At 32.6% G+C, this 59,173-nt stretch overlaps 8 protein-coding genes and 2 pseudogenes across 25 annotated transcripts in view; 7 read left to right on the forward strand and 3 right to left on the reverse strand.

Annotated features, from left to right (window-relative positions):
• Positions 1 to 251: 251 nt before the first annotated feature.
• On the forward strand, positions 252 to 12,216 carry LOC108479142 (uncharacterized). 16 transcript variants are annotated; one of them, XM_053023065.1, is made up of 19 exons: positions 572 to 834; positions 1,044 to 1,144; positions 2,064 to 3,760; positions 3,871 to 4,233; positions 4,448 to 4,606; positions 5,008 to 5,396; positions 5,584 to 5,911; positions 5,993 to 6,065; positions 6,229 to 6,281; positions 6,359 to 6,466; positions 6,551 to 7,182; positions 7,288 to 8,328; positions 8,543 to 8,648; positions 8,982 to 9,156; positions 9,608 to 9,675; positions 9,795 to 9,910; positions 10,001 to 10,873; positions 11,693 to 11,786; positions 11,903 to 12,216. In XM_053023065.1, exons 3-19 carry the CDS (start codon positions 2,074 to 2,076, stop codon positions 11,905 to 11,907), a joined length of 6,270 nt encoding a protein of 2,089 aa, XP_052879025.1. In that variant the 5' UTR covers positions 572 to 834; positions 1,044 to 1,144; positions 2,064 to 2,073; the 3' UTR covers positions 11,908 to 12,216. The 16 variants fall into 16 exon arrangements, with proteins under 16 accessions (XP_052879020.1, XP_052879019.1, XP_052879022.1 ...); XM_053023060.1 differs by adding an exon at positions 252 to 557 and having other exon boundaries at positions 772 to 834; positions 1,036 to 1,144; positions 5,584 to 6,065; positions 6,551 to 8,328; XM_053023059.1 differs by adding an exon at positions 252 to 557 and having other exon boundaries at positions 772 to 834; positions 5,584 to 6,065; positions 6,551 to 8,328.
• A 353-nt stretch (positions 12,217 to 12,569) lies between these two features.
• Positions 12,570 to 17,664, reverse strand: LOC108479143 (O-fucosyltransferase 29). Of its 2 annotated transcripts, XM_017781564.2 has the most exons (10): positions 17,649 to 17,664; positions 16,926 to 17,436; positions 16,737 to 16,827; positions 15,845 to 15,921; positions 15,474 to 15,562; positions 15,200 to 15,389; positions 14,724 to 14,905; positions 14,133 to 14,235; positions 13,661 to 13,989; positions 12,570 to 13,197 (listed from the first exon to the last, which is right to left on the reverse strand). In XM_017781564.2, exons 2-10 carry the CDS (start codon positions 17,175 to 17,177, stop codon positions 12,882 to 12,884), a joined length of 1,629 nt encoding a protein of 542 aa, XP_017637053.1. In that variant the 5' UTR covers positions 17,178 to 17,436; positions 17,649 to 17,664; the 3' UTR covers positions 12,570 to 12,881. The 2 variants fall into 2 exon arrangements, with proteins under 2 accessions (XP_017637053.1, XP_052879026.1); XM_053023066.1 differs by lacking the exons at positions 15,200 to 15,389; positions 15,474 to 15,562; positions 17,649 to 17,664 and having other exon boundaries at positions 16,926 to 17,632.
• Positions 17,665 to 17,926: 262 nt separating this feature from the next.
• LOC108477862 (metalloendoproteinase 1-MMP-like) lies at positions 17,927 to 19,411 on the forward strand (annotated as a pseudogene).
• A 2,416-nt stretch (positions 19,412 to 21,827) lies between these two features.
• LOC108478706 (metalloendoproteinase 1-MMP-like) lies at positions 21,828 to 23,630 on the forward strand. The gene has a single exon (XM_017781181.2). It carries the CDS (start codon positions 22,188 to 22,190, stop codon positions 23,268 to 23,270), a length of 1,083 nt encoding a protein of 360 aa, XP_017636670.1. The 5' UTR covers positions 21,828 to 22,187; the 3' UTR covers positions 23,271 to 23,630.
• A 4,787-nt stretch (positions 23,631 to 28,417) lies between these two features.
• Positions 28,418 to 35,270, forward strand: LOC108477863 (metalloendoproteinase 4-MMP-like; annotated as a pseudogene).
• Positions 35,271 to 35,491: 221 nt separating this feature from the next.
• On the forward strand, positions 35,492 to 37,901 carry LOC108465776 (WAT1-related protein At5g47470-like). The gene is made up of 7 exons (XM_017766157.2): positions 35,492 to 36,039; positions 36,118 to 36,183; positions 36,291 to 36,407; positions 36,498 to 36,729; positions 36,809 to 36,970; positions 37,178 to 37,329; positions 37,426 to 37,901. Exons 1-7 carry the CDS (start codon positions 35,840 to 35,842, stop codon positions 37,550 to 37,552), a joined length of 1,056 nt encoding a protein of 351 aa, XP_017621646.1. The 5' UTR covers positions 35,492 to 35,839; the 3' UTR covers positions 37,553 to 37,901.
• Positions 37,902 to 43,753: 5,852 nt separating this feature from the next.
• Positions 43,754 to 45,400, forward strand: LOC108477864 (zinc finger protein ZAT9-like). The gene has a single exon (XM_017780344.2). It carries the CDS (start codon positions 43,919 to 43,921, stop codon positions 44,840 to 44,842), a length of 924 nt encoding a protein of 307 aa, XP_017635833.2. The 5' UTR covers positions 43,754 to 43,918; the 3' UTR covers positions 44,843 to 45,400.
• Positions 45,401 to 49,976: 4,576 nt separating this feature from the next.
• On the forward strand, positions 49,977 to 53,130 carry LOC108479938 (peroxisome biogenesis protein 19-2-like). Of its 2 annotated transcripts, XR_001870529.2 has the most exons (6): positions 50,004 to 50,386; positions 50,480 to 50,528; positions 50,708 to 50,993; positions 51,925 to 52,241; positions 52,697 to 52,805; positions 52,904 to 53,130. XR_001870529.2 is itself a non-coding variant. In XM_017782802.2 (5 exons), exons 1-5 carry the CDS (start codon positions 50,347 to 50,349, stop codon positions 52,740 to 52,742), a joined length of 738 nt encoding a protein of 245 aa, XP_017638291.1. In that variant the 5' UTR covers positions 49,977 to 50,346; the 3' UTR covers positions 52,743 to 53,130. The 2 variants fall into 2 exon arrangements, 1 of the variants encoding a protein (XP_017638291.1); XM_017782802.2 differs by having other exon boundaries at positions 49,977 to 50,386; positions 52,697 to 53,130.
• LOC108479937 (probable pectinesterase 68) lies at positions 53,052 to 55,741 on the reverse strand. Its single transcript, XM_017782801.2, has 5 exons — positions 55,307 to 55,741; positions 54,977 to 55,166; positions 54,458 to 54,664; positions 53,684 to 53,922; positions 53,052 to 53,371 (listed from the first exon to the last, which is right to left on the reverse strand). Exons 1-5 carry the CDS (start codon positions 55,597 to 55,599, stop codon positions 53,215 to 53,217), a joined length of 1,086 nt encoding a protein of 361 aa, XP_017638290.1. The 5' UTR covers positions 55,600 to 55,741; the 3' UTR covers positions 53,052 to 53,214.
• A 2,990-nt stretch (positions 55,742 to 58,731) lies between these two features.
• LOC108477300 (putative glucuronosyltransferase PGSIP8) overlaps positions 58,732 to 59,173 on the reverse strand; it is a 3,235-nt gene continuing 2,793 nt past the window's right edge. Inside the window, exon 4 of the mRNA XM_017779801.2 lies at positions 58,732 to 59,173. This exon is cut by the window's right edge and continues 306 nt beyond it. Within this exon, the coding sequence (XP_017635290.1) occupies positions 58,791 to 59,173 (383 nt within the window). The 3' untranslated portion in view covers positions 58,732 to 58,790.

A 59,173-nucleotide genomic window follows, 5' to 3' on the forward strand; every position in this document is an offset into this window, starting at 1 on the left:
TTTTTTTGTTTTTGTTCTATTTTCTTAATTAATTAAAGCCCGATATTAAAAAAAGTTTTATATGATATTTTTGAAAAATAAATATTTAATATTTAATATTTAATATTTATATAAATATTTATTCTTAAATCATTAAAAAATTAAAATTAATTATAAATTGTATAAAACAAAATTCAATTAGAATAATAGCAAATTTATAACTTGAATTCAAAAACCGTCTAAACTCCGCAATTAAACAATTTCTCTATTTTATCCAAACAATATCATGAACTTGTTTTCAGTTTCTCTATTTTTTTTTTCCTCCGCCCTAAAAATTAAACGTACACAAAATCATCTTAAGAAAAGAATATGTACAAAATTATTACAAGTTCCCGGGCGTGTTCACATTCAGAGGTTACTTTGGATTTTCCAAACCATTAACCAGACGAAGGAAGGAAAAGTTTAACATCCAGTCATATTTTACGTCACACTTTCCATCGTCACCGTCTATTTTCATTCTCATCGCGTAAATCGAACAGCAACGAACTCAGCTGTGGCAAAAGAAACGAATCACAACGGTATAATTAACATTATTATTATAACTTTATCGGACGAATGATAATAAACCATGTGTCATATTCGTAACATTGACTGCCATTTGATGTTCGCCATTTTTAGAGTTCACTGAACCCAATTTTTTTTTTCATTTTTCAAAAGCATCACTAGTTTCGCTCAATCGTTTCTCTATCATTTTCTCATAGCGGAAAAATCTCTCCTCTCTTTCTCTTTCAGTGACTATTTTGTTTTGCTTCGATTCACCGGAACCCTAACTCAGCCGGCTGGAGAATTCAACCGGTAAGGCGCGGTTACTAGTTAATTCTTCTATTCATTTACTCCTCCATTAGTTTAGGTTTTTATTCTAACAAAATTTTCTCTTGTTCATTTTCTTTTATCTTCTATTCTTTGTTTTCTGTTTGTATTAGTTTGATTCCTTGTTTTTTGCTGCCCTTTTTTGCTGATATGGTGTGGTTAAAGTGGTATTGTTTTGAATTGGAGCTTTGTAGTGCAGTAGATGACCGTACGATTAGGGAGGAGTTGAGATCAAGCGGCCAGGGATTTTGCCACCGAATGGAGGGAGGTAGCGTCTCTAGACTTACTTGCTCTGGTAACTGTTCACATTCCTACTTGGTTTTTTTGTAAGCAAATTCTATTTTAGGGTTTTCGTTTTTCTAGTGTAATTAAAGAGCTTGGAAACAGTTATCTATCTTCTTGAAGTGGTGAGGTATAGTGTTATTCAAAGGTTATAATTATTTTTTTTTTGTGGTTTTGTGCGTAAATATATTGGAGCCGAGTTCTTTTATTAAGTTTTAAGTTTGACCGTAGCTCAGTCAATTATTTTGCTAGTTTCTATTCTTTTAGTAATAATTTGCTAATAGTTAATGTGATTGCGCTGGAGGTTTTGTTTAATTCAAATTGTAGTTGACTAGTTAATGGTTTGAATTAGAACTTTGTTTGAAATTAGTTCATGGTATACTTGTATTGATATCTAAGTCAACCTACTGATAGTTCAGGATGAAAAATACATGTTTATTTTACTTATTAAGGATTATTAACTTGTACACTTCAGTAGGTTTGAAAACTCCACAGATGGCTTTCACTTGCTATGTTTCAGTTTAACTAAATTTGTTAACCTGATAATGTAGTGTTTATTTCCTTATGTTGGATATATGACAAGTATGTACAGGAAGTGTAAATTGGTGAAAAGAACTCATAACCACCATTTATGCATTTTGGATTTCGAGTGGCATATTTACTCTAGTTGTCTTCTTTGATGAGGTTGGCCTATGCAATGTGAACAGTTTAACTTCTTTTCCCTGCTTTACTCTTATTTGTACTGTAAATTAGCAATCAACTCTGCTGGAGGTATTTAGATGGGTAATGTGGATTGTTCTGTTTGGAGAAATGCTGTAAAGTTTAAGCTTTCCATGCAATTCATACTGTGGCAGGATACTCTTTAAACTCAGAGATCTGATCTCTTTATCTGATTCATCAGTTTGTTTTCTTCTAAACCTTTTCTGTTGTAGGGATACACTCATGGATTATGATGACAATGATTCCCAAAGCCAGAATCTTCATTTAGCTGGTGAAGGAAACAATAAATTTCCTCCTGTTTTACGGTCATATGATCTCCCAAGATTTGATTTTGATGACAATCTTCGTGGGCATCTAAGATTTGATAGTTTAGTTGAAACTGAAGTTTTTCTCGGCATTGAAAGTAGTGAAGATAATCAGTGGATTGAAGAATTTTCACGGGGGAGTACAGGGATTGCATTTAGTTCTAGTGCAGCAGAACCCTGTTTGATTTCTAGGCGCACCAATGTCTGGTCTGAGGCGGCATCCTTAGAATCAGTTGAAATGCTATTAAAATCTGTAGGGCAGGACGAAACTACTCTTGATCAGACTATTAGTAAGGATTCAGATGCCTGTGATGAGCTGGGTTGCATGATAAAGCCGATGGACCCTAGTTTGAAACACAGAGATAGTAGCCTTTCTAAAGTTGGGGATGACATACAACCTGCCCTGCATACAGGTGAGATTCCAGGGAAATGTGTAGATAATCAGTTGGTTGAAGATTCTTCTCAAACCCATGAGGGTGGTCCATCTGTTCATGGGGCATTAGAAGATCCAAATAGCAAAAATACTGACATACCTGCAACTGAGAGAGATGAGTCTAAAGATGGTAAACATTTTGTTGTTAATGAAAATCTAGTGGAAGCTTCTGCTGATCAGTCTTTGGATGACAGTGTACAGGAAGATAAATTTGCTTCTGGGTCAGAAGTTAATACCGTAATCCCTTCTGTGCAAAGCACATGTATGACTAGTGTTTTGGTAGATGATGAAGATTCCACACATTTGAAAAATGATATCATTGATAAAAATGTGGACAATTTAGAGAGGGAAAATGTTGGTTTAAGTCCAGAACTTCACATCGGTGGTAAGAACTTGGTTGATGATACAGTTGCATGTGTTACCTCGCATGTGCAGAAACATTCAGCCTCGGAGATGCAATCTAGGGAAGAAGAACATGCTGCTGGAAACAGCACTGCTAACATGAGTGAGCCTTCTGGTAGAATATTGGAAGGGAATTCTGACCTCCATATGGTGGAAGAATGCAGCAAGCGTGCGGGTGTAGAAATTCTTCTGCAGACCAGCAAGTCTGAAGACATTGTCTTGTCAGAAGGAAAGCTACATGACACATTATCAATGCCCATTGGTAGTGATATTACCCTCAAGGAGCATGAAAATGAGGTTAGTGATACTGGTACTAAAATTTGTACGAGTCTAGAGTCAAAGGTGAATTCAACGATGAAGCTAGCATCTGATGCTATTGAGAAGAAGGATTTGTTAGAAATTGATTACCACCCAGATAAAAAAATCTCGAGCAGCAAGTCTGAGAAATCTTTGTTGTTAGCAGAAGATGGTAAAGGTTCTAAGGATGAAGGTGAAGATTCTCATGATACTTTGGTTGCTGGACCCACGAAAGTATGTGAAAAGTACATCGTCACTGAACATATTGATGATCATAAATGTGATAGAAGTGTTTCAGTTGCTTCAAAGCAGAACACCAATTTGCCTTCTGATTGTAGTAGTGCAGATTGCTTTGATGATAGATCCCCACTTGTAACAAAGGGAGTTGATTCCTCATCATTCGGTGCAGGTGGCAGGGTAAATGAGTTAGCTTCAAACCTAAAACCTGATGTTCCTGTCAGCAGTATGTTGGGTATGTATATACTGAAGCATTAAGTGTAATAATTGAGCTTTTGCTTTCCTCCTTTATGCCTTCATTCACGCATCCTGTATCATATGCTAACTTAGTGTTCCTTGGTACAGTGGATTGTGTTCTTTTGCCTTCTGATAAGGGTATGCCAGCCAATACTGTTTTGGATAAGAAAGAGGTTCAGGTACCATCTTCAGAAGCAAGTTTCTCAGTCGTAAAGACTTCTGAAATGACAACCGAAAAAGGTGCTTCTTGTGAGACTGGTGAACAGTTCTCATGCAAGATAGTTGATCAGTCATTGTTAATGAAGAATACCACTACACTTGAAGGCGAAAATGGAGACCAAACACTTTGTGGAGTCACATTGGAGGTTGGAAAGGATATGCACTCATCATCTATTGTCTCTGATTCAACAGTGAGGAAGACTGATGGTGACAAAGCTCTAGTTATCTCTGAGGTTTCTACAGATTCTGCAGGTGACCTATAATTCATAGTATATCTTGGTTTACAGTTAGCTAGTTATTATCTCAACTTAAATTTGAATATAATAAAATTCTTATTAGTTATTTCTTATACATCAATCCTTTAGGGTGCGTTTGGTACTTCTATTTGGTAGTCTTCCATAGCCAGTGCATTCATTTAAATGCCTGTTTCACTGTTTTCCTTATCTTGTTATTATGGCGCTGTCAGGTGATGCTTCAACTCAGCTGAACAAGACCTTGATGAATTCAGTGCCTTCAACTTCAATGGAAACCTCCCATAATACTGACCAAAATCACCATAAAGATAATAATTCCAGATTGGTTTCTGAAGAGATCAGTGGTCGTGTTGCTGTGCATCAGGTTGATGGTGAGTTTCTTTATCAGTTTTTTCTTGAAGTGATTAAAATTTAATATTTTATGCCTTTCATGGTGGAACCCATCCTTTACTGTTGTCCCCAGTCATTTTCCCTTAGATTGTTCATTTTTTGTGTTGGTAAAAAGTTTGTTTTCTTCTTTCTTTGCTATCCCTCCCACCTCTCCTTTGGGCTCTCGAGATGGATCTTTCTTTGTTTTTAACTTCTTTATTTTGTCATGTTGAATGGTAACTCAAATTTTTATTGTTTTTAGAGATGTAAAAGTCCATGAATAAATTGCATGCTTAGCCTCTTTCATGCGACTGTTTTCATTTGAGACCATTTCATTAGTCTTTTCTGTTTTCCTCCCACAATTTTCATGTTATCATTCTCATGGGTTATTTTGATTTTGCAGTTGATCCTGCAAAGGCTACTTCCTTTGCTTCTGTGCCTTCATCTGAATCTCAAACTAAGTTTCACATGATGGAAAGTGGAAGTAGCAGTGCTGATCTTGACAATCCTTCCTGTGGCTCTCCAATTGTCATTAGAACTTCCGAGCAGTCACAAGGTAAAATTGAAAATGGTGTGAAAAGATCCAAAGATCAGAGTGCTGTAGCATCTGGTGTCACTAATGAGGAAGCGAACAAAGAGAAGTCAATTTCTCAGGATACAGAAGGAAATGATGCAACTCCAGGAGACAAAAGTTTCACCTTTGAGGTACCTCCATTTTTAGGTGTGTCTGAACAAGAATCTGGAAAGAATTGGCAACCTTTTTCGACCACGCAACACGACAAAATATCCCCGGTAAAGTTTCATTTTCCAAAGTGATGCATATGGTTTTGTTAAAAAGTCCATTTTGTGCTCTACTATTGTCCTGCTTCTTGTCTTCTAGCTGAAGAATTTTAAGAAGTATGATTCTACTTTTTGTTTTTCATTCCGGTTATGCTCTATCCCTCATGCACTTGCTCTCTCACTCTTTGTCTCATACAAGAAGGCCATGGAAGGAACTCCATCAACCTCTGGCTTAAGCAAAGCGGGGGCCAAGGCTGCTCGAGAGACAAGTTGTGCAAATCTTCAGGCACCTAAAAGGGAGGATGTGCGTGGTGGCTTCAAAGGGACTTCTGAGCGTAAAACAAGACGAACAGGTGGTAAGAGTGCAAGTAAGGAAGCTGCTAAAAAGGGAAATGCTGCAAAAGAGAGAACCCCTGCAAGGGAATCAGAAAGAAGTGATAGAACAAGTAATCTGTCACTCAGTTCTGCTGGAACTGGTCAACTTGTGCAATCCAATGAGATGCAGCACTATGGACATATAGAAGGCGGTAATATGAAACCATTTGGTGTTCTTTCTACTTCAGTATCTAGTCTGCCAGACTTGAACACATCAGCTTCTTCATCTGCAGTTTTTCAACAGCCTTTTACAGATTTGCAGCAAGTTCAGTTGCGCGCTCAGATTTTTGTATATGGAGCTTTGATGTAAGACTTGTAACTTTCATTTTGTCTTGGCATGTATTAAAATTTTTGTGCATGTGCTTTGGTATTCTTGTCAACTCCAGTTGTTTCTGGTATTGCATTTTCATTTAGTACGTTTGATCATCTGAGCACATCTATCTAAATGTTTTGAATAATGTTGCTGCAGACAAGGAACAGTACCTGATGAGGCATATATGATATCAGCATTTGGAGGACCTGGTTAGGTTTCTTATCTCTAAATATGTTATCTTTGGGACTTTTATACAGATATGTTCACTATTTTGGGCTGTCTGCAGATGGTGGAAGAACCATTTGGGAGAATGCTTGGCGAGCAGGTACTGAGAGGGTACATGGTAAAAAATCACTTCTTGTTAGCCCTGAAACTCCGTTGCAGTCTCATATAGGTATCTTTGCTCGTCTTAAGTTGTTGAAATAGTTTCTTCTGATTCTGTTATCTATTAATTTTGTGCCTTGGTTGAGATGCTCAGGTGCTAAAACTTCTGATCAATCGATCAAACAAAATACACTTCAGAGTAAGGCTACATCCTCACCTGCTAGTCGTTCTACCAGCAAGGGTACTCCAACAACATCAATTGTAAACCCAATTATACCCCTTTCATCACCACTATGGAGTATTCGTACACCTTCTGGTGACGCCCTTCAACCTACTGGCTTTCCAAGAGGTGCAGTTATGGATTATCAGCTAGCAATTTCTCCATTACATCCTTCAGCTACAAGGAATTTAATCGGACACAATTCTTCTTGGATGTCCCAATCCCCTTTTCGTGGCCCCTGGACTCCACAGACTTCTGCATTTGATGGCAATGCTGGTTTTCCTGTGCGTCCAATCACAGAAGCAGTTAATTCAAATCCTGGAATAGCATCTGTGCCTCATTCTTCTAGCATGAAACAGGTTTCTGCAGTTCCTGTGGTCCAGAGTGGAAGTCCTGCCAATATTTTTGCAGGGACTCCACTGCTTGACACAAAAAAGGCAACATTAAAACCTGGTCACCATTCTGCTGATCCAAAGCCTAGAAAACGGAAAAAGTCTACAGTTCCTGAGGAGTCTGGGCAGAGTATACCTCATTTTCAATCAGAGTCCCCATTGGCTACTGTTGTGGTTAGTCAGACCTCTACACCTGCTGTAATTACCATTCCTGCTACCAATATATCCAAGTCCACTGATAAATTCATTACATCTGTCTCTGGTAATTATCTCAAAAAGGGTGACCAAGAATCAGATCAGAGGGCTAGTCTCTCTGAAGAAACTCTTAGTAAACACAAAAATGCTCAGAAGCATGCAGAGGATGCTGCTGCTCTTGCTGCTGCTGCTGTTAATCACAGTGAAGAAATATGGAGGCAGTTGGACAAGCACAAAAATTCAGGGTTGGCACCAGATGTTGAAACTAAATTGACTTCCGCAGCTGTTGCAATAGCAGCAGCTGCTGCTGTTGCAAAGGCTGCGGCTGCGGCTGCCAATGTTTCCTCAAATGCTGCCTTACAAGCAAAATTGATGGCTGATGAAGCATTGGTTTCAAGTGGCTACAGAAATTCCACTCCCAATAATGCAATATCTGATAGTGGGAAGAGGTTGAGCGAGGCTACTCCTGCATCCATCTTAAAGGGTGAGGATGCTGCTGCTAGTTCAAATTCTGTCATTGTTGTTGCCAGAGAAGTTGCTAGAAGGAGGGTAGAAGCAGCTTCAGCTGCCGCAAAGCAAGCTGAAAACATGGATGCCATTGTTAAAGCTGCTGAGCTGGCAGCTGAAGCTGTGTCACAGGCTGGAAAGATTGTTGCTATGAGTGAACCTTTCTCATTGGCTGAATTGGTAGAAGCAGGTCCAGAAGCATATTGGAAAGTACCCCAAGCATCCCCTGAGCCAGATGGTGCTATTAGAGAGCAGATAAACATAGGTGGTAGCATGGAAGCTCCTGGTTCATCTGTTGGGCATCTAAAAGAGGTTCCTGGGGACAAGAGGGAAAAGCAGGATAACCACAGAAAGTCACCTACTCATAGAGAGATGACCAGAGAGTCTATGGAAGATCGTTCTAGATTGACAGATGGCGGTTTGGCTCCTGTTGCAACAAGTGAAAAAGATAAAAAAGGACAAAAGAGGCGCAAAGCTTCAGATTTTGCCAAAACTAAAGGAGTTGCTTCTGAATCTGAGATTGGTTTTGAATCACCTTTGATGATCACTCAGACTGACCATGAAAAAGCAGGGGAAACTTCAAAAGATAATAATATAAGGGAAGGCTCGCATGTTGAGGTCTGTGACTTTTATTGAAATATTACTTGAGATTTTGATCTTTAGTTGAAATACACTTATATTTGATGGAAATTTGACAATGTAGTACTGAGTTTGAAAAAAATTGCATTCATTTGTCCTAGTTACCAGATGGAAATGTTGAAGTTTTATATACACATATTATTGATCTTATATTATATTTGATTTGTTTACAATTTTACTATCTCATGCCCAGGTATTGAGAGATGGAGGTGGGTCAAGAGTAGCATGGTTCCTGGCAGATATACTGAACTTGAATGATGGCAAAGCTTATGTGTGTTACAATGAACTTCGACAAGAGGGTGAGCTACCACAACAACTGTAACTTATGTTTTAGCTGAATCAACTGAGTTATGTTAACTATGAAAGCAGATCTGTTAGAATTCTTGTCCTTAATTTTTATGTAATTCCTTGTTGATGTGTGTGCAATTTTACTCTCTTTGGGGATCTCTAGGCTGAATCACAAATTTGCTTGTATGAATTAAATGCACCAGAGTGAGGGTATATTTCTTATGGACTTCTCTGCATAGAAACTTTCAAGTTTCTTATGGAAAAACAGTTTAGATGTCTTGCAATATGCGCAAACATCAATAATGGTTATCTTAACAAACCTTTTTTGACTGCTTGTCTTACAGATGGTGATAGGCTAAAGGAATGGGTGGAAGTTGAAGGTGATAGGGCACCTAGGATACGCTGTGCTCGTCCTAGTACAGCTATGTCATTTGAAGGAACAAGGAAGAGACGCAGGGCAGCCATGGGGGATTATAATTGGTCTGTTGGAGATAGGGTTGATGCATGGATGCAAAATAGGTATGCATGCAATGTTTTTTATATCTTCTTTTACCTATTTCTTGCAGTCCATTGGACAGAAATGGTACTGTTGAAGATTATGGGGACATTATAAAATATATATGAGGAAGTAGAATTTTGGATAATTTGTCTATATTTTCTAGCCAACCTTTAGGATATCCATTAATACCTTTTTGTGCAACCCTACGATTTGTCATTTTGTAATCTGACAAGATATTCACCTTTTGATGTTTAAACAAACTGATTTATGCTAGAATGCATTTTTATGCCCTGTTTTTCTGGATGGCTTTGGACTACCTTTGTGAATCAAATGCTATTTATTTCCCATCAATCATGTATTTCCTTGTGCTAGAGGGAAGGAGAGTTTCAATTCTATCAAGTTGTTTCAATTTTAATTATCAAGGAATGAACTGATGTTTGAAATTATTATGTTCATTTATTTGGCTTTCAGCTGGTGGGAGGGAGTTGTCATTGAGAAGAGCAAGAAAGATGAAACTTCATTTACTGTCCATTTTCCTGGTATGCATGACCAAGTAGAACAGTTATTAACGATCTGGATTGTAATCTGCTCAGTAGAAAAGTCTATACAGCCTCTGCTCTGAGAATAGTAAAACTTTATTTTATTGTTTTTATTGCAGCTCAAGGAGAAACATCTGGTGTCAAAGCATGGCTTCTTCGTCCTTCTCTGATGTGGAAGAAAGGTAGTTGGGTTGAATGGTCCAGCTTTGTTGATAATAATGAGTCTTCCCGTGAGGTGTGATATGCTAGCTTATACTTGTGATTGATGCTTCTCTCATGATACTTTGATTGCTTCTTGGTGCTAAGTCATTGATCTATTTTTCAGGGTGATACCCCACAGGAAAAGCGACAAAGGTTAGGCAGTCCTGCGGTTGAAGCCAAAGGGAAAGATAAGTTTTCAAAAAATGTTGACATTAAGGAATCTGGGAAACCTGATGACACGAAATTGCTGGATTTATCTGCAAACAAAGAAATATTTAATATTGGTAAAAGTACCAGAGATGAGAGTAAACCTGACTCACTGAAAATGATACGTACTGGTTTAAAGAAGAAAGGATCAGGAGTGGTTTTTGGTGTTCCTAAGCCTGGAAAGAAGCAAAAGTTTATGGAAGTAAGTAAACATTATGTTGCAGATCAGAGTAGCAAGACTCATGAAACTAGTGATTCAGCCAAGTTTACAAAATATTTAATGCCTCAAGGATCTGAACCTCGTGGAACGAAAAATAAAATTGAACCAAAACGAATGGCTGTATCCAAGCCCAAGATTCTCAAGTCCGGAAAATTGCCTAGTGTTTCTAGTAGAAGTATTCCTCAGAAGAACTACTTATCAAACACTATGGTTTCTGAACCTGAGAGTGTTGTGGCCTCAGATGTGTCAAAATTGGAGGATTCTGTAAGCCATGCTGAGAATGTATCAGGAAAGCCAACCTTGATGGAGTTCAGATCATTTTCATCTTCTGATGGAGCAGCAGAGGGCCCGGTCTTATTTTCTTCTGTGGCTGTCTCATCAGATGCACCCCTCAAGAAAACTTCAGCTTCAAATGCTAAATCTGAAAGGATTAATAAAGGGAAATTCGCGCCATCTGGTGGGAAATTGGAAAAAATCGAGGAAAAAGTTTTCAATGATGATACAACAAAAACAAGTTCTGAAGGTGTTGAACCTCGTAGATCTAATCGCAGGATTCAGCCAACATCAAGAGTAAGTTAATAGATATGATCATTCATTTCATAAGTTTCATTATACTGCAGAATCAAAATTTCTAGATCTAAATCTATTTCATATGCTAAGTATACTGCTCTTTTCTTTTTTGGGAAAATGAATTGAAATTTTTTTTTCTTGTACATCATGTACCCCTGTGAGCTTTGAGTTGTGCTTTGAAAAATTCCTTGCTTGTAAACGGTTGACAATTTATGTGTAAGATTTGATTCCGGGTTTCAGACTCTTTAGGGAACAAGTTGAGAAGTAGAGGTTTGCTTGGAATATAGGAACAACATTTCCCGTAGGAAAATGAATTTGACAGTGTGTTTTGCAAATTTGTTGAATTCTTATCCTATCTACTGGTATTGGGGTGAAGAGATTTCAAGCAGCATCTTTTCCATATTTCTATTTTTCTATCATAATCTAGGAAATCAACATTGAGATATGACATTAACATATTTGGTTAGACAGATATGTGTCTAAAATATAAAATTGTTACTGGGTATCACATAGAATGTTTTGTTGAATGAAAATGGGAATTTATAGAGTTTTACTTCTGCTGTTTTTACTTCTTTAAGAAGAATAGTTGTGCTTGGTGCCAGCTACATATTAAACTAGGATATGTTTCTTCCCTGTATGATGTCACTTAACCCTAAGAATTCTTTGCCCGTCTTCTGCTCACTTGTCTGAGTTCAGTGATGTCGATAATATATATGTTATCAGGAAGAAGGGAAATCTATTATAATCACTAACCACATTTATTTTCCTGCATTTACAATTTGTACTGATATGGTTACGGATCTTGTTTGTTGCCCACAGCTTTTGGAAGGGCTACAAAGCTCGTTGGCCATCTCAAAAATTCCTTCTGTTTCACTCGACAAAAGTCACAAAAGTCAAAGTAGAAGTATGAGAGGTGGAACTTAAATTTCAAATCGCTCTATTCTCAAATCAACATTGCTGTCCTTTTAGCCTTCTTTGTTATTAAACGTACAATGATTCATGCAATTGTAACTGTCTGGAAAATAACAGGTTGAGAGGTGCCCTCCTGCAACTAGGGGAATCCAGTCTTAAAAGAAATTCAGCGAATATCGGATGACCAACATACACCAGTGTAGCTTTGTGTAAATTATCAGATGATAGAGGAGAAAGCTAGGAACGAAAATTTGCTTCTTTGTATTTTTGATGTAGCGGTAGATATATACATATATATGTTTAGTGTTCTTTAGTTTTATTTAGAATTATTATAATCTGATCTGTCTAGGCCATGCTCTTTTGTATATGGAACGTCTTTAAGTAGTTGGGTTTGATAATTGAAGTGCAGCATCGGAAGTGATATCAACCCATGTATTTTGTTGCATCTAACTGCTCATTGCTTATTCAGCCTTCTTTGCTCTCTTCGTGGACCTAGATTACTTGGGGTTTCTTCTAGTCTTCTGTTGACCCAAAAGGAATCAAATAAAGATCAGGCTTCAAACCTTTTTTTTTTTTTCAATTTATCATGATAGTTTACATGTGTAAGATTTATTTATTACTCGAGAAAGTCGTATTTGTCCTCATGGGTAAGCGTTGCAGACATTCAAACCCGAGGAATGGTTTCTTCCAAATCGTTTGTAGGAAATATATATCTTAGCACTGCTGTGACAAATCTATTGGAAATGAACTTGAGTATTGAACGCTTGATTTGAATACCGTCTAATTATAAAAAGAAAAAGAACTAAATATAATTCGAATACTGTCTAATTATAAAAAGAAAAAGAACTAAATATAGTCCAAACCAAAGAATCTCTAGTATCGCACATACCTATCTACCTAGCAAATATATTATGAATAGTCGCAATTTCTTAAAATTACCTTTGCCTGTACAAAGATTCAATTCCTTTTTCTCGTGTCTACTCGGTAAAAGAGAGAAGAAACAAGAGAAACCTTCCCTGACCGGGTTTTGGCTCAAATCAACTGGCATGTTCTGTCAGATTTTGTGCCTGCTTAACAAAAGATGGCAGAGATGCAATCAGATTAGAAACACTTGTTCATCCCCCTTGGCTCCTAAAACTGGCTCTTCTTCCTTGCTTCTGTTCTTCAATCCTTGATTTCCTCTTACTTGTTCCGACTCAGGATCTCCGTTCTTTTTGCAAATACATGAATATGGATATTCATGAAATTCACCACGTCCTGGTCTCATCTCATCTGGCTCTCCCATGTATCCTCTTTGAACTGCCTTCACCTTTCGGGCAAAGGTGTCCCAATCCATCTTATCCCTTTCCATAAACAAAGAGCTTAATCTCTTGGCATTTGGTCTTATAGTCCTTTTGTGCCCCATGTATCTCCTTTGAATCCAAACAAGCAATCATGAAGAATTAAAGAAAGTTCAAAGAGAATCAATCCCATGCTAAATACGCAATAAAACAATGGACGATGTAAAATGCAGAGAAATAAACAGATACACGCCTATGGAGCTCAGGGTAAGCAGCTTGGTACCAAATATTCAACTAATGTTAATAAAAGCTGATGCAATACATATTCTCAGCATGGGCCCACCAAAGGGGTAAATCTAACATTACAAGCCCCACATTGTATTACAGGTATGCAAATCAATGCAGGACCATGTTAAGAGCATTATTTTGCTTATAGTTGATGTCTTTAGAACCTGGTCGAAATTTCACATCTTTAAATTACTTCAACAGATAAAATACTAGATAAACATAAAAGTTAGCACCTATACACCACACTTGGGACTCTACCAGAAGAAAAAAAACAAAGCATGATGCAAGAAATAACAAGATTTCTCACCTTCTACCTGCTAGAATTCTTGCCATATTTCCATTATTATTGGTGACAAAAACATCACTTTCATCACAAACAATGTAGTCTATGGCAGCAAGGCGAGAAGAGAATGGAAGAAAAGGTTTCAGCTCTTCATTGGCAAGCCTTTCTTTTGTGTAGAAGTTTGGAAATAGATCTCTTAGTGGTCGCAGAGTCTCTTCTCCACCATATATTTCTCCAGATGCAACATAAATGTATGTGTCATTTGCAAAACCAAGTGCCCGCAGCATCAATCCTACTTCATGAGGAGTGAGTGGACATTTACCTCGACTCCTCTCTCCATCAGCATCTAAATCCTGCACAAATGTGAAGATGAGTGCAATTTTACTAAAATGCAGGATGAAGTAAAAAAAAAAAAAGGTTGGTACTGCTGAAAAGAATTATTATGGTGTATAGTAAAGAAAGAACTGGTGAGAAGCCATAAAAAATGGAATCTCACAGGTAATGTTTCCCATCGTTTTCGTATTTCTGCAAGTTCATATCTCTCCTTGTCCCCTCCACCAAAGTAACAACCAGAAAATGCTAGCATATCAGGTTCAAATCTGTAATGAAATAAGGTTTGAGTAATATCAGGAAAACAGGTATTAGAATTTTAAATTATTCTTAAGGATGTTTCTCAATGCAAATGAGCCAATGTGCTGTTATTGAATACACATGCACTCAGATGCAGCAGTGCTGATGCAGAAAGTAGTCATTGGATATGATGCCATGCATAACAGCAAAATGTATACATATAAACGAACTGAAGTTAAGATGCCTTTCCAAAATTCCAAGGATTGGGCACTTAAGGGAAAGGCATTCTACAATGTCACTAGCTTATCTGGCTTAAAAAATTTCAAATCAGATCACCACCTGAAAGTGAAGGGACTGAAAATAAGTCTAGTCATACCAATTCCTAAGTATGCCATTTTATATGCAAATGCATCCCCAAGGATTACTGACAAACCTTATTTCAGGATGCAGATCTAATATATTACTGCTTTAAAAACCCTTGACATGCACATCTAACCATCTGGGATAAGGAACAAACCTCAAATGGACTGCTATAAAACGTATTGCCATTTCACGCATTCTCAATACAAGTTTCTGTCCAAGTTCTTGAATAGGTTTTGTAAATCTTAAAGCATGAAAATTAGCCCGGCAACGCAATTTTTGTAGCTCTTCATCAATGTTGTTGGCCAGTCTGTAATCAAACTTTGTTAGTTGAAGGACCTACAAAATTTTCAGAGAGTTAATTGCTGCACTTTCACACAAAAACCATAATATCCTAGAAAATGTATAATACAAATATTCTAACAACATATGATTCAATTACCAAGATATAAAGAACATAAAAGTTAAGGAAATTGTTAAAACTCTGCCTTTGAACAGCACAACCAGGAGAGAGAGAAGGGAAGGAGGGGGGGGAGAGGGAATGAAGAAAGATCAGAAAGTTCAATTCTGAAAATTATATCTACAATCAACCTAAATAGCATTAGTGAAAAGAGTATTTGAAAGAGATCTTACACGTCTTCGTTTAAGTATTGGCAGAACTTGGTCTAGATAATATTCTGGAGGGGATTTCCTTGGGACACGCATACTGTAAGGATTTTTCTCCATTGATCGCATGAATTTATCAGGAACTTTTTTTACAATGGTAACATCTTTTACTAGGTAAGAAATGAACCAGTTGACATCAAAAATGTTGACAAAGTCACTGCATGTCAGGGGAAAAAACCTTAACAATTGAACAGAGGAATAGGATATTAATTTGAACTTCTAATAGGCTGATTCAACTTACCTATTATCCTTCCAATACGAATTATGATCTAACTCAGGTACCACTAAGGTTGCATTTAGAACCCATGCGACAACTACAGCATCAGATATCTGTGCAGCATTATCAAATTATGAATTCTAAACAAATAGTACTATCCAAGGTCAGTGAGGATAATAAATTCAGTATGATGCCTAAATCTCAGAGGCACACCAAAACTCAATTTATTCAAATCAACTCAAATCGTATTGGTTTGAATAATACATAATGCAGGAGTAACAATACTAAGTAGACACACATAAATAAGTTAGATATGCCATTGAAGGAGTTAAAAATATCTTCCATTAGGATATTTACCGAAAAATAAAGCATAATGTGTAAAAATTTCCACTTACTCCTGTTCTTTGTTGATTCAGTCCACCACTTGCAGCAATAAGCAAATAACCATTTGATGATCGCTCACGTACAGCATCTAGATATCAAATATCAATGTAAATGATGAATCAGTGAACTTAAGAGACTGGTTTGGTAAATTTTAAATGAAAACAGTGTCAAATAGATTCTTTCTAAGAGGTAAAAACAGATGATACTAGACATCAGGTATTAGAACCATTTTACTAGAAAATTATGCTACAAAGAAAAGAAGTATCACAAAGTTGCCCAACAAGAATTAATTCCATCTAATGCCCCTTCAGGGAGAAATCATCAAGAATTAGTTTTATTCTTCAAAGTTAAACACCAACATTATCAGCTAACACATCATAAACATAGGCAAATTCAAAGCTCATAATCTATTTAAGCAAAAGAAGCAGTCAAGGTAGATTGCATTGTTGTTTAGGTGCCTAGACTTGAAAAATGCAAAACTATCGTCCTCGTGTTTCTATTAATAGTCGAAAATGTTGGAATTAGATATGTCCTTGATACAACATACAATTAATTGATTGCTTAGCTCTTTCTTACCTCAGGACCAAACAATTTACTGACTGCCATCAAAAAAACTTAAAACTACTGTCTCTCAATCACAAACTTAGAGAGATGCACATAATTTTGAATTTCCAAAACAAAAACCAAGAACTTTGCATTACAAGTAATTAAGATAAACATCCAAAGCAACAATCTTAGCATCAGTTAACATGTTGAAAAACAAGCGCATAATTTCAGATAAAACACATTTAAGGAAAGTAATCATTCCTGTTATGATTGAAATTTGCTTCTTAAATCTTAATCCAGTCCAGCTTTTATTTAGAGAAACCAAAGTTTCCAAAAATAAAATGAAAATTAACGTACGAGGAAATTTACGACTTCTTTTGCTGCATCCATAGAAACTTTGTCCATTTTCAGATTTCCATATATCAATCGGTCCTTTATTACTTCCATCCTGCAGCATTTGCATCAAATTAGCATAAAATATAAATAACAATTATAATAAATAAATACATAAATGAAAGCGAAATTATTCTTTATTTTTCACTGTACCAATTTGAAATAGAGTTTTTGTTTCACAAGTCGCCGGGAATACCAGTCGAGATCAGAGACCACATGTCCGGTGAAGAGCGAAACAATGCCTAAGGAGAAAAGCATCAAGCCAAAGACGAGCGACCATGAGATTGGCTTACTCTGCTGCGCCGCAGAGGATCTCCACCTCCAACATACATGCTTGTTGCTTAGAACGGAGCCGTTCAGGTTTACCGATACCACGCTAAACATCCACGCCTTCGCTCCACCCATAACGAACACTACTACGACGGCAACAACGACTCCGCCCTCAACTTCATCACTTATTTCCACCGCAAATCCCTCCTCCCGCTCTCCCCAACAACCACAATCATCAAAGAGTAAAGGAGAATGAGAGGGTATGTCTGTAAATAATGCCAATGCGGAGGTTTAAACGAAGAATAAGTAGGGTTTTGCTTCCTTTCTTTCGATCGACGCTCTCAAAATTCTTTCTCCAAACGGGGCAGATTTGTAAGTCGCAAGTTACTGTGAACTAATAGGACAATAAATTTTGACCAAAAAAATTAATAATAATAATAAGAAGAAAAATAAATGAAGTAGAAGTAAAGAAAGAATAAGAAAACTGAAGATTTTGTCTTAAAATATAATACAGTTTTAATTAATGTTTACTGAAATGCAGATTTGAAGAACAATTAAAGATATGAAGAATTTAATTTGAATTTTCATAAGTGGGAAAAAGGAAACCTTATTTAATTATTGATTTAGCAAAGAGCTATTATGTGGACAAGAAATTTATCTGAATTTAAATTAAAAATGTAGGAAATTTTTTATAATTGGTTCAAATTTATAAAGTGAATAAATTTGAAAAGATGGCAATAAACGAAGACGACAAAATACAAACAAAGGACACTTCTCTATGAGTTATGTAATAAAAAGTGGGTTTTTTTTTTATTTTAATCATAAACATGGATTAAAATGACATTTTCAAAAAAAAAAAAAGTCTATGGCCTTCTTTGGTAATATCCCACCTTTTTTACTAGCGATAATATCCCACTTAAGAAATAGATTTGCGTGCCAAAACCTACTGGCCTCTTTGGTAATCATGAAATTGAAACCATCTATCAACTAATATTGTTGTTTCCCGCTGTCTTGGTTCTCTAGAAAAGGTAAACCATGCTCTGCCTTCAAAGTATCTCCAGGAAGGGGCAAGGCAGAATCTATTTAGCTTTCTCACCCCTTTTTCTTGTTCCTCAATTTTATCTCTGCCTATGATTGCTTCAAATTTCAGCTCTAGTCCCCAAAATAACTAACAACAGAAACAATTATGTTTCCGTTGTTTGGTAATTGCTTCTTCCTCTTCTTCTTTCTTTTTTTCTTCTGTTTTCTCCCACGTCTTTGTTTTCCCACTGAAATCACATCGGGACAAGCAACTATCATAACTACCGATGATCACAACGCTACGTGGCATAATTTTACCCGCTTTAAAGATGCCGAGAAGGGTAGCCACATTAGTGGCATATCGGAACTCAAGAAATATTTTCAACGATTTGGCTACTTATCGATTCCTGACAATCAAAACGACAACTTCACTGACGTTTTTGATGCTCAATTCGAATCCGCCGTGGTTTTGTACCAACAAAAGTTTGGGTTATCGATAACCGAAAAGCTCGATTCCAAAACGATATCGACAATCATGTCCCCGAGGTGCGGCGTTTCCGACACCAGTCCGACAATCCATGCGACAAAACATTTTGCCTATTTTTATGGAAGGCCGAGGTGGGATCATGGGTCGTCGATGACTTTGACGTACGCTTTTTCGTCTACGGATATGATCGATTACATAAGGTTACCAAAAATCAAAACAATGTTTAAGCGCTCGTTCTCAAAGTGGGCTTCGGTGATTCCGGTAAACTTCACGGAGATAGACAATTACCCATCGGCGAATATTAGAATCGGGTTTTTCAAGGGCAATCACGGTGACAGTCAACCATTCGACGGGGTTTTAGGAGTGTTAGCTCATGCTTTTTCACCAGAGAATGGAAGGTTCCACTTGACAAAGATGAAACGTGGGCCGTTGATTTCGAGAAAGTGAAATCAAAGGCGGCTGTCGACTTAGAATCAGTGGTGACACATGAGATTGGCCATATACTTGGGTTGGCCCACAGTTCGGTCAAAGAAGCTGTGATGTATCCAAGCTTGAAGCCACGTAGTAAAAAAGTGAATCTTAAACTTGATGATGTAGAAGGTGTTCAAGCATTGTACGGATCAAATCCTAACTTCAAATCCAGTTCTTTGTTGAATTCTGAAAATTCTTACAACAAAGCAATTAGACTGAATCCTAGATCACGTAGTTGGACATTTTATTCAGTAATGGTAGTTATTTTACTGCTTTTGATGATAACATAAGAGCCTTCTTTTTTGAGCTCCTTTAAAAAATTCTTTATAGTATTATTTATGTGTGAAGAAAAAGTTGTTCACACCAAAAGAAAGAAAAAGAATTGGAACAATTCTTTCATTTGTATTAGGAGAATGACATTTCAAGAATCTTACTTGAAATCATGGCATAAAACGCAATACTATGGGGTGACATGGAGGGGTCAAAAATGAAAATGCTTCGGCCACTTAATATGGCTCTCCTCAAAAACCCAATAAAACTTAAAAGAATTATGATTTGGTTGAATATTGTAACCTCCTCAAAGAAACTACTAAGTGGGGACATCTTGCCAAATGGATAACTTTGATTCATCATCCCATTTTTAGTTTTTATAAATTCTAAAATTCCCATTCGTCGTGACATCATCAACGCCTGCTTCTAAACTAGTTTATCTTCCAACCCAATGCAAACAACCCCATTAATTGAACATCAATTAGAAAACGAAAATAAGTTAATTAAAAATTTTAAAAGTGCCCCTCAAATTTTTTTTTTAAGTATAAATGAATTAGCAGTTGAAATTTATATTTAAATTTCCAATTATTATTAATTTTAAATAATATAATTACTTATTTAGTTCTTCAATTTTATAAAAATTATTTTAATAATTCATTTAAATTTTTACCTCTTGGATTGTTTGTATCTTAATGTTTCTATCCCTTTTTAAGTAATTTAACAAATAATACAAATTTAAAGACTAAAAAATAAATAATTAAAATTATTTTTAATAAAATTAGAAAAACCAAATAAATTATTATATCATTTTAAATTCAATTCATGGATAATTTCTATCCGTTATAAAAAAATGGAAACCAACCCTTCAACATAGATAAAATTCCTTAGGCATTTGTTAGGTGGTAGCTTGTAGGTGGTCCAAACATTGACCTAAATTTTATATAGTTCTAATAAAATAAAATAAAAAACTATTAATCAGTTGAAATCAAGGTTGTATGTAACTTAATATGTATGTATATTTTGATTTAATGTTTATTTTTATTTATAATCTCTTAATTTTTAAATCGAAAAAATAAATATGTATTCAATTTTAAATCTTATTGTGATAACAATAATTATATATATATATATATCATCTGATTTTTTTACAGAGGCCAAAAGAGTAACAATTAATTGGAGATATTTTTTATGTTTACCTTTGTTCTACCATGGAATCAACCAAAACAGCTTTTCTTCCAAAGAAACAGGTTCGAAAGGAAATGCAAGAGGTCCTTTTTTTTTTTTCTTTTGGGTCTAATCTTGCTTTCAAATCCCTGTACTCTTCAAATTATTAAAATTTACTTCTTCCATTTGCTAATTAAAATTTAAAATTTAATTGATAATATTTTTAGCAATTTTATTAAATATGAATATTTTTATCAATTAAATTTTAATTTTTAAATAAAAATTTCAATATTAAAATATCACGTATTCAAATTTAATAAAAGTTTGGTAAGAATATTATCATTTGAAATTTAATTTTCAAATAGGACAAGTAAAGGGAATAAATTTCCAAAAATAAAAGCAATGGACTAAAATTAAAAAGTTCATTAAGTACAAAGATTGGAGACATAATTAAACACTAAAAATAGTATTTTATAATGAATTAGTGCACCCATTTATATTGATAAACTTCATTGCATTTCTGAAAGCGAAACGATGGAAGACTTTGACCTTAAATGCCGTTTTATATAAAACTATAATAATTAACCAATCATCTAACTTGAAAATTTTGTTCATTTTAACATCTACATTTGAATTCTTTCATTATTTGCAAACTACGACCAGTTTGTAAAATATTAATAATAAGGCTGTTTTCTGAAATTGAAATGATAATGTAGGAAGGTGGGGATAGTGATGCAATTGGGTGATTGCAACAGAATTGTTGAAAGGGAATAGCTATGGTTGGGTTGCCAACAGTAGAGGAGACTTGAATTGATGGTTATATTTATTCTTTTATTAAAACATAGAAAACTTTCAATTTTCTCGTTTTCGTTGTTAGACGGTAAAATATCAAATTTGGTAATTAAAGCTAACCCCAAAAGTTCTTCCCCAACACATCCTTAACATATCTTTAAATCATAAAAACCCTAACCTAAATTCAATTGCTTCCTTACAATTTCTACTTTTTAGATATATGCTTTTTCAATGAAAAAAAAGACATACAAAATTGTATTTAAGTTTTCGATTAATATCCATATAGTATATTTCTTATAAAAAATAAATGAATAATAAGAAAACTTGTAAATTTAATTTAACCGATTTGTGTAATCACTCGAGTTTGATGAGTGATGGGCTGAAATTCCTATCCTCCTGCTTCAGAAATTTCTATGTTGATGCTTAGCATCTCCAACTCTTGAATTTTCATGTTTTTAAGGCAAAACTGCCTAACCTTGTGTAATCGATGGAACACGAAAACACGCAATCGAAGAACTTGAGTCACCAAGAATTGTCTTGTAATAAAAGTTTGAACTTGGAACAATAGAAAACCTTATTGGAAAGTGATTTGAAAAAGAACTAATGCTGAAATCAGCCATTTGGTCAACAAACAACAAGAATAAAAATTTCAATCAAACTAATTTAAGAATTTTAAGCACATCCCCCTCTTCAATAACACCCAAAAAAACGTGTATTCATATCAGATACCGAAAAATATTAATTAAAAAATTTAATTAGAAACCGAAGCAGTGGTTAATCCACCATTCTCTGCCTTCAAAAGTCAGTATCTCCAGGAAGGGGGCACGGCAGAATCTATTTAGCTTTCTCACTCCTTTTTCTTGTTCCTTACTCTTATCTCTGCCTATGGTTGCTTCAAATTTCAGCTCTAATCCCAAAAATAACTAACAACAGAAACAACTATGCTACCGTTGTTTGGTTATTGTTCCTTTCTCTCCTTCGTTCTTCTTTTCCTCTTTTTTTTCCCACGTTTTTGTTTTCCCGCTAGAATCGCACCAGGACAAGTAACTGTTGTAACTATCGATGATCAAAACGCTACCTGGTATAATTTTACTCGCTTTAAAGACGCTGAGAAAGGTTGCCACATCAGCGGCATGTCGGAACTCAAGAAATATTTCCAGCGGTTCGGCTACTTATCGATTCCCAACCATCAAAACAGCAACTTCACTGACGTTTTCGATGCTCAATTTGAATCCGCTGTGATTTTGTACCAACAAAAGTTTGGGTTACCGGTAACCGGAAAGCTCGATTCTGAAACAATATCGACAATCATGTCCCCAAGGTGTGGTGTTTCCGACACTGAATCGACAATCCATGCGACGAAACATTTTGCCTATTTTTACGGAAGGCCGAGGTGGGACCGTGGGTCGTCCATGACTTTAACGTATGCTTTTTCGCCTACAGACATGATCAAGTACATAAGCTTACCGGAAATCAAAACAGTATTTAAGCGCTCGTTCTCGAGGTGGGCTTCGGTGATTCCGGTAAACTTCACAGAGATAGATGATTACCCATCAGCGAATATCAAAATCGGGTTTTTCAAGGGTGACCATGGTGACGGTCAACCGTTTGATGGGGTTTTAGGAGTGTTAGCTCACGCTTTTTCACCAGAGAACGGGAGGTTCCACTTGGACGAAGATGAAACATGGGCCGTTGATTTCGAGAAAGTGAAATCAAAGACGGCTATTGACTTGGAATCAGTGGCTACACATGAGATTGGCCATATACTAGGGTTGGCCCATAGTTCAATCAAGGAAGCCGTGATGTATCCGAGCTTGAAGCCACGTAGTAAAAAAGTGAATCTTAAACTCGATGATGTAGAAGGTGTTCAAGTATTGTACGGATCAAACCCTAACTTTCAATACAGTTCTTTATTGGCGTACGAAAATTCTTACAACAAAGCAATTAACCTCAATCAAAGATATTGTAGTTGGACATCTTCAATAGTAGTGGTAGTTTTTTTTTCTCTTTTCATGATTACATAAGAGCCTTCTTTTTTGAGCTCTTTTATTTATGTGTGAAGAAAAAATTGCTCACACCCAGAAAAAAAAAAAAAACTGAAACAATCTTTGATTTGTATAAGGATGTAATATATTTGTGAATAATTTTTTTTGGTTATATTTAGTGGTGTTATATATGTATATATTATTATAGTTTGATTTTTCTTCTTAAAAAATGTGTACCAACTTTTTGAAGCAGGAGATGATAAGAAAGACAAAACTCCTGACCATTCATTTTGGACTTGAAAGGTTAGGATGGAATCCGAAAAGAAAAACAAATATATATTTATGTATAATATTTATATATTAAGAATAAATATGGAAATAGGATTATTTGGTGGATAACTGACTATTTTATTTTATTTTGGAAGGATTAATTGACGAGGAAATTAAAAATATATATTAACTTTTTTCATATATTAGAAAAGCAAAACTAGTTTTTTCTCCACTTATATAGTCCAGCGAGGAATCTTCAAGTTTACTTTGGTTGGACATTTTGAACGCTTAAGCCCCGACAAACATTTGAACTTTAGGTTTTTTCTTTTACCGAGAAAAAAGAAGGTTTCGACAGTTTGACTCATGTACAAAGATGAAAGCCCGCGTAAAGTTGGGAGTTAGCAAACAAATTATTTCTTTTTTTTATTAACACCTTTACTTTTTAATAGTATAAATAACCTTAGGTCCCTGCTAGTCTTTAAATTAGACAAATTGGCCTCTCTTGAAGAAATGAGTAATTTAGTCCATGTTACATTTGGGCTTTAATTGTTGTAATCTAATTTGGTATTATTTAATTTTTTTATTTTTATAATATTATTAATTAGTCTAAATAATTAACGTGATTAAAATTTTTATGTTATTTTTATCAAAAATAACATTTTCAGCACAAAATAAATACATGTTAATATTGATGTTTAAAACTATCCGAGCTACGCGTGACAGTTTGGAGGTGCATTTGATGCTCGTTCAAACAAGCCCCCACTATTACTGGGGTCCTCCAAATGGATAAGTAGCTTGATCTTCACCACATTGTAGATGACTTAACTATTGTTAACTAACTCAACTGTAGTATTTTGAAAATTTCTTTCTACCTTTTGTTGAAGAGACCCATAAACTTTGTACTAGGTTTAATTGTGTTTCTTTTTATTTTGCTCACTGATTGGGTCAATGGTGTTGTGCATAGATTGGTCCCATTGTTCATGGATGAGAATGTTGATCTTTCATTTGGTTTGATGATCAAGTTATTATCCACCAATCTGTGTTAAATGATGTAGTAATTTGCTTTATTAATATTTTACCATTACAAATTTTACTTCTAAAAAAACACATGTAAATATAATTAATAAAAGAAATTAACATAATTTAATCCGGTTATTTTAAACGGCTTTAAAAAATCTAAACCATAATTCGATTATAGTACTTAAAATAATATTTAAAGAAAAAAAAGAGGAAAATAAGAATTTAAATTATGACTTGGACCATTTGGTTAAAGTTTTACCGGGCAAGCTGTGTGGCTTTTATAAGCAAGGTTAAGATAGAGGCTGTAGGATATTAGGCTAATCTCATTGTTTTGATCATCGTTGTTTTGATTAAAAGTTTATCTGTAGTTAATATAAAAATAGTGATACAGGTAAAATAAGAACTTTAGTATGAGATAAAAAGAAAGTTAAATATACTGAACTGAAAATCCAAAAAGGCCCTAAGTCTTCTCTCGGGCATGGTAAAAAAATAGTTTTCTATCGGGCTTTTTGTATACGTAGGCTTTTGAATTGCCAAGAATGATGTCATATATATTATGTTTTTTATTTATCTTTATAGTTATAGATTTAATTTATGTATTATAATTAATCAAATTTAATATCTGTATTTTTTAAATTAATTAATTTTAGTTTTTAAACTTTTAAAATTTGAATTTTAAGTCTTGATCCAAATATAACAATTACTTTGCTATTAATCTTGTATTGTGTGCAAAACTTGTTGATTTAATTTATATTCTCTAATTAAATCATTCTTAATGTCTATACTTTTCAATTTCAAATTTTTAGTCTTAATGCAAAATGACAACAATCAAATCTATTAATAGATTTTTGTGATTAATATCTGAAAATAACAAGCCGACATGATATTACATATATGATAATTTATTTTTCATATCAAATTCTAGAAATTGTAAAATTTAACCAGATGATTATAATTAAAACTTTGAAATTGAAAAGGTACAAATTAAAAATAACTAAATTAAAATATAGAGATTAAATATACAACTTACATATAGTACATGGATTACAATAAAATTTAACCCATATACTACTATATACTTATATTGAATTTTTTACTTTAATAATTATTATTGGAGAGAAAAGGTAAAGTCATGATGTGGAGATATGAAATATCTGATTGTTTTTTTTTTCAAAAGGGGTCAATTTTTGGGGGTAAATACGTTAAAATAGAGACTTTAAAGAAAGACATTTCAAGAATCTTACTTGAAATTAGAGTGTAAAAAATGGTGAAGTTGACAGTGAAAAAGCAATAGTATGGGGTGACATGGGGAGTGAAAAAATGAAAATGCTTCAGCCACTTAACATTGCTCTCCTCAAAAACCCAAAAAAACTTAAAAAGTCTTCTGCTTGAATAATTAATGAAATTAAAATTAATCATGATTTGGTTGAATATTGTAACCTCCTCAAAGAAACAACTAAGTGGAGACACCTTGCCAAATGGATAACTTTGATTCATCATCCAATTTTAGCTTTTATAAATTCTCAAATTCCCATTCATCATGACATCATCAACGCCTGCTTCTGGAGTAGTTTATCTTCTTCCATCTCGACATATTTTCTTAATGCTTTTCTTTTAAAAAATAACTCCATTAATTGATGTTAAAAATTAAAAGTACCCTGATTTTTTAAAGTATAAAATGAATTAGCAGTTGATTGAATCATAAAAGAGTATCAAATAATTTATGTTTAAAATTCTAATTAATATTAATTTTAAATAATATAATTATTTATCTGGCCATTCAATTTTATAAAAATTATTTTAATTCTTTATTTAATTTTTTCTCTCAGGTTTTTTATTAAATCATTCAAAATATATGAAAAATTTTAACATTTTTAATTTTGTTGATGTAGTATACAAGTGAATTATCACATTAATAATTATTAAAATATAAAAATTCAAAAAGGTATAAATTTTATTTAAAATTTAAAATATATATTTAAAAGGTATAAAATAATTAATTGCTAAAGTGTCATACATATGGACTTTCACACAGATATCACGTTAGTAAAATTAATGTATTAATTTTTCTATCTCTTTTAGAATAATTTAACAAATAATACAAATTAAAGAATTCAAATAGACGAAAAATTAAATAAATAATAAAAGTACATTTTTATAAAATTAGAAAGTAAAATAAATTATTATACCGTTTTAAATTCGGTTCATGAATAATTTCTATCCCGTTATTAAAAAATTAATGGAAACCAACCCTTCAACATAGATAAAATTCCCCAAGGCATCCGTTAGGCGGTAGATTGTAGGTAGATTGTAGGTGTTCCAAACGTTGACCTAAAATTTATGGGTATAATGATTTTTTAGTTTTCTAATTTAAAAATAATAATTTTAACTTTTATTTATTTTTAATTCTTAAATTTGTATTTTTAAAAAGAATTATAAAAATAATGAAGAAAGTTAATGTTTTAAATTTTCTGAAAAATTATTTAAATCTTGATGTGTCAATTACATGATAATCTATGTATATGTCATGTTTTGTTAATTTTTTCATCTATGTTAGGATAATTTGATAGAAAATACAAGTTTAAAAATTAAAAGATACAAAAATAATTAAATGGATGATTAAAATAATTTTTTAATATATCTAAAATTGATATAGTTAAGGCATGGTGGTATGTACCTTAAGATATATGTATATTTTGACTTAATGTTTATTTTTATCTATAATCTCAAGCTGAAATAATTTTAAATCAGATTTTTTGACAAAGGCCAAAAGAGGAACAAATAATTGGAGATATTTTTTATGTTTACTTTGGTTCTACCATGGATGGAATCAACCAAAACAGCTTTTCTTCCAAAGAAACGGGTTCGAAAGGGAAATGCAAGAGGTCTTTTTATTTTGTCTAATCTTGCTTTCAAATCCCTGTACTCTTCAATTTAATAAAATTTAGTTCTTAATTTTTTGTTCTAGAAATTTAGTCCTTTCATTTGTCTAATTAAAGATTAAAAATCTAATTAACCAATCATCTAACTTGAAAATTTTGTTCCTTTATTTGAATTTTAACATCTACATTTGAATTCTTTCATTATTTGCAAACTACGACCAGTTTGTAAAATATTAATAATAAGGTTGTTTTCTGAAATTGAAATGATAATGTAGGAAGGTGGGGACAGTGATGCAATTGGGTGATTACAACAGAATTATTGAAAGGGAATAGCTATGGTTGGGTTGCCAATAGTAGAGGAGACTTGAATTGATGGTTACATTTATTCTTTTATTAAAAGATAGAAAACTTTCAATTTTCTCGTTTTCGTTGTTAGACGGTAAAATACCAAATTTGGTAATTAAAGCTAACCCCAAAAGTTCTTCCTCAACACATTCTTAATATATCTTTAAATCATAAAAACCCTAACCTAAATTCAATTGCTTCCTTACAATTTCTACTTTTTAGATATATGCTTTTTCAATGAAAAAAGAGATTAAATTTGATTAAACCACAAGTGAATTGACAAAAACACATTTGTATACAAGTTTTCGATTAATATTCATATCGTTTATTTTTTTAGAAAAAAATAAATGAGTAATACGAAAATTTGAAATTTAATTTAATCGATTTGTGTTGATGCTTAGGATCTCCAACTCTTGAATTTTCATGTTTTCAAGGGAAAACTGCCTAACCTTGTGTAATGGATGGAACACGAAAACAACTATGTTTCTTTGGTTAATGTTCCTTTCTCTCCTTGGTTCTTCTTTACTTGATGTTGTTTTCCCACGTTTACGATTTCCCGTTAGAATTAAACCAAGATAAGTACTTATCATAACTATCGACGATGACAATGTTACGTGGCATAATTTTACTTGCTTTAAAGATGTCGAGAAGTGTAGCCACATTAGGGGCATGTTGGAACTCAAGAAATATTTTCAACAGTTCGACTACTTATCAATTCCCAACGATCAAAACAACAACTTAATGACATTTTCGATGCCCAGTTCGAATCCTTCGTGATTTTGTACCAATAAAACGCTCGGGTTATCGGTAATTGGAAAGCTCGATTCCAAAACGACATCGACAATCATGTCCCTGAGTTGCAGTGTTTCCAACACCGATCTAACAATCCATGTGAAGAAATATTTTACCTATTTTTATGCAAGGCCGAGGTGGGATTGTGGATCGCCAATGGACTTTAACATACACTTTTTCACCTATGGACATGGTCAATTATATAAATTTACCGAAAATCAAAACAGTGTTTAAGCACTTGTTTTCAATGTGGGCTTTAATTATTCCGGTGAACTCCACGGAGATAGACAATTACCCAATAGCGATTATTAGAATCAGGGTTTTCAAGGTTGATCACGGCAATGATCAACCATTTGAAGGGGTTTTAGGAGTGTTAGCTCATCCTTTTTAACCAGAGAATGGAAGGTTCCACATGTACGAAGATGAAATGTGAGCCATTGATTTTGAGAAAGTGAAATCAAAGGTGGCTGTTGACTTGGAATTAAAGGTGCTCTTGGGCAAGCTCATGCAAAGTATTTAAATCAATTTTTTCAGGTCTGAGCCCGACTCGAAAAATAAAATTATTTTTTTACCAAAACCCGACCTAATTTAAGAAAAGTAAACTTGGGCCCGACCTGACTTGTCAATATTAGATTTATTAGATTGCTGTTTATTTAAAATTATTTTTTTAAAAATACATTAAATGCACTAAAAACGATAAAATACAAGTTTCTAACACATTAAATTATTTATATTTTAAAAATACCATAAATATAATAAATGTTTTATTATATTAAAAACACAAAAAAATATGATAAATAATTTATTGTATTAAATATAAATTTTAAAATTTTATTGGGTCAGGATATTTAGTTGGATAAGTTTTTGTTTAGGTTTTGAGTAATGTGTTTAATTGTTATTTAGTTAATGATTTAATATAAATATATAATTTATATAGTATTATTTTATAGCATAATATTCAGGCTATAGACCAAGCCGAGCTCAAAAAATATTCCTCATATTTGTTTTTACCTAAGTCCATTTTTCAAGCATTGTATTTTGTTCAAATTCTACCATTTTTTAAACAGGTCTAGCGACACGTGAGATTGGTCATATACTCGAGTTGACCCATAGTTTGATCAATGGAATCGTAATGTATTTAAGTTTGAAGCCACGAAATAAAAAAGTGAAAAGTATTCAAGTATTGTATGGATAAACCCTAACTTTAAATATGATTCTTTGTTGGAGTCTTGAAAATTCTTACCACAAAGTAATTTTATAGTGGGAGATTTTAATTGGTAGTCTTTTTCTTCTTTTGATGATTACATAAGAGCCTTCTTTTTTGAGCTCTTTTAGAACTTTTTTTTATAGTATTGTTTATGTATGAATTAAAAATTGCTCACACCAAAAGAAAAAAGAAAAGAAAAAGATATGAAACGATTCTTTGATTTGTAAAAGGATGTAATGTATTTGTGAATAATTTTTTTTGGTTATATTCAGTGGTGTATATGTATATATTATTGTAGTTTGATTTTTCTTCTTTAAAAGGTGTACTGACTTTTTGAAGCAGGAAATGATAGAAAGACAAAACTCTTGACCATACCTACACTTATCTTTTTAACCATAATGCCTGAGCACAACATCGAGGAGTCGCCGGGCACTTTCTCAGGGTGCACTCTGTTACACCTATACCGGCCCCTAGTACTATTTTATCTATTTTCTATTGTGAGTGTACGGGCCCAAATTTGCCCGGGCCCGATATAACAAAATCAAAACAGTCCAAATTCATAAAAAATTCGTTTAAAGTCTATTCACAAGGCCCAAATACTCTATGGTCCAATGCACTACCCAAGTTTAGAAACCCAACTAAGCCCACTACCCAAACCAACCTTATAGCCCATTCCTAACATTTTTAGAAAACAAAGAAAAACCTAGCCCCATGTGCGCCGTACCCCTCTGCTGGCCACGCCTGCAACACGCCAACGTCCCATCGCTTCACTGTCACCTGCAAACAGACCAAAGAAGAGCAGAGACAAACACAACACGCAAATACGCAAAAACAGTAAATGAATCAGTGTAATCGGCTATAAAGCCGAAAAGAACCGATTGTATGGGGTTTTTTTTTTTTAATACAAAAAGATTGTATTATAGACAGATATTTGGAGAGAAATCAAAAGGCAGAAAATTAGTTTAAAAGGTTGCTCTTATTTTCTTATTTTCTTTTTTTATATTTTTCGTTTTTGATATTTGTTTTTGTTTTATTTATTTTATAAATCTTTTTACAAAAGGCTTAAAAAATAAAACGTAAAAAAGGGGTTTAGAGAACAAATCTCGATGTTTTGACGTCGAGAACGGCTGAGGAGGCCACTGCCTAGGATCGGTGGTCGGAAATCGAGGGGTTTCTTGAGTTTATTTGGCGTCTTGCTCATTTTTTGGGATATTTGAGTTCGGATCTAGGCTTAGGGGGTTTCAAAAGGATGGGGTGAAGGTTTTGGTTTTTATCCGATCACCGCAGACGGCGGTGCCGTCGCCGGTAATCGGTGGTCGGTGCGGTGGTTGATGCCCAGACCCCCCAACCAGAGTTCAGAGGGAGGGAGAGTTGAGAGGAGCTCTCAAAATTTTTTTCTTTGAAGTGGTGTAAAATGAAATTTAAAAAAAAAAAATTAGCTTTTATAAACGTTCAAAAACGACACCGTTTTAGGCCTTAGCTTTAGGCACCAAAAAGACGCCGTTTAATGCCCTGACCCGGACGCGCGACCCGACCCGGGAGGATCCGCTTGTTTCTGCTAATTGGGCTATTTGCGCGCGAAGCCCCTCCCCTTTTGTGACGTAGTGCAATCTAGCCCTTGCTTGTTTTTTTTTTATTTTTCTTAAATCTTCCCGCATAATTTTTTGTTCGTTTCAATCTGGTCCTCTGACCATCTGAAGATTGGACATTGGAATGGTGTCGTTTTGTGGACACGGGAATATTTCTCGTTTGGTCCTTCGCCCATTCGCAACCTTTCGTTTTGATCCCTCTTTGCTTATTTTATTTGTAGTTTTCATTTTTAATTTCATTTAGGTCTTAATTTAGTCCTAAATTTATTTGATTCAAATTTATTCTCGCAAATTTGTCATTTATTCGTTATTAACCCTTTTTCTCATATATTAAAAGGTTTGATTATTATTTATTTTATTTTTCACATATTATACATATTTAAACTATTATTCATTTTAAAATTTACATATATTATTCATTACTATACATATTATCATTTCAAGTTTTTATATACCTTTTATTTTAAATCATTTTATACATAATATGTACTTTAAAATTTCGTATGTGTTATTTAGTTATACTATTTTATACATTAATCATTTTAAATTCCTTTTATTGTTATTCATTTTAAACTTTCTATATATTACTTTAAAATATTTTATATACTCCTTATCTTATATATATATATATACACATTTATGTATATGTATTGCTTTGGATCATATTTATATATTTTATGTATATTATTTACGTTAAATTTCTCTTTTACACATTATTTGTTTTAAACTCTTACATATGTTTTTAAAGTGTCTTATTCTAGTATTACCTTGTGTATTTTTTAATTTATTATGTATATTACGTATTTGAAATTGCTTTGCATATTATTTTATTCGAATTGTTTTATGTTCATGTCAAAACCTTTTTATTCTAAATCATTTCCTACATTATTTATTTTAAATTTTATATATTATTTATTTTAACTTTTTATATCTTTATTTTGATTGGTTTCATCTATCATTTATTTTAAACCTTGTTATATTATTTATTTTTCTTTGATTATTCATGTTGATATTCAAATGTTGTATGTTATATGTGTTTGTTGTTGTCATTTTATTCCATATATTACCATTTCATATAGTCCATTAGTCTTTTGTGTTGCCATCTAATTTCATTCATCTATGTTTTGATAACTTGTTATAGTTTTATTTTGATTCGTCTCTTTAAGTAGTTACATTTTAGTTCCCATTATTTTGATTATTATTGTTTGGATGTGAGCCCATTGCCATTGTGTGTACGTTAACTCGTTTTTTTTATACTATTTAACTCGTTTTTTTTTTATACTATTTCCATTCATAAATAGAGTTCATTATCCATGTATATTTTTCCATGTTTATTCGCCTTTCATTCGCAATTATCGCATTATAGTTTTCAATTTATTGATCCGAAATTCATGATTCTATTTCATTCCGAGTCAAATTAATGTATTTTGGGTCAACTTTATAAAACAAAGGCGAAGTTTGGTGTTTAGCGATTCGATAGATCGTGCCCTAATGTGTTGGGTTTCGATCTTTCGTTTGTTTAAATAATCGAATTTCTCTTTAAAATTTCGTCCGCATTTTCTAAACCTTAAAACAAAAGCGATGTTTATTATTTAGAAATTCGAGGAATCTGCCCTAACTTACGGGGTTTCAGTTTTCTCGTTGGTTCTAAATAGCCAAATATCCTTTTGAGTTTTAAAACACACGGAATTCCAATTAAAATTAAAGACAAACTTGCGCTTGGGAGTTCATGGTATCGTGTCCTAACTTACGGGATGTGATACTCCGATATCTCGAGACAAGGAAGTCTTTAGCAATCATTTTGAGCTAATTTAAGCGTTTTTAAAATCGACATTGACAAAAAAGGGGATCATATCTTGAATCTATTCCCGATTTTCAATTTTCGACATTAGGACATTAACTAATAATTTGGTACCAATTTTGGGTGTGGCGAGGGTGCTAATCCTTCCTCGCACGTAACCGACTCCTGAACCCGTTCTCTCAAGTTTCGTAGACCAAAAGCACCGTTTTAGTAAACTAAGACGTTTTATTAAAACAAAGGTGACCCGATCACACCTAATAAAGATCGGTGGTGACTCCCGTTTTAATTTTCACTTTCAAATAAAGTCGATTCCCGTCGTTTTTCAAAAAAATGGTTTCGACAGTGAGTAGCTTTTTTTTTTTTTTTGTGCTTCTCGACTCAGACTCTAAAATGATTTGGTTTTGAGTTTTGTTGAAATGTATTAAGTTTGTTTTCCTTGATCAATTGTTTCGCATATTAAGATGTTACTAACAGGAGAGTTCTGAATGATTTTTCGCCTTGTAAATGCTATTTGTGTGTTATAATTGTGGTAGAAAGCTTTAAGGCTAAGAGCAGAATCATATTGATCGAGCAAATAGCCAACACCAGTTCAAAAATGAATGTGAATTTTTTAAAAATAATTTCTTCCAATTAAGAAGCAACTAGCGAAATGCCTCTGTTTGTCTCTCTCTCTTACAAGCTCAGCATTTGCAGTAGATTGTAGATCATGCACATACAGGAAAACCAGAGATATTATTTTTTCTGCTGCAATGGGGTCATTGAAAAGATGCATAATTTGCATTTTCCATTTTTTATAGCTGTTAATTGAATTAACCTATTTGGTGGAGAGGCAAGAGTGTTTGACAAACCCCACCTTGCATTAGATAGATGAGCCATGTTACCTTAAAAACATGTCTGATTCCACATTTGATGGAGACCCCAAAGATGGTAGGAAAATATGCAATGTGCAAGCTTTCCTGAATTCAAAGGCCTGATTCAACATTTGGTTCCTGCAGGCACATAAGTGACCATGCTTGAAAGAAATCAAGTGGGAATTTACAATGAACCGTGAGTGCTTTTTTAGTGATCTTGAAATTATTTAATTATTCAGGATAGGGCCTTACTTTCACATTTCTCTTTTATTATCTAAATTAGTTCCCTTACTTATTCTCTTCTTAATTTTGGAGAAAAGCCTCTATCAAATGTCATACACGGCCTGCCTTTGTAGTTGTGGGATTGGAACACTCCATCTCATTCCTTGCATTTGTGCATATTGTGGATTGTTTTCTACCTATCTTCCTGGTAATTAGTCTTGCTTATTTTGCATAGGAAAAGATATAACTTCAAGTTTTACATGTTAAAAATCTGCTAACCTACTCCTCTTCCACCCAGCTTTCTGATTTTCTGCTCATAGTTCCTTCATTTTTTTGCCATAATCTTCTTTATACAATCTGGTTAATCGTCGGGGTGGATAGTTAGCTCATCATCAAGTCTGCCAGACACATAGACCTAGTGAATGCATTCTAATTTTTTTGTGCAATAGAGGTTAGGATATGGTCAATCGTGTTTGTGGAATAAAATATTCTGACTTCGACTTAATGTACTTGGAGTGATTCATTTATGACTGATCTTGAACACGATGGTAACATATTGCTTCTTCTCCCAGATGGAATCAATGGTGCGTGAGCAATGTGGCTGTTGCGCTTGTTTGCCAATCATAAACTTATCTCTTGTTGAGATTGGGCTGTTGCGCCTGTTTGTCGATCAGCATTAAATGCTGTTCTCTGCTTTATTTCCACACTGTAGAATGGTTTCTGCTGACAACTCACTCTCTGATCTGAGTGCATTGCCTGTTGCAATAGAGTTTGGCCTAGCAGTGTCCAAGGTGATTTATGAAGAGACAATGGCTATGACGGAGAGTGTTCAAATAACTGAAGCGTCAAGAACGTATAGGTTTTTATTTGAAAAAAAAAATGTCATTTTTTTTCTTTCTAACAGAAAATTTTGATTCATACACATTATGAGATTAAAAAATGTCAGTTAATTTTTTGAAAGGTCAAAATAGATTTTCCTTTTTTCTTCTCATTTTCTGATTTGACCAAAAGACTTTGCATGCCCTGTTTTGCCAGGATCCAAGTCCAAATGTGTGTTTGAGAGGGTTTAGTTCAGAGATGGTGGTTGAATACGACAAATGTTTAGTAAAAAAAAATGTGGGAATTATTTGCATTACAATTTACAGTGCTCCAAAAATCCAAACAAAGAGTTTGAGAGAGAAAATAAATAAATACAAACTCTAGGGAGCTAAATTTTAGTGGAAAGCTATAAAAAGAGAATGAGAGGAGCCATTAAAAACAATGGTAGAGCCTTTGTATAACCATCCTCTAGCGAATAACCAGGAGAAAGCCTCTTAATGTTAGTCAAGTCCCAAATGAGAAAGAGGGAGACAGAGATAACCAAGAAAAAAAGAATAAACACAAAATGCTTTCCTTCGGTTACAATTACATGCCCCAAAACCAAAAAGAAAGAAGCAAAGTGATTTGATGTAGAATCAGAAACAAACATTTTTTTAAAAAAAGGGGCAAAATAAAGAAAGGGTTCGATCATCTGCTTTTTCAGGAAGGGGAAAAAAGAGAGAAAAAGTTGTATACGTAAAGCATTGTTGTTGTTTTTTTCTTCTCTTTGTTCTATGTTTGGAAGGGAAAGAAAGTAGGGGAAAAAGTAAGATGGTGGTGTACCTGAAAAGAGATGTGATTGAAGATGTGGTAATAATAGGAGGATTGATAGGAGTGCAATTTGTTAATGCAGGGAACTCGGTTTTACTTGGTTATCTCATGTCCCTTGGCCTTAGCCCTTTCACCATTGTTATTTGCTTCACCCTTGCCACCTTCATTATTCTCTCTCCTTTTGCTTTTTATTTTGAAAGGTAATCTTTCTTTCTTTTGCTTTAGCCATGAATGAAAACTTTTTGAAGGTGTCAATTCACATTCATTCATTTTTGCAGGAGCCTATGGCCCAACCGTCTAACACTGAAATTGATAATTCAGCTTGTTTTTATCTCCTTTGGAGGGTAAGGCCGTATGTATGTATATGATGAAGAAACAAGATAAAAAAAAATGCCTTAAGTAATGATGTCGACAATCCATTTTCAATTATGTTAAATCATCTTTGTTGCAGGGTGACCTTGTTCCAATTCCTCTACCTCAAAGGGATTAATCTAACTTCACCAGCAGTGGCAACAGCCATGCCAAACCTTGCTCCTGGGCTTATCTTTATAATTGCTTGGGTTTTCAGGTACTAAATTCAGTTCTCTCTTTTTTTGTTTTTTGGTAATCAAATCAGTAACGAAAAACCCGATGATGAATTTTGGCAATGTTGATGCAGGGTAGAAAAAGTTGTTCTAACATATCTATACAGTAAAATAAAGATTGTAGGCACGTTCGTGTGTGTCGCAGGAGCCGTTACAATGAGTATAATGCAGAGTACTGACTCGTCAGGAGATGCAATGATGGATCACCCGGCAGTTGATAACGATATTTTCGACAAAAATAAGATCATCGGTTGCATGTACCTCATGGCAGCAGTCCTAGTTCTATCAAGCAGTGTTGTATTGCAGGTATTCTTGAAATGGAAAACAAATATAGGAAGGCTAAATATGAGTTTTTTTTTTTTTGCTAAGATTTCATGTTCTGCAGGCGGCAACTTTGGGTGATTTTCCGGCTCCGATGTCCTTATGTGCAATAACATCGTTTATTGGACTGGTTATAACTTCAATAGTGCAGTTGTTCAAAAATCATGATGCCGAATGGGGTTGGCCCCTTGTCAGTGTTTTGGACCTAGTTGGCTATTCTCTACTGGTATACAACTGCCCTTTCTTGGTGTAATGTCATAACTACTTACATGGTAGATGAAATTTGAATGCATATAGAAAGAGTCGAAACAATTCATAAAATGCTATAAGCACATCAATTCTTGCTTTACATTTTCAAGCTTTTATAAATTTTCGTCCCCTTTTAATGCAGCTTTTCTTTTTGCATTGATTTTGTTCTGATTCGGACATGCAGGGAGGTGCTGTGAGCGGAGCATGTGTAAGCTTCAATGGATGGGCAATGAAGAAAAGGGGACCAGTGCTTGTCTCAATGTTTTGCCCCATTGGAACAGTCATTACAGTAGTTCTCTCCTTTATTACTTTAGGCCAGACCATTTCGTTAGGAAGGTAAACCATATATATACAGAGATTCACCGATTTGCTTCTTCAAAGTTCCAAATCCAAAATTTTCCAACATAATATGAATCTTTTTTGTAAATGCAGCCTTGCCGGAATGTTCCTCATGTTCATCGGTCTCTACTTCGTCTTATGGGCTAAAGGAAAAGAAATTTACTCAGTTGGGGATGGCTTTGGAAGCGAGTTCGATCCAGAGAAGCCTCTGCTAAGCTAAATTACTATCCACTTCCAATCTAAAAACCAACAAAAACGAAATTCCGAGGAAAACTTCTTGTTCCGAACGGAAGCAGACCCGATGTAGCGGATACGAATACCATACGAAATGTGATCGATATGAATGTAAATGTTCCTATATTTCAACTGTTATTTTTGCAGACACAATAATAGAGATGATAAGATGTGTTAGGTTGGGGAAAAGAGAAATGAGAGAAGAGTTGGGCAAATGAGTGGAAAAGATTGTGGTACTGGGATTTTAGGCTTATTTGATCATCCTTATCAGTGTGGTCAATGGTATTGTAGTAAAGCACTTATGATTCAATTCAAACACCCTTTCTTTTTATCAATCATTGCAGGCACCTACATGCCTTGACAATAACTTGTTGGAACATCTGCAAAGAAAGAATTAAATCCTCCATTTTGGGCATTAATGGGGAACATCTTTACTTGATGATAGTAACGTGTTTATTGAGAAAAGAAAAAAGAATCTCTTCTTCAAATAAAAAGTTATCACAAACAACTAAAATAGGTCATTTTGTAATTCTATTTGAGTACTATTATTAATATTATTAGGAAAAAATGGAAGAAAAAAAATTAGATAAAAATCTAATTTGACCTTTGTGGTATGTTTAAAATGTGATATTGTGGCTGACAACTCCACTTTGAGGATCTTTATAGTTGTTTGATGGCAAATTAAAATTACATTAGTCGCATGATATTAAGAGTTGAGCTTTTTTTTAGATAAAAAATAGAACTCATCCAGTTTACTTAAATAATTATAATTTAATTAAAAATAAATTTTTAATATAAATAATTATTTTTAAAGTAGTTATTTATTAGTATCGCTAAAAAATATAACTTAGTAGTGGTTTTTTATTTAAAATATATTTATTATTAAGTTTTTAATGAAAATCTCTATTCAATAATTTTTTTTGTCATTTTATTGTTAAATGGATGTATGTTATTAGAAGTTTTATTAATACGTGTGTTATTTCTTTTAGAATATAATATGCTTTATTATTATACTTAATATTTATTGGTATTATAAAAAATTTATAATAATACTAAATATTATACCGGTAAAAGTAATTAGAAGTATTTTCAAATAAATAATTCCACTAATGGTTTTTTTTTCAACTCACTAACCATTTTTAAAGAATAAAAATAGAATAATTGAATTATTAAGAAAGGTAGTTTTATTTTTCAAAATAATTTACTAAAAGAGTTTGTTTCATAAAATTAATTGACACCAACTCAATCCAAAATCAAATCATTTTACTAAAGCATCTTCTTTATTCCTCATTGTTAGTTTATTATTTATGTTCAAGGTTTATGGTTATTTCTTTTAATAATATTGTCTTCAAGATTTAAATTTACGTTATCACTAAAATTAACATATCAACATTTGTTGGTCGAAATCTAATCATATTAAATAGATAACAATAATAATAAATTAATATTTGAGAAAGCTTTATTTAGGGCATCTATTTAAAGATCACATTGTAGTAGAGATCTTGTAAGATCATTTTAAACCAACAATTGAAGTAAAATGAAAAAAAAAAGTTGATCATGCCATGTATGATTTACATTAAAAAATGTGAGTTTACTTTTTAATCAACATTAAAGGAGAGAAATTGATTCTTTTAAAAAAATCAACGTATTCAATAGTTGATGTAATAAGTTCTAGGTGACCGATATAATTTTCTAAATTTTAACGTGATTTGATCATATGACTACAACCTCTTTATTTTTTTCTTTTAATTGCAGCCGTTAATTTTAAAAATATCTCACAAGATCTCGGTAAAATAAAATATCATCTCAGAAGTTGTTCTTTATTATTATTTTAAAAATGGAACTAATAATATTCTTGGGCTCTCGTTGTCCTATAGTTATTGGACCACTAACAAGTCCAAATCCATGAATAGTTATGCTTTTTTAACCAAATTTTATTTTATTTTCAAAAAAATACTGTTCTCGATTTTCCTCAAAAATGGTGAATAAGAGTGATTCACGTTTTAATGCTGAACTGATGTTACTTACTACATAGGTATTAACTAATTTGAAGGCAAAAATATTGTTTTATTTTAAAAACTGAAGTTTTGGGTACTTTTTAGTAATTCGATTTTTTATTAATATTTAAAAAGGAAGTGGGTGGCTTGGACTTGGCACTTGGCTTTATAATGGATTAATGGCGTGGCTAGCGCTGCAGCAAAGCCAATAATTTTGCTTGACTTGTTCAAGCGGCTAAAAGCAAAAAGGTTAACCTTCAACAATAACCTCAAGGTTAAGGATCATTAATCAAATCTGCAGAGATTTATAAGTTGGAGATTTGACATTGCCCACTCAGGCACTCACTCTTCTTTCAATTTTTTTTATTTACATTTATCTATTGTAAGAAATACTATGATTTAGAGATTAAATTTATTTATTAAATAAATATTTATTAATTCTTTTGTTATTTATGTAATGTTTGATAGGAATTTTATTATTTATAAGAGTTATTACATATTTTTTATTTTAAGTTCTATGTTTAATTATTATATATATATATAATAAATAAGTTTTACATAAGCAAAAAATAAAAAGAAAATTTATTTATAAATAATAGAATAAGCAAATAAATAGAATCCAATGAGAAGAGAATATTCTAACCCTAAGCTATCATGTTTATCCTTACACTTAATCTTAACGTCTTCTCAATTCATTAAAATCGAACATACAACTCTCTGAAATTAAAATTTTTGAAATACAATTGAGTACATTCCAAATTAAGTATTACATACGATAAATATTAACATTTTTACAAAATTATTATATACATTTGAACTTAAATCCTCGAAAATTTTAGATGGTAAACTAAATACTATTTAAATTTTCATTTAATTATATGTGGGGTTGTTGATTTATTTTTATTTATGTTATGTGAGATTTTAGATTTTAATTTAGGAAAATTATTTGGTATATTATTAGTAGAGTCTTTAGATTTTACGAATAAGATTAAAGTATTGATAAGTGTTCTATAAGAATATAATTAAATATTAAAAAAAAGATATATAGTAATTTTAAGGTTATTTATGGAATAAAAATAATTGAACTCTTTTGAGTATTATAAAAGAATTAAACTATTTTATTTATTATCTCATATTAATTTAATTAGTTAAGAATAAAAAATCCTTAAAGAATATGGTTTTTTAATAAAAAGTTGCAAAATAAATTAATTTATTGATTTTTTATTTAATTTAATTAGAGATAAACAATAATGACGTATAATGAATTATGATTGGTCCAAAATTTCTCGCTTTATGGTATTATTTATAATTACACTTATTATTAATATATATACTTGGAGTTTCTTTAAAAAATTCGTTAAATTATATAATTTTTAAGATATATTTTAATTCTTTTTAAGAGTAACGAAATTTGAATCTCATTATATGCAATTGTCATATAATCTTACAATATGTTATTGTCTGAATATTTTTAATTTTAATACATTAATGTTTTATATTGATTTTATTCTATTTTATTTAAACATATATTTGTAATTATATTACAACTGTAGTTGTAAACTCAAAAAAAATTCTTTTCCTTTTTCAAATGAAAGAGTGCCACTTTTTTTTTTTAATTTGTTAAATTGGGTAAGGTTACATTTTTTAATCTCCAAAATCGTGAATTCATGTACTTATACTCATCAAAAACATTTATAAACTAAATTAGAATTGGCGAGTTGTATAATTGGCTACAATATTTTGAGGGCAAAAGTTTGCATGCCATGAACATCAACATCAACATGATGGTACGTTGTATTTATATTTGCAAAAATATACCAACACAATGATAATCTATAATAATTAATTCCATATCAATTTATTCAAGAATAAAATAAAAATATTTTTAAGAAAATAATAAATAATAAATAATATTATATATATATATAAAGATTAAACTCAAAATCATATATCATAAAAAGAAGGAACTCCAGAATATATGGAAAACATTGAATATTGAAGGTTAGTTTTTAAGTTTCAAAATATTTTGTTTTTAATTATATTTAAAGTGGATCTCGTTTTTTAAATTTAAATTTAAATATGAATTCTTTATTATTATTAATTATGTATTATTATATTAATTACAAATTAGTAAATATCTTAAATAACTTTGTTATATACTTTTTCGTATTTACATTATTGATCTCTAATAATTTATTTTAATTTGTAATTTAGTACTTACATAATTTATAACTAAATCAATTAATCACCGTAATAATAATTAGTGAATATATTTACTCATTTGTCAGCAATTCAATTCATATTGAACCTTATTGCTACATCCTTTCTTTGGATCAAAGATTCATTTTAAATAAACTAATGTCATATATGGCAATAAATAATAATAATTTATATAAAATAAAATCAGAATTTAAAGTAGACATTCCTTTCCTCCATTTTGTGAATGTAAAGAAGTGTATAAATAGATTCATGTAGATACAATGAAACATAATAAAGAATTATAAATCAAATCACTATTACTCTTAAGAATTTTTAACATTGTTTTAAAACTTTTCTTATTTTACTTTATATTTTTAATGAATTATTTTAACATCATTTATTCTCAAACTTTTGACATTAAAATTATAGTCCACTAAAGATTGGAAGAATGAATACGATAAGAGAACAATCAAACAATTTCAGTACAAGATTGGAATATAAAAGACATTTTACAATGAGCAACTTCAATTTAACGAAAAAATATTAAAGCACTTGACATTATGAAAATTTATAAAAATATGTCATTAATTCAACCAATTGACAGGTTGAACAATATATAATATTTATACAACATCTAAACTATGTTATTTTAAATTATTTATGAAAGTGAAAAAATTTTAAATTTTAAAAATACTTTTAATCGATTATAATTAATATATACAACTAACTCTTATATATCACATGAAATAATAACTTAATTAATAAATATATATATATATATATATATATATATATATATATATAATTTTACCCTTAGCCCATGGCTTAATTAATGACTAGTGTCACAAGATTAGAACTTTAGTCTTGCAATTGTGTGACATTAGGTGATCCTTTCGATGCAAACACGCCTAAGTGAGCCTAACCACCAAACAATTGAGGATTCAAAAAAAAAAAATCCTCCAAGGCACCAATTTTTATAGCAGAAGCAATTCTAGCTAAAAGAAAACACAAAATAAAATAACCATAGAAAACAATGTATGAGAGGTGTTTAAGTAAATACTATCAAAGAGTTCTATCACTTTTAAGAATTCAAAATACTATGAACCATTTATAAGTGAGGGGGAGACTCTTTATTTATAGTTGAGCTCTCCCAAAATCAACGGTCTAGATCAAGTTACACCAACAGATGTGATTAGTCTAACCCTTAAATTTAGGGATTTACAATATTACATAATCAATTTATATAATCAAATAAAATAAAATCTTATAAGATATGATTCTCCTCAATCTTCTAAGATTAGTTCCCATAATTACCCAAGTAGCCTATTATTCTAAATCTACATCATTGGGCCACTTAGGCTTCAATTTGACAGGTTTCTCTAATAGCTCTTTGAATCAGACTAGTTCTCTTGAGCTAAATGATCCTATCTAATCGATAGACCTTCATGGAATGCATCTGGTGCGATAGTCATGGGCTTTACACTTTGGCCCATGACATTAGATCTTCCTTAAATATATTTTTTTTATATAATTTTTTGGTAAAAGTAGCATAGTGTATTAAAAGCCATATTACATTTTGTCTTTTATACTCAAAAATGGTAAATTAGTATATATATATATATATATATATATATATATATATTTTATCAAAGAGCAAATTGGTTCTTTTGTTAAAAATCTCATCCGTTTTTACTATTAAAAATTGGTCATTATATGTGAGAATGAGGTACACATGACACATTATGTGCAACTGTCTGGTTATTCGGTTAGTAACACCAATTTTTAATAGTAAAAATAAATAAAATTTTACTAGAATAAATCAAATTACTCTTTAACCGTGACTATTTTTTTAAAATAAAATACAATCTATATACAATCTATATACTAATATAATTTACTCTATGATTTTTTTTTTCTACCACCCACGTAATTTAGTTGTTATCATAGTAGAACTGTTTTTCCTAGTTTATTTTAAATATTTTATGATAACTAAAAGAAAATCATAATTTTTGGGTTGGATTGTGTGTCTTTTGGTGGAGGAATGCTTGTCACCTACTTCTTTTAAATTCCCAATCTTTCCCTTTTATTGTTTTTTTCATGCCTTTTAGAGAGAAGGTAAAAACTTTGATCTTCCGTTTTGCTTCAGTTCTCTGATAATGGAGAAGCAGAAATGCAAGCTTTGTGCTCGAACATTCTCTAATGGCAGAGCTTTAGGAGGTCACATGAAAGGTCACTTAGCCACTCATCCACTGCCTCGAAAAACGGCTCAGCATCACCAACTCGGTGGCCGTACCGACTCAGCTTTCTCATCATCGTCTTCATCAGGTGAAGAGCAAGAAGAGAAAACCAAAGTGCTCGAAGATAAATGTTTTGTTTACGGGTTAAGAGAGAATCCCATGAAGAGTTTCAGGTACGCAGATCCCGATTTCTCATTTGCAGTAATAGCTTCTGGGTCAGTTGTTCTAGACAGAGAAAGTGAGACCGAGTCGAGAAACCCAACTCGGCGACGATCTAAGAGATGCCCAAAAGCGTGTACTAATACAAAAACAACAGATGGAATCAAGAAACAAAAGTTGTTGAGGAAACCCACTTTGGTCGAGTCACCGACTGAACCAGAACCGGTGAGTTCAGTTTCCGATACTTCACCTGAAGAACATATTGCTGTGTGTCTTATGATGCTGTCAAGAGATGTTTGGAAAAGCAAAAATGTGGAACAAAACTCAGAAGGGAACAACAAGGTTCGTGAGTCTAGCAAGAAAAAGATTCATGGGAAGCATCGATGTGAGCTATGTAAGAAAACATTTCGATCTTTTTACACATTGGATGAACATAAAAGGGTTTGCTCTGAAACTAAAAAAACAAGCAAAGTCGCAACCACTGCTGCTGGTAATAACAGCAAGATATTTGAGTGTCCATTGTGTTACAGAGTGTTCGGTTCGGGACAAGCACTCGGTGGTCACAAGAGATCCCATTTGCTTGCTGCTACTCCAAATTCAGGCAAATTTGACAACAATTTGATAGATCTAAACTTGCCAGCTCCATTGGAAGATGATGATTTTAGTGTGGTTTCAGATGCTTAAACTGAATGATGGGGCTATTCACGTGGATCTGATGCTCTATTTTCAATGTTTTTATGCATTGTTTTTTTTTTTAATTTTCTTTTACTGTAGTTTCTTAATATTTCTTCATTCATAGATGAATCATGAATGTTTGGTATTCTTTCAATTCTTCATTGTTTCTGACCCACACTCCGTTTCTTGAATTATCCGCAATCCAAACACTTACACAGTTGCTGGAAAATATTACAAGCTTAATATGGAGTTTTTGTCATGGTATTAGCAGCCATTGTTATGGAATCAGATAGCAACGACTGTGAACCAGGTTTCACTTCCAATGTACTTCATGTCAGAAAGGGGGGAAAAGAAAAAGCAGTAAAGCATTCATTTTGTGGGATTTGGTTGGGTTAGCCAGTGGACCAAACACACAGGTGACAGGCCTCTGCAAGTACCCAAGGTGTTCATTTCTGCTAACATGTCCTGTTTCTTATCATCCACATTTTTCATGTAAAACTATTTATTGGTTTTGTTTTCTGTTCCATTTTGAAGAAGGATATTATATGATAGGAGCATTAACTACAATTTTAAGATGAATTGACTCAAATAACCTTACTGCAAATTGGGTTTTACATTCCAAAATCCCTTGATTTCTTGCATGAAAAGGTGATTCAAAATGTTTTATCTGCCTTGAAATGAACGAAATAATCGTGCAAAAAGATGTCATTACTATTATTATAGAAGAATCAGTCAAATTTATTAATGCATTTCCACAAACAATTCATAGTAAATTAATAATTATTTAATGATATTTTAGTAATTTTTTTATGTTATTGACATATAAGTTTAGTAATTTTTTATCTATAAACCTTAAATCTCAAACCATAAATCTTAAATCTCAAATTTTAAATCTTGAATATCGAACTTTGAACCTTAAACTTAAGGTTTAGGGTTCAAGGTTTGAGTTCAAGTTCGAGGTTTGGGATTTGAGGTTCGAGGTTTATGGTTTAAGAATTGTATAGTTCGAGTTCGGAGTTTGAGGTTTGAGGTTCAAGTTCAGAGCTTGGAATTTAGGTTTTGGGTTCAAGTTTGAGGCTTAGGATTTGGAGTTTGAAGTTCAAGGTTAAAATTACCAAAATTATGTTAATGACATAAAAAAATTACTGAAATATTATTAAATAATTAGGAAAAGATTATAAATGATGTTGTGAGAAGGGTCCATAAAATAATCCCTCATGCATTTGATTTATTGTTTTGTTTTTTCCTTTCTTTTTATATTGGTTCCCTAAAGAATCAAGATTTATTACCAAAAATTACAAGGACGTTTTCGTCAATAAAAATCGAACGGTTTTCAGGTTCCTTTCTTTGATGCTTGCATGTGAAATTTTCTTGCTTCGAACGGATCCCTACTTAATTTATGTTAAAAAAAAAAAAACTATGTGGATTGCAAGTTGTGTAAACTTGGTTAACAAGTACATGTAATTTTGCTGATTTTCACCACTTTCTAGAAGTTAAAAAAAAAAAACTATACGTTGGTTTTGGGATTTTGAAGGCAAAATCAGTGAAGAAAATTGTTAGAAATTTTATAATGGAAATATGATTTTATTATTATTTTACTTTTATTGTAATATGAAAATAGGGAAAAGAGTTGCGACTTAGTTGGGTATCTTTATGTAATGTGCATACAACAGTAAAAATTTATATTCAAAGTAATGCAAGGGGCACTTTTCGTATTCCATGTGAAAAATCACAATGTAAAAAGGTAGCTGATGTGCAAAGTTATTAAGTAATTTCATCTTTTGGTGAGTTCTTGAAACGAATACATCAAAGGTCCAAACATGAAGGCAAATTATTAATAATTTATGGTTCATCTAAATTACTTTTAGCTACATCTGATTATTTATTATACGATTATACAACACATCAAAATATATGAATAAATAAATAAACTGTCCGTAGCCAACCAACTATTGATGTGGACAGCCCTTACATGCATAAGGATAAGATGTTCCATTTACTATATGATTTGGATTATCATTCCATTGATATGGGCTTTTTCTTTTTAAATATTTTTTTCAGACTATTCAAAGCATCGCCATTTACATGTATATTTGCCAAATCTTTATTCTTCCGGCATTGTTGCAGGCAGTAATTTTCTTTTAATTTCCTGCAACATTTAATGGCAATATAAGCCATGTTTGAGGCCACAAATGCCATGAAATGGTGCCCCTATTTTTGGTTACAAACAGAGATTTGGCTGACCTATAATCATTGCCAGCAGCATTAGTGCCTCTCACATGTGATGGGATAATATATGAGGCTTTGAAGATGCTGGAAAACCCCAGTACACATCCACCTAAACATACATTTAGTAGGTGTGCTACTTTTTAACATATCTTAATATATAAGGTATTTTTTTTAATCACTCAATATTACTTCTTTTGTTAAAGAGATATTATATATTTTCCATGCACGTTTTCACCATAACCAAACAAAATGTAAATAAACTGACTAAAAAAAAGGGTATCTTGACAATGATTGAAATTTTAAAAAGTAAACTTATTAAATATCACGTTTTACTTGATTATATTGATTAACTAAGGTCTAGATATAGGATCGGAAGTTACAGTCTATACTAATGGTTACTGGTTAGGTCATAAATAAAGATGGCAAAATAATAATAAAGTTGGCTCCAAAGTAGTGAAATTTAAACTCATTATTGCAAACGATCTTAAATGCTAACTTTGTATTTTTTTTTCTCTCCCCAGTTTGCTCATTGAGATTTGAGAGCTGAAATTAAACATGTTTCCAAATGGGTATTTTCAATGGTTGATGACAAGCGGTATAATTATTGATTTTTACTTGTTATACCTCCGGCTGTCAATTGATATAACCAGCTAATGAGAGAATAATCTCAGCTATCTAAGTATCTGAGATATAAAATTTTAAAATATTTAATATTAATATATTAAATATGTATTATATGTAAAAATATACTATTGCAAAATAAAATCGTTAGTCTTGACTGAATAAATAAATTGTGTGTAAATAAATAAAATAATAATTGTATCGTGGAAAAATCACTTTTTAGAATTAAATTCGCCTTAATCAGTGTGATTATATAGTAGTGTGCTCTTCTCAAAGAAATAGTAAAAACTGATTGAAAAATATACTGAAATGAAACAAATGAGCTGGGATAAAAGATAGGTTATTTTTGTGTATTGTTGTATGCAATGAGGAAAACATATTGAGTAATTTATAGGACATTCTAAAGGAGTAAAATGGTAATTTGCAAGGTCAATCCAACCTTCAAGAACAACCATAAGCCAATGGGCAGAAACAGCCAGAAATTAACCTTTTAAAAATTGTAATAGTTTAGAAATTGAAAACTGTTAAAAAGAAAAATATATATTTAAAGAAAACAAGTAAAAAAATTATCCAAAAATAAAACACATGCAATATGTGTCTAGTAACAATAGTGGCATATATGTGTTAAGCCTTTATTCCCAATTAATCAATGAGGGTAAGAGACTATATTTAAACTCTCTTATAAAGTCATTCCTCAGTTAACGTGGGATATGCTATTATGCATTACTAACAATATAATAGTTAGATGTGAAATAAAAATAGTTAATAAAAAAAGTTAGACGGGTGACTAAAAATTATCAATTAAAATTAATTTATTACTAATTCATATACTAAAGTATAATAATAAAAATAATGCTCCTATTAATCCATTACTATTTAGAATAACTAAAACAATCCTATTATATTTGTATGCAAATTAAAATATGTTAAAAAAATTAAAATAGATGTCAATACATGTTAAAAAAAATAAATCTAGAACTATTGATTCATTTCCAAGTGCAGCCTTTAGGCATTAGCCATGCAGGCTTTAAAAAACAAAAACAAAAACAAAATAAACCCTAAATTTATTTGATTCGAACTCTTTATATATAAAGAAAAAGCTTATTAAACTATATGTGTTTCATTTTGGATCATGGGTATGAAATTGAATCGATTTGGTCCATTCCAGCAGCTGACAATTGGATAAATTTGAGGCAAAAATAAGAAGGCACCATTGATGTAAATTTTGCACTTAGATATATTTTGTTATTTATTTTTTTTTTCACTTTAGTACTTAAATTTAAAAGATAGATCCATTTTGACTCTTAAACTTGGATTCTAAAAATTATGATAAGGTAACATTTTGAGATTATACCACATCCGAAAACTTAAAAAAGTTGTTTTAGATGAGTAAATAAATTGAAAAAATTGTTTTTATGAAAATTTTAGATAATTATTCTTATATGCATTTTTAAAAATTTGATGGCTTTGATTTTAATATTTTCTTCATTTAAATTTAAATGGTTATGGAGTTTATATAGGTTAAAGTATTTGGGAGTTCCTATATTATATGGACTACATCAAATTAGTTCCTCTATTATTAAATGGATTAATTTAGTCCATGTACTATTACAAAGAACTAAGTCCAAATTATAAGAGAGATAACATTCATTGTATAAGAAATGCCTTGAAAATTATTTTTTTCAATTATAATTTAATTCCGGACAAAAGATTTCATTTATAAAATCATGAATGCTTTAAAATATAAACTCTATTAAACAATAAAAGATATTTCTTAAACAGTAATGTTAATTCTATTCCAGTTTGGTACTATGTGATTCTGGGACTAAATTTATATATTTACTAGTAGAGTGACTAATTTGATTAGGTCCCTATAATGGAGGGCACTCTGAGGCGCATTCACCAATTTATATATGTAATTGAGTTTGGGTTTTCCTGAGTAATGGGAGGGGTTGCCTTTAGGCCATTTAGTTGGTTGAAATCTTCATCCTAAAGCTAGGATAGATCCCAAATTAATGGGCCCATGGCCGATCCATCTTATCGTTTGATCCCAACTTTGTAGGCCCATTGTGGCATCCATCTCGATGATTTCTGGTTTGTGAAGGGACATTCTAACTGCCATCTCTTCTAACTAACTATGCATTGGTTTAACGGAAAAAAAGCTGTAAAATCTATTGTAGTTCTAGACTTCCTTTTTAATGGATTCCATTTGCTTTATGGAAAAAATTCTATTGTTCAGCACATCTTTTAATTAATAAAGAAACCTAAACTTTAAACTCACAAAATCTAATTTAATATCTATTAGATATATAAAAATAGTCTTTTTTTTCTTTCTTATTGATTAAACGAAGTAACATTGGAAGACAAAAGAAAGAACGTAAAGCCCAAAGTCCCCAACTCCAGCCGCAGCCTGTGAAGACAATCATATGTCAAAAAACAGTCAACCCGTTCAAACCAATCTGAAATATTGGATCTTGATCTTGATTTTGCCCCTCTTTGGACAAAACCCATATCTCCTGCACTGCTCTCCATTCCAATCCAACTCAATCCAGTTTCTCTAATAAAAGGAAGAAGAAAAAAATTAAGAGCTAGAATAATTACTTTTTACGTTACCTATATTTAGAGAGAAACAGTGGATTAGATTAGAAGCTTTGATAGCAAAAATGGCAGATCACTCTGATGATTTAGACCAACTACTTGACAGTATGTTTTCTTTTGTCTTAATTCTTTGTTTTTTCTTTGTTTCCTTTAATTCTCTGTTTCTTAAATCTTTTGAATTTGACCCTTTTCTTCCAGGTGCTTTGGACGATTTCCAGAATGTCAACCTTACCTCTCCTCCTCAAAGGTACTTTCTTTTTGTTTTAGGTCCAAAAATTTGCTCCCGAGCTAAAAATTCCTTTTTTTTTTCCCTCAAAAGCTCGGTTTTTGATTAGATATCTTGGATGTTATTCTGATGTTTTGCCTAGGTTTAGGGTTTTTGTTACAATTTCTTCCAAAGACTTAGCTTTTATATTTGGTTAATAGGGAAGGAGGAGGAGATGGTGAAGAAAAGAAGCAAGAATCTGGTTCTTTACCAAGTGGGGTTGTAGGATTAGGAATGGGATTACCTGACTTGAAGAGCAAGAAAAAGGGAAAGCAAAAGGTGTCAAGTGAATCCCATGTCACAGAGGCTCTTGATAAGATGAGAGAACAAACTAGACAGACTATAAAAGGATTGGAATCAATGTCGAAACCTGGCGGAGATGATTTTGAAGAGGATGGATTGATCGACGATTGGGTGAAGCAGTTTGAGGAGCTTTCTGGGTCTCAGGTATATTTGCTTGAATGCTTTCCTGTTCCTTTTAAGGCTTTGTTTTATCTCCTCTTGCATTTGTTTGCCGTGGTAGTTAAGTTTTCTGTTGTTGCATGTCAGGTATTTGTTGAATCCTAAAGTGGATTTGATTATTACCTCAGCATGTTAGGGGTAGACTATATTTTAATTTTTAAAAAAAAAAAAAATAACTTGTAGTATTTTAGCTGATCACTTGAGTAAGATTTACTGGCTCCGGATTCTGTTTTTGAGTTGTGAGTTTGTGTCGGGAACACTTTGGATTCGCAAGACAAAATTCGAAGGTTGTCTTGCCTATTTCCACTTTTATTGTGCTTGCCGACTTTGTTTTGCATTTGATTAATGTACACTCTACGGCTTTTATCATATAAGAGTAGGATGATGGCCTCTACATCTGCTTCGAGCGAAGTACCTCAAATTCATTTAACTTTGGAGCAAACCTCACCAGCCCCCTCCGAACCAACCTTCCATCCACCAAGAACATTCCCCCGAAAGAAAAGGGAGAATATGTGTTGATGCATATTAAATGATATTTTTAGGACCATGGGTGTATAAGTGATTATTTCTTTGTTTCAAGGGAGGATTCATTGGGAAAAGCCCTAAGTAGAAGTTTGGCTTTAAGGAGTTGGTCCTTGTTTTTAGCGCATGTCACTCGTATGATTGAGAAGCCTGGTATGTTATATATGCTCATGATAGATATAGGTTTTCATTGGTTATAAAATGTCTTATTTCAGATGCATGTGAAACATTCGAATTTGTTATATATCCAATTGAGACATCTAGGTAATAGCATTGTATGTTATCGTTGTATTTACTCCTGCATGGATTGATGGACATGCATCATATAGACATACATTACTTTAAACAGTTGAGTGCATGTATTTAATCATACTCGTACCTTAATTTTGAGCAGGACATGGAATCCATTGTGGAGAGTATGATGCAACAACTTTTGTCTAAGGAGATTCTTCATGAACCCATGAAGGAAATTGGAGAAAGATACCCAAAGTGGTTAGAAGAGCATAAATCCAGTTTGAGCAAAGAAGAATATGAACGTTACTCCAACCAATATGAACTGATGAAGGAGCTTAATGGAGTTTATGAAAATGATCCTAATAACTTCACCAGGATTTTTGACCTCATGCAAAAAATGCAAGAATGTGGCCAACCACCAAATGATATCGTGCAAGAGCTCGCTCCTGAGTTTGATTTAACCAATCTTAGCCAGCTGTAAGGGCTCTTCCTTTTTAAGCAATCTTATACCAACCATTTATTTGCAATCTTCTGGTTTTCATCCAACCTGCCTGTCATGTTGTTTCGAAATTATTGTTCCCTATTCCATTGTGTTAATTTTTGGTGAAAGGCCATTTGGCAGTACAAAATGGCCTGAAAGTGGTTTCGAAAGGATCGAGTATCGGCATACAGTAATCAAATCATGAATCAATTGTTTTGGTTCAATGATTATGGGAATCGTTAACTTCTGAAGGTGGTGTGTCCTTCATTTTCACTGTTCCAAATTACCTCGACTGATATAATACTCTTCAAAGCAATGTAATCGGTATCTTATATAGGGATTGCAGATTCCTTCTTTATGTTGGATGAACTGTTTCTTCTTCTATTGGTATATGACAAAAAGGAGCATTTTCTTTTTACCCTTAGCTAATGAACACGTTTTAATCTTGCAGATCCCCAGAAATTCTCGACTCACAGCAAGGCTGTTGTATAATGTGATGCAATAGCCTGATGTAGACTATGTTTCCTTATATTCAATACATATTCTTTTAACGTTTCAAGGTAATAAAACAGCTTTCCTTGTTATTTTGATCCTTCAAGAAATTAAATGCTTTTGTATGTATGATCATGGAGAAAGATGTTTATGATTAAATGACCAGGTTCAGTGTGCAATTTGCTTGACGATTCTTCGAAAACACCGGTTTTTGTAAAAGGGTACTTTCTAGTTTTGTACATGAACAGAGTATTGTGTTAATTTTGCTTTGAACCACTTATATTGTTGAATGAGAGGGAAGGATACAGTAAGAATTTGTAAGAAAAGATGTATTATATCTTGAAGAAACAAATGAATGAAAGAACTGTGTCAATTACAATATGCGAAGAAAAATTGAATTGAATCAGTGAATTAATTATGCGAAAGGAAATGGAACATAGTGTATAGAATAGGTTGTATGTTGTTTTTGAGTTGGACTTAAGCATCCCACGGTGCAATCCAGTGTCTACCATTGACAAAACTTTTGGCTAGAAAGGGATGCGCCTCATCGAACTTTAGTTCCCTGGCCCATGATACTCCACGCACCGCCGCAGCTCCGGGACCCCAGCACTTATAAACCCCAAAAAACGCAGTCCTGCAGCGTGAACCAATAAGCAAAAGGAAATTGTTGATGATTTCTTCAAGGACATCAAAATTCAATCATTTCTGATTTAAGAGTAATATAATTCATTTCTTTTGATAGAACCAAAGCATGAGCTTTATTGTTTCCGAAAATGTCGATGATTGTCACAATCACGTCATCGATATTTTCAATTATAAAAAAGATGGAGCATTGTATTATGATTAAATAGGGCGACAATTTCTTCATATTTGACTTTCTTAAGATTAACATGTGGAAAAAGATTAGGGTAAAAGTTAATAAAAGGAAAATGTGAAGGGAACATACTTATTTTTGTAGCTGACATGGTCCCAGTCGTCCCACCCACCATGAGCAACCAGGTCATCAAAGTAAGTGTAAGCGTAGACAATCCTGGAGTATTGACCCATGGCTCGACCCACATAAAGTGGACCAGTACCCGTCACCTTGCAATTCACGAAAGCAAAGCCCGTCTTCTCGTCGGGTGAGTTTCGGTCGTGCGCTGCAATGGATCCGAATCTCGTGGCTATGGAATGCAGCTCACAGTCCTGACAACAAGAAGCAGCAACCAACCCGTGAGTGAACATACTGAAATCTACCGTACTAAAATACCTTAATAAGGGAGGCCCCATACAAAGCTTATGCTGGTGGTGGTTGCTCTTTCATTTGAAGAAGGTGGCTCAAGTAAGAAGATACGTATGCTTATGAAAGAAGTTAATGCCATCGAAAAGCTGAATATAGCAATGTTGAATGTTCATTAAACTTTTAGACCCAAATTTTTTGGCTCAATTAATGATTGTTTACTTAAGTATTTCAGAGTTATCTTTTTGGTTAGTTGGGCACCACTAGTTTCTGACAGACAAAAGGGTCTGTTGATAAGAAAAAAAGCTCTCTCCCTTTTTTAAAGCTTTTGAGACTTGCTATAGCACAGTGCAACGTCCTTTTCATTTTTTTTTATCAACTTGTGTATTATATATTTATTTATATGTTATTTCTTCATTCAAGAGAGTCACGAGAACAACCCTTTATCCTTCTTTTATTATAATATAATATCCATATGTAAATAATAAATATAGTTCTTACTTTGTACATGGACCGGCCATTTCCAAAGATGAAATCAATTGACCCCTCGATGTAACATTCCTTGAAGTAATGACGACCAGCATCATCACAAAGAGTGTCTTGTGCACCGTAGAATCCACAGCCTGAGAAATACGCCTTGTCGCCCGATATCCGCAACGCCACTGCTTGCCATCCTTGCATTCCTGGCATCGGTGCCGGTGCTGTATTCTATACAATGTAAATTCGATAACATTATTATGTTCAAGGTTAATCAAATATTTCAAAGTATTTGGTGTTGAATTAGCATTTCAATGTACTCGTCATTTGAACTATATATATTATACCGCCAAAATAAAGTCACATGCAGCACAGTATTAAGGGAAATCTAGGGCATATATTTATAATGTTTTCAGAAGCATTGATAGAGAGTTCTCTGCTGCTTTCACTTTCTTTCTCCATTCAATCTTAATTATTAACGTGAAGAATTTATGAAGTAGTATGTTATTCGTTAGCTGTTCGGTGCTTTTTTATAGTTATTACCTTGAAGCTGATATTTCTAGCAGAGAAATAATTAGCATACACAGTGACAGAAGCAGTTTGATAAGTACGCAACTGTTGGCCGTTGGATCCAAGATCACTTGCTCGATCATGCCATTCGATGAACGTCACCTCCCTCCCTGCTCCCTGCATCGTAATGTATGGCTTTGTCGCTGGCACCACCACTTTCTCTCTGCAACGCCACCAAAAGAAACAGCCATTTTTAACGTGTAGGTTAAGCGTTTCAAAGAATGTATTTTTTTTTTCTTCAGTTTTAAGCATATATTGATGCTTTAATGGCTCTTACAGAAGGATGTGAAATTAAAGTATTACATGTAATATCCAGCGCTGATTCGAATTAGAACATTCTTTCTATTATTTCCCGGGACTGCATCAACGGCATCTTGTACTGACCGGAAATGACCCAACCCGTTAATGTCGACGGTAATTAGCCGGTGACCGATGGGTCCGATCCACTTATGGCGGTGCCTTGTGGAATTAGTAGTACAAGCAGTTTGATTGACGACCGGCCTTGTTGCTACGGATAATGACGGCGCAGGACAGAAAAAAGAAGCAAAAACGAAGACAAAACAGAAGTAGAATAACAAAAAACTACAAGACTCCATTAAAATAGAATTAGGTAGTCAGGGAATAGAAATGATGAAACAAGAGACAGTGAGAGAGACAGAGTGATACGAATGTAAAGAATGTTTGAATGTGGGATTTTTATGGGGTTGATGATTTTTAGCACAAGAGCTTATATAGACACGTATATATATATTATAATCTGGATTAATTGAGTTGAATAATCTTAATTATTTATCCATGATTAAAGTTTATGTTTACAGTAGAGAATAAATTTAGGGGGTGTTTGCAACGGTCATTTCTTTTGGTTGGCTCGCAACGAGGGGGTTATATTTGGAGGTAAAGGCTAGTAGGGTAGCTTTTAAGGTAGCTCTTGGCTGTATTATACGCAAGTCTTGATGTTGGGGACGTATCATTTGGCTTTGCATTATATCTTAGTATATGTTTCGCATCTTCTGTCATTTCCAACTTCGACTTGGATTCTTACTACATAATTGAGTGATCAGTGTTTAGCAAGTAACTAGTAAGATTTTATATTTGAGTTTTGTTGGCAGATAAAACAAGTGTTTAGATACCATAGGACTCTTCTTGTTATGTGAAACTCTTAACTTTTGGACATTTCCACGTTGTTATTTTATATGTTATGCTTAATTATATAATTTTAAATTCTAAAATATATTAATTATTATGAAAATTATTAATAAAAAAATATAATAAAACCTAAAATCTAGTTATTGTATATAATAGGTTTATTTAAAAAGTATATTAACAATATATCTGCTAATAAAATTAACAATAAAATAAACATGATATGTAATTTTTTCTAATTACTTTTAACATTTTATATTTGTTGTGTTATTCTCTAACATTAAACATATAGTCCTTGTTACTATCAGTTGGTCCTTTACCAAATACAAATAATTAATAATAAATACTATACAATTTAGTTCATTATTTAGTAGGCCGAATGTATAAGAAATTATATCTCACCAATAATTTTATTAAATTATTCAAATGAAAATAGTAAAATATTATAAAATTATACTTTAAAATTAAAATAGAAAACATGTACGAGCATGTTTGGAATGTCACAAGTAATTAGAATTGCATGTAATTATTTGTTATCACTTGCATAATTTCTCTAATTATTACTCTCTACTTAAGAATTGGAAAGTGTACCCAATTAGGCTTAATCCAGTAGAATCCATTAATTATAATGGTTGATAAAACATACTACATATATATAATTACACCCAAATTTAATTATTAGATAACTTTTCAAATTCCTTTTGACACATGCATCAAATTACACTCATTATTTTCTTCAAATTCCTAAATTTTAAGAACTTTGATCCATGAACCGTCAGATATAGTTAAAATTCTATAAAAACGAAAAATGCCATATTTCAACTTTGTTTGTAGAAATTTTTTCTTGATAGTGTACCTTATAATAATACTTTAATATTACATAAAACTAATTTAAATTTAGTTAGTATACTTTAATACTTTAATTTGAGATAATTTTATCTTTTATTTTTATAATGTTATTAATTTATTTAATTAAATTTTTTATCCTTTAAGTCTATTTTATGGTTAATGTTCAAGATTTGTGGATGTCCTTTTCAACAATATTGTTTCTACAGTTGAGACTTGTATTCTCTTTTTAAGAGTGCAATATATCTTATCACTATACTCAACACAGATAATTGATCCAAACTGTTAATATACTATATCACTTAAAATACTTATGTAATTTTAAAAAAAAAACCTCAAACTCATCATCCTAACATACTTTTTATAACGTTTGAAGGTATGTTGTAAAGAAAAGTTTTCTATCAATATTTTAATTGAAATAATTAGTTAATTAATAAAATTGTAAAAACTAAACAAAATAAAATTATATCAAACTAAAATAAATTAACTAAAATTAAATTTAAATATATAAAATATCATAATTTGAGCTACATGCAATCATGATAGTATAATATACATATGCTTATGAAGTTTACGGATTTATAGTTTTGGCTCAGTCCAAAAATAAACCATGCATTAATGAAGTATTAGACTTAATCTTCTCCCTAATCTAAAACCAAAACACAAATTAACAGGAAACGGTGACCTTTTGGTGAAGCGTCCGGTGGTGTTGGCGTGCATGAAGAATGATGGTCTAGGCATGGCTCAAATACTTAAAAATTTATTTTATAAAAAAATGGTCCACTAAATGGGGTCCACTTGTGTTTTTCGAACGTTGGGAGTACCAAAGTCTTTGCCCTATTAGGGCTAAAGACAAAAAGGCTCAGACTCTGGGACATATATGTTTTTTCTATAATTTCTTCATTTCATCATTTATACGAAATAAATAATATTACTAACACCAAAAGTCATTGATTATGACGTGATTGGCTTGATTGTAGGGTTGGTTCCCCGATTAAGCAGTTGCTGGTCTAAGTTTGCCCTTTTCAACGTTCTGTTCAGGGTTATTATGATTGCAATATTCCATGTCCCGACAGGTTTTCTCTCAAATCACCGCCGTACATTTGCCGCTCCTTTTCGATGATGATTGATGGAAACGGCCCCTGAGTATTCTGTATGGGCTTTTGGTGTGTCAACTAGATTATTCGTTTGACGATGTGGGATTTGGTTGGACAAAGCCCAATCGAAGACAACATGTCTACTCACATGCTTTTCTAAGTCTCCAAACCCATTTCAATTAAAAGTTCTCATCTTATATGTTAGTCGTACATAATTTTATAAATAATATTTTGAAAGGAAATTTTATGAATAATTACTTGATATAATACCAAATAAATTTTTTAATTTCAATAGTAAAGTTGAGATTTTGTCATGTCGTTAAATTGTAATTAAGAATAAATAAATAAAATATATGATAAAATCGAACAATGCCACTTACAAAGTTAAAAATTTTCACCATCAAGATACCAAATAATTATTCTATTCATTCTCAATTAATTTAAACATTACATATCATTGTAAATAAATATAAGAAAATTTTGAACAAATTATAAATGAATTTAGTTTTATATTTTTTTAATGATATAATCAAATTGAGTGCATCAAATATGAAATTGTCATTTGAAAATGAGGAAAAATAGTGAAATTTATACATAAAATTGTATAGTGGTTATCAAAGAAATTAATTAGATGACAAAACATTGTATTAACAAAAACAATCTAATTAAATGTCTCCTTTGCATTATATCAAGTCTGAGTCTCAATACAACTTGTTGAAGCCGGAAGTTGGTGAAGATTCAGCCAATTTTGGTAAAAATTGTTCCCTTTCAAGTGAGACTTGAAGACGTGCCATGACCTTACCCACCGAACCCCAAGCAATAGGGGCATAACAAAACGCATAGCCGAAAACAGCTAAAGCTCTTACAACTCCATTAGGGTACCAAGGATATGCCATGACCAGAAGAGACCCAAAAATCCCAGCCAAAGGAACGAAGACTTGGATGGCAGGCAGCAAGAACGAGTTGATTGCTATAGACGAAAGAGCAGTGGAACCAAGGAAATACAGTGTCCAGCCTACTAATGGGTGAATTGTGCGAGGAATAATAGCGAAGGGAACTATATAGGCTGCAAGAATAGACCAGA

This window comes from Gossypium arboreum, chromosome 12 (genome assembly GCF_025698485.1).
Source record: "Gossypium arboreum isolate Shixiya-1 chromosome 12, ASM2569848v2, whole genome shotgun sequence".
In the NCBI taxonomy this organism is placed as follows: Eukaryota; Viridiplantae; Streptophyta; class Magnoliopsida; order Malvales; family Malvaceae; genus Gossypium; species Gossypium arboreum.

Bases quoted from the DNA above. Each gene is read 5' to 3' on its own strand.
- LOC108479142 (XM_053023060.1), top strand. From the start codon at position 2,074: ATGGATTATGATGACAATGATTCCCAAAGCCAGAATCTTCATTTAGCT. The intron at 4,607-5,007 runs GTGAGTTTCTTT...TTGATTTTGCAG, and splicing joins TGCTGTGCATCAGGTTGATG to TTGATCCTGCAAAGGCTACT. The intron at 6,066-6,228 runs GTAAGACTTGTA...ATGTTGCTGCAG, and splicing joins TTTGTATATGGAGCTTTGAT to ACAAGGAACAGTACCTGATG.
- LOC108479143 (XM_017781564.2), bottom strand. From the start codon at position 17,177: ATGGGTGGAGCGAAGGCGTGGATGTTTAGCGTGGTATCGGTAAACCTG. The intron at 15,922-16,736 runs GTACGTTAATTT...TTTGATATCTAG, and splicing joins AAGAAGTCGTAAATTTCCTC to ATGCTGTACGTGAGCGATCA. The intron at 14,906-15,199 runs GTAAGATCTCTT...AAAATTTTGTAG, and splicing joins CAATACTTAAACGAAGACGT to GTCCTTCAACTAACAAAGTT.
- LOC108478706 (XM_017781181.2), top strand. From the start codon at position 22,188: ATGCTACCGTTGTTTGGTTATTGTTCCTTTCTCTCCTTCGTTCTTCTT.
- LOC108465776 (XM_017766157.2), top strand. From the start codon at position 35,840: ATGGTGGTGTACCTGAAAAGAGATGTGATTGAAGATGTGGTAATAATA. The intron at 36,040-36,117 runs GTAATCTTTCTT...TCATTTTTGCAG, and splicing joins TTTGCTTTTTATTTTGAAAG to GAGCCTATGGCCCAACCGTC. The intron at 36,184-36,290 runs GTAAGGCCGTAT...TCTTTGTTGCAG, and splicing joins GTTTTTATCTCCTTTGGAGG to GGTGACCTTGTTCCAATTCC.
- LOC108477864 (XM_017780344.2), top strand. From the start codon at position 43,919: ATGGAGAAGCAGAAATGCAAGCTTTGTGCTCGAACATTCTCTAATGGC.
- LOC108479938 (XM_017782802.2), top strand. From the start codon at position 50,347: ATGGCAGATCACTCTGATGATTTAGACCAACTACTTGACA. The intron at 50,387-50,479 runs GTATGTTTTCTT...CTTTTCTTCCAG, and splicing joins TTTAGACCAACTACTTGACA to GTGCTTTGGACGATTTCCAG. The intron at 50,994-51,924 runs GTATATTTGCTT...AATTTTGAGCAG, and splicing joins AGGAGCTTTCTGGGTCTCAG to GACATGGAATCCATTGTGGA.
- LOC108479937 (XM_017782801.2), bottom strand. From the start codon at position 55,599: ATGGAGTCTTGTAGTTTTTTGTTATTCTACTTCTGTTTTGTCTTCGTT. The intron at 55,167-55,306 runs GTAATACTTTAA...GTGGCGTTGCAG, and splicing joins ATCAGCGCTGGATATTACAT to AGAGAAAGTGGTGGTGCCAG. The intron at 54,665-54,976 runs GTAATAACTATA...TACATTGTATAG, and splicing joins CTAGAAATATCAGCTTCAAG to AATACAGCACCGGCACCGAT.